Genomic DNA, 72,089 nt, shown 5'->3' on the forward strand with positions numbered 1-72,089 from the left:
TCTGGGGATGCAGCCCAGTGATAGATGGAACATTTGCCTAGTGTCCCCAAGACACTGGTCTTGATCCCCAAAAGTGGGGGAAAAGATACAAATAAGTGTTCTCATAATAATCATGTATATTTAACATTGTAGGCCTGGAAACATGGCTTGCTAATTAAGAGCAAAAACTGCTTTTCCAGAGGACCCTAGTTGAGTTCTCAGTTCCCCAGCCAAGCTCCAACAACCAGGGATGTATGCCCTCGTCTGGCCCCAGAGGGCATCTGCATGCACAGGCACGAACTCACACACAGATACATTAGAAATAAAAATAAATCTTTAAAAATATTTAACATGTTTTAGTTCTAACCATTGCAATAAGGTATAAATTAGAAATCAACATAAAAGTATCGTTACAAGCTGGGAACATTTCATGCATATCAAACGATATAAAATCCATGAAAAAAAAACTTTAAACTGGTTTTTAAGTTCAGTAAAGTAGCTGCATATGAGATAAATATACAGAAAATACTAATTTTCCTCTAAAAGTAACCACACAGGATAGATACTTGAAAAACAGATTACACTGCCAGGAATAACAAAGATATAAAATACCCATGTAATAAACACAGTGAACCTCAATGGTAAACCCTTGCTCTGTCAAAACATACCACGTTCCTGGCGTCAAGTAGAACAGTAAATGGGGACTAGTCTACCACTGAGGAAGGTTAACATTCTGCTTCCTTGCCTGTATGCCATGTGCCCGCATTTAAAGATGTTTTAAAGTGTTGACAAACTGTAGCCTCCTTTTCCCAAGTATGTTGCTGAGTGGAGACTCAAGCTACATAAAGGAGAATATGAAGGAAAAACAAGAAATCCAGGGTATTGATGAAAGGATCTTTCCCCCACCCCCAAAAAAAGAAATAAAAAAAAAACCACCCTTGGAGTACCTGGTCCATCCAAAGATGTTTCAGACATTGTCAAGGGATATTTGATCACATGTTGCCATTTTAAATTTAGCAAAAACCCTGGCTAAGGAACTTTCTCCCTCTTGCTTGTTCCAATTTCACAAGTGTTTTAAAGCAAGTCTCTAGTGGAAGACTACTCAAGTCCAAAATGGCCTCCTAAATGAATTTCTCTGTTGCTGTGCAGCCCATTTATCCCATCATTCCAGACTCCACCTTTCCTGAAAAGAAAGGGTGTCTCTTTATCGCTGAGCTACCCTCTGGGAAAGAGAGAGAACAAAAGGAGAAGGTTTGCTTAAGTGCAGAACAAAGCCTGCATTGTCCTCCTCCACCTCCTCTTTCCCAAATCCACAATACTACCCTCTAAGTAAGCTCAGTTGAGCAGTTGTACTACATGACAAGAAAAGGAGATGTTGCTCAAAACCAAAGTCCTTTCACCAAAAAGCTGTTGGCATCCCAACACAGTAGTAGATCAAACTCATGTGCAAACAATTACATTTCACATGAAGATTTGCCTAAACAGAACCTAGAATCCGCTGTAAAATGAGGACTTGCAAAATCAAACCGGTTCTTCCTTAGGTAGCTAAGTCTCTGAGCTGCTGGTTTTGCATGTCCTTAGAATGGAAAAAGCTCATAAACACAGAGTTCTCTGTAGCTGCTTTCTAAACACCACATAGCACTGTGTTTGCTTTTATAAAAGAATGAAATGAGGCGGTGAAGGCACAGGAATCAACAGTTTAACACTTCAAGGTTATCCTTGCTTATGTAGTGAGTTCAAGGCTAGCCTGAACTATGTGAGACCTTCTTACAAAGATTTTTTTTTTCAAGCTGAAAAATGTAACAAAGTTTCTGTTAACATATATTTCTTTTTTATTATAAAGAACTTTTATCATACTGGGTTACATACAACCATTTTCATACCAGTAAATAAAGTGCTTTGAGTATATTCTCCTATCTACAGATATTTCTAAGAGCTAAATGCTTTTTTAAATCAGATTGCTTTTTGGACTATAAGAAGAGTATAAAATCTGGCAGAGACACTGAAGCAATTTGCCTGGCTCTCAGAGAGAGAGAGATTTGATAAATTTTGACACAGAAAAGTAATAAATAAAATTATGTTTAAAAGTCGGTTTTTATATATACACATGGAAATTATCCTGCTTGAGTTTGAGGTACATTTTTTCAAAGCAATGATATTAAACTGTCATGGTATTAAGGCAGAAAAGAATCCCTATATTCACCTAGGCAAGATGGACTATCAAATAAGATTTTGTTCTAAACAGTAAATTTTTTATAGAAAACATGTAGCATTTCTGTGATAAGCCTAAACATATCTTCTTAGTTTCATAATATTGTTAACTTTAATATTTAGTCATTTCTCTTTCTTGAAAGGAGATCACTCCTCTCTGTCACTTCAATTTGAAATTTCTTAAGTTTTGCTGTAAAGAACCTCTTGCAGGTAAAGGCATAACTAACCATAGCAATAATAAAGGAATTCCCAAGCTTTGGCCAAAAAAAGGGCATTTATAACTTGTTTTTCAATATATCTTTCAATATTAATTTCAATGACAGCTCATCTCTGGCACATTTCTTAAGTTCCAGCTCATGTCCATGCCTCTAAAACTCTCCTTCCTGTACCCCATGACAGTTACTACAAGAATAGAAAAGTAACTTTCTGAACCAATCAGGAACCCAGGTCTTGGTGAGAGTATATATTTACAAATATAATAAACTTGATGTTCCTGTTTTGAGTTTTCATAATGACTGTAGCACACTGTTCCTGTGTGAAACTATTCAAATATGGCACTGTTCCAGTGTGACACTGCTCCTGGGGAGATCCAACACACATGCGAGCATGCGCGCGCACACACACACACCCCTACTCACCCCAGATAGGAAAAGGAAGACAGACAAAAACATCAATACCAATAATACCAACAAAGTCCAGTGTGGTGAAGCTATGAGGGTTTTGGAGTTAACTGTAGGAGATTTGGGTAAGGAGCTACTGGTAAGATCAGGCAGGGTTAATAACTCCCAGGCAATGGCAGCAGTGCAGGCTCACCGGAGCACTGGTGATGACTCCAGGAAGCTGGAGCCCTGGAGCCCTGGAGCCCACTGGAGCCCACTGGAGCCCACTGGAGCCCCTTGGAGCCCCTTGGAGCCCTGGAGCCCTCCTCAGGACATTTGTTTTGTCTTTGTTTTGGTTTTGGTTTGTTGTTGTTGTTGTTATTTTTGCTATTTTTGTTTTGTTTTGAAATAGGGTTTCTCTGTGAAACAGCCCTGGCTGTTCTGGAACTCACTCAGTAGATCAAGCTGGCCTTGAACTCACAGAGATCCACTTGCCTCTGCCTCCCTGGTGCTGGGAATAAAGTTGTGAGCCACCATGCCCTAGCTTCCTCCTTAGGAATTTAAAGCTCCACAAGTTGGAAAGTCACTTCCTGGCAGCTATGTTGCTCTGCATCTCTTCAGGCATCCTTGTTATTTATACGACCTTAAAGTGGGAGAACTGTGTGCATCTGCTAAATTTCAGAAACTTCTTGGTAATTTTGAGGTGTTTATTTCCTGATTTCCTGAGTCTGGTGGCGACTCCCTGTAGAACTTCCTGGGACTAAACCTGCGACATGCTTCACTATTGCCTGGTGCATCATATTTATTAGGACTGTATTTCGGGCTACAGTATTTTCTATTCCCTTGTTATTATAAGAAAACTTTACTCTAACTTCTTTGGGAATATTATGATTGTGTGTGTGTGTGTGTGTGTGTGTGTGTGTGTGTGTGTGCATGCGTGAGTGAGACTTAGCAAGGAGGCTCTGTTCTGAGAAATGCACCATTAATCCATGTCATCCCAAATGTACTTCCATGAGCCTCGACAGCATGTCTCCATTGCTCTCATGGTCTTTTCATGCAATCAAGTGATATAATACACATGAGATAGTGCTGAGATAGCACAGCATTACTGTTTCACAGGAAAGTTTGCTATATGTGTGCTACCTGTGTGGTTGTACATGTATGTAGAAGTCGGAGATCAATGTCAGATATCTTAATCATCCTCCACTTTTTCTTTCAAGACAGGGGCTGTCACTGAACCCAGAGAGTTTACCAATTTGGCTAGACTGGCTATCCAGCAAGCCTCGGGGATCATCCGGTCTCCATTCCCCAGTATGAGAATTACAAGTATGCACACCAGGCCTAGCTTTGTACCTGAGTTCTGGGGATCAAACTCAAGTCTTCATGCTTATGCAACAAACACATCACCAACTGGGCCATTTTCCTACATCTGCTTTATTTTTTTTTTTAAACAGGCTTCTGCTACTTTAGAGTAAATTCTAAAATAATGATTCTAAGTACAATACAGTACATACATAAAGTAGTTATCATTGTAAATACATAACATTGTTATTATCATAGTAAATACATATACCAGTGAAATAATTATTATCATTGTTAAGTATTATGTACTGTGCATAAGAAATGTATTACTATGTTTTAATTCAACTAACTGTACAATAGGTTTGTTTCCAACAGCATCTCAACAGACACATGAGTGATCCAATGCATCACAGCATTACCATGACTACAGCATCATTTAGGGGATAGGAATTCATTCTTCAGCTTTGTTATAAACTTATGATACCACCACTTCCCATGCAGTCCATGTTGGACCATAACATCACTGTGTGTGGCACAGATATATATAGATAGAGATACAGATATAGATATAGATATAGATACAGATATAGATATAGATATATCATCTCCTGAAGCAGTCTTCTCTATATACTTAACACATTAAATATTTCTGCCTAATAACAAATTTATATATTTCATAATTTTCATTTATTTATTATTTATTCACTTTACATATGAATATCAGTCCCTCTCTCCTTTCAGTGACCCCCTCATGCAGATCCTCTGAGAAAGAGGAGACCTCCCTGGGTATCACCCCACTTCGTGCATCCTCTCCCACTGTGGCCCAGTTAGGGGGACAGGATCCACAGGCACACAACATACTCAGGGTCAGCCCCTGTTCCAGTTGTTGGGAAACCTGCATGAAGACCAAGCTGCACATCTGCTACATATGTGTGGGGAGGCCTAGGTCCAGCCCATGTTTGCTCTTTAGTTGGTGGTTCAGTCTCTGGGAGCCACCCAGACTATAGGTTAGTTGGCTTTGTTGGTCTTCCTGTGGAGACCTTATTTCCTTCAGGTCCCTCAATCCTTTCACCAACTCTTCCACAAGACTCTGTGAGCTCCATCTAATGTTTGGCTGTGGGTCTCTCCCTGCATCTATTTCCATTAGCTGCTGGGTAGAGCCTCTCAGATGACAGATATGCTAAACTCCTGTCTGCAAGCATAACAGAGTATCCTTAATAGTGTCAGGGATTGGTTCTTGCCCTGGGATAGGTCTCAGTTTGGGCCAGTCATTGGATGGTCATTGACTCCATATCTGTTTCATCTTTGTCCCTGAACTTCCTGTAGGTAGGACACATATTGAGTTAAAGGTTTTGTGAGTGGGTTGCGGTCCTTATCCCTCCCCTGGGAGTCCTGCCTGACTATTGGAGGTAGCCACTTCAGGCCCCATATACCCCACTGCAAAGAGTCTCAGCTAGAGACTCCCTGGGGCCTCCCTCCTGTCTCAGGTCTCTGGCACATCCTAGAGATGCAACCCCTGACCACTGCCGATTTTCATTCTCTACCAACTTCTCTCTCCCTACATCTGATACCACCCCCTGCCCATTTCCCCCTTCACATCCTCTCTCCCACCTAGTTTTCTCCCTCCATCAACCTCCAATGTCTATTTTATTTCCCCTTCTGAGAAAGATTCAAGCACCTTGCCTTGAGCCCCCTTTGTTATATGGGTTTTGGGGGTTTGTGGAGTGGAGTGTGGCTATCCTGTACTTTATGGCTGATATCCATTTATCAGTGAGTACATACTATGCATGTCCTTTTGGGTCTGGGTTACCCCACTCAGGGTATTTAACATGAATCCCATCTGGCATCAGCAGCAGCAATCTTAGAATGAAGTTTGTTCTTGCATCTTAGGAAACTAGTGCAGGCAATGCCTTGCAATGCCTTAAAGATTCTTTATGCCTAAGGTTTGGGACTCATTTCTCTTTTGCAGAACTGTAAAGTGGTGGAGAAGCCTCAGAGGATCAGTGCTTGGGTTTCAAGGGCCCAAATACAGCACATAGGAAGAAAAAGTGATTGCACCAAGAAATTCTTTGTCTCCTAACTCCAACTGCAAGATAAATTGAAATAAGTTATCGCTGCATTGTCATCAGGACATGCTACATATTTTGTGAGTTCTAATGCAAATGAAAAGATGGGACTCTTTTTTTTCCAAATCTCATGAAACTTTAAGACAGTGTCAGCGGGCTGTGTACCCATGAAGCCCACTGTGTGTAAGGTGCTTCTTACTGTTAAGTTGTCCTGTCACCTTGGAAATGACCTGGGGGGTTCAAGGTTGAAAGTCATCCCTTTGCATTTTGTGAGTTCAAAAAGAAAGCATAAATATAAATATAATGGTTAGGGTGAAAGCATCAGGATCTGACCATGGTCAGAATTCACATTTTAAAAGTGGGATTCAATCCATACACTTATGATCAGTGTTAGGGAAAACTCCCTTTAGTTAAGGAAAATTCTACCCAGAAGAAACCCTGAGACTCACTGGCCAACCAGCTTAGCCTGGTGAGCTGCAGCCCAGTCAGAAATCCTGTCTCCAAAACCAAAATGAGGCTATGAGGACAGATCACTGGGTAAAATATTTACAGTGAAAGCGTGACAATGAGAAATTGCATGCCCAGAATGCACATAGAGCCAGGCACAGCAGCACACATTTAAAATCTCTGTGCTCTGGTGGGAAAATGGACCACGGAGACTGTAAAACCCTCTGAAACATAAGGACCACCTATCCTGGTAGACAAGAGAAAAAGAGAGAGATTCTGTCACAAACAGGGCAGAAGACAGGGTTAAACACCTGAGGTTTTCTTCTAACATCTGCATAAGTATAAATACCTGCACACACACACACACACACACACACACACACACTGTTTAATCAGAATACAGACATGCTTCACAGGAAATCTATATCCTTGTCAGATGACCTAGAGAAGACCATATCTTGTGTGGGGATGTCTTCTAGGATCCCACCTATCCATCCAGATAGGAACATGTTTACTTCAGGCATCAAGAATTCAATTGTATCTGTTGATATCTTAATAGTATAAAATTGAAGTGGAGAGCAGACTGGAGCAGAAGGAACAGACCACTTCCAAAATAGAAGACTATTTCTCTTTATCTTTCAAACTCAGATGATGAGATCACAGAGTTTCCAAGTTTAGTAGTGATAATGAACAGGCTACATGGTATACCAGTTGGCATTCCTCAGCTCTTAGCAATAGAAACCAACTCTGATTGACTTCAATATAAAGCCTCTTACTGGAAGACACCTCATACAAGTTAAACTGACTCTCTTGGACCAATAATTTCCCACTTCTGAAGTTGAGTAACAATAAGCAACTATCCAGTCCTATCTGTGCCTCAATATCTCATGGATATGCATTGATTCATTGACTATTAATTCATAGGTTGCTTTTGAGGCCATATACAGTAAAATAAGACAGGCATTTTGCATAATGGTGGCAAGGGAACAGCCCTCAAAAAATGGTGGTATGGTGGCTCAATGAATCAGTGTACATCATTCCTTGTACTAGGGCTATTTGTGGGTAGATGCACAGAGGTGAAATGAATAGACTTTGAAACCATCTAGATTCCACTCACAACTCTCCCAGTTCACTAGCTGTGTGACTTCCTGTCTGCCATTGTTTCCTCTCCAGTGTTATGAGCATCACTCAGAGCCAAAGCCCAATGGCCTTTGGATGAGTGAGAAAATTCATCTCTCCAGAACCTCCGTTTTCCCAACCATAAATTGGAACTTGCCTGACTATATCAATATAGTTCAAAATAAAAACATACACGTTGCCTGGCATGCTCCTTTACCATATTTACTGTGCTTGTCTCTCCACAAATGTCCCTTTCTCAAAAGCTAAACATTAGCGTAACCTCCTCCCCACCCCATGAAAGTGCTAATGGAACTCATTGTGTAATCAAAACTAAGGAAATAAATAAAAAGATGTGAAAATAGAGTTAGAAAGAAGCGATTGGTGAGAAGGGGACAAGAAAGGGTAATGAAGATGACTCTGGTCAAAATATGTTTATATATGTGTATGAAAATATCACTGTGAAACCCATAATGCATACATAATTAATACATACTAATTTCAAAAGGCAAAAAGGTGGTATTATCAACCTTTAAAAAATGGCCCTGGAGTGTGGCTCATTTTAAATACTCAGGTAAAATCAGTGCATTCAATGAGACCCAAGCAGTTCTTTTTAAAATACAAAAGTATGAGTCACAGGGGAATTCATTTCAGTATTACCTGGTGATCCTTGAAATAACTGATTCCATAGCAAATCCTTCCTCTGTTCCCATTTCCTGCTTTCATTACTCCAAAAGGTTTCAAATCTCTGATGGCCACCCAAAAGAGAACCTTGAGAGGCATAAGAACAAAGCCATACTATTTAATAAAGCAAATGTCTATGTCTACTTCACTTCTTCATCTGCAATAAACCAAACTGAAAAGTCCTTACTTCTACAAGTTTTTGAGAATTGGTTATCCTGAAAACAAATGTAGTCTTCCTTTAAGACAGTGGTTCTCAACCTGTGGGTCATGACCCCTTTAGGGATTGAATGACCCTTTTACAGGAGTCGCATATCAGATACCCTGCATATCAGCTATTTATGTTATGACTTGAAACAGAAGCAAAATACAGTTATGAAGTAGCAATGAAAATAATTTTCTGGTTGTGAGTCACCATAACATGAGGAACTGTAGTAAAAAGGGTCATAGCTGTAGGAAGGTTGAGAACCACGGCTTTAAGATATGGCTGGAAAAGAATATCAATGTAAAAAGTTGAAATTCAGTGTGGGCCCCTGTTTCCCCAGGACCCAACAGGAACAAGCAATTTTCTCCCAATCTATGCTGCTGTACAAACACAGGCACATGAAATAACAGCATGGGGTCTCTGGTTCCAACACACACACACACACACACACACACACACACACACACACACACACACAAGCTCCCTCCTTTCATTTAAAACTCCTTCAATTACCTTTTGCTTCATTTGCCCGTATTTTTGCAGATGTTTTCTTCCTTTCTGATTGCTTTCCATCACGCTGATAGATGGAGAAAGCAACTATATAGTTCATATGTCAGTTCTCTTCCCTGTTGATGGCATGGCTCTCTTAATTTTTCAGTAAAGGGGTTTGGTTACATGAGGTTTGCCTATGTCAATGACCAAAAATGTGTGTGTGCATGCATGTATTTGCACATACTTATGTGAAACTATAGGAAAAGCTACATGGTAGTTTAAAGGATAACCATTCTTTAAAAACACACTCCTCTGTGGGTTGCATATTCTAGCAGATAAGACAAAGTAAAAATGAAAATAGAAATTGGGGAGATTGGCAATCAGGAAACCTGGGCTTTGGAGTCTCATTTTATGGCTAGTTGCTTTGGTGACTAGAGCTTCAAAGATGGTATCCCATGATCTCTTCCTTCAAGCATCCATCATCCTCTTACATAGTTTCCTCCCACATTATATCAGTGGAGGACTGTGTGACCAATAACACAGAAAGTATGATGCCATAAGACTTTTGAAGTTAGATCAGAAAAGACATTGTAGCTTCTCTCCCTCTTCTTTCCCTTCCTCTTCCTCTCCTTCTCCCTTTTTCTGTCTTTTGGATCATTTATTTCCAGAGAAGCCCCTTGCAATCCTGGGAGGATACTCAAGGAGACTCCTGAGGAGGACAAGGTGGTGAAGACAAGAGGCCTAGGGCAAATGGTCACTTCAGTAAGCTTAGAGAATGTAAAATCTACCAAGCCTCTGATGGCTACAGCCTTGAATGATATTAAGATTGCAACCTCTTGGGAGACCTGAAGCCAGAACTATCACCTGAGCAGTGAGCTCCCACTAAAAATAGCCCACAGAAACTCTAACATACTATTTACTCTTTTAAGTCAATAGATTGTGACGGAACTTATTACATAGAAACAGATTGCTAATACAGTAATCCAGCACAAATGGCCACTTTATGTTTCATTTCTCAAGTTATTTTCATTTAATCAATAAATATTGTGTGTCTAGGGCTGGTGAGATGGCTCAGTGGGTAAGGGCACTTGCTTCAAAGCCTAATGACTTAAGTTCAATCTCTGTGACCCAAAAAAATGGAAGAAGTGAGCCCACTCCCTGAGATTGTCCTCTGACCTCTGCCTGTGATGTGCTACATGTGCACCTCACACACACACACACTCACACACACATAAATTCACACAAAATAAATAAAACACAATTTAAAAATCTATTATGAGAATACTATGTGATAAAAATATTTACTGCCTAGAGTGTCAAACATTATTAAAATGGGAGGTTTGGACTAAATGTTACTTCCAGAAACAATAATAGAATCTGAACTTTGCTGAATCAAATACAACTCAAAGTCAATATCATTGATCTGCTAACCCAACAGCAATCCCCTTATCCCTTATTTATTTCAAATGCAGACACTAGAAACAGTACTTCTTGGCTTGCCCAGTCTCCCTTGCCACCAGTGGTAACCACGTAACATCATGTTGCTCAATGAGACAGAATCAGGAACTCGTTTAAAGGGTTTCCAGGAATGATTTTGCCTTCCTGTTAAAATAGACCAATGTGGCTGGCACCACTTTTCTCTCTCTACTCAATATTTGAGGTTGAAGCTTCATGCTGTAGGGATGGGTATAGGCAATTAAGAGACACTAGGCATGATATAACTCAACTACCAAATCAATGCCTGGAGCTTCCTGCCCATGGACACTCGAAGTCAGTCAGAAAGGTTATATTTTCTATTAGTTATACCTAAATTTGATCCTAATTAGCACAATGTTTTCAAGATAAATGAGGGAAAGTTTCTCTTTATTATGTTTCCTAAATTCCATGAATTATTGACATACATTTTTGTTACCATCAACAGCAAAAAGTTTGTTTCTTATGCTTCTGTTATATCCATTATATAAATTGTCATGTGCTGTTTAAATTCACTGACAAGCTGGCTCTAAAAGTGGAACTGGCTCCCCCTCTCTAAGAATGGTTGTTCTGAAGTGTCCTCTAAGACAACCTCATCGGGAGGTGGACTGCTCCTTTCCAAGTCTGTGACAGATGGGGAAAGGAAAAGCAAACGACCCAAGAGGAAAAGCATTGTGTTGAAAACAGCTAGAAGGGAAATCATCCCCACCACTGCTTAGTCCGTGTGAGAATGCCTGCAGTGGGAACAGGAAGCCAGGAGCTTAGCCATGGACAGTTCAGCCACTGAGAGAAAACGCCATAGGAAGCTCCAGCTGACCACTTCAACCTCTCCAATCAGTTCCTCTTGGATGTCTCATGATGTTGCCACTTCTTCTTACTTTCTCAATCAGGCTACTCCAGTCATGTCTGCTATGTGCTATCAACTCCTGATCTGATGATGTTTTGCTCTCTATCAGCTACTTGTCATTTATTTTTTGACTTGTTCTTGCTCTACATGCTTCATAAACCACTCATCCCAAACCATAAGAACAACTATCATAGCTCACTCTCTGGGTCACACAAAGTAGCTCCTAAACAATAGGCAAGATGGCAACAATACTTACCATTTCTGAAGTCTTTCCTATGTGCTGAGCACTGTTCTAAGTGCTTTGTAAAGTTAATTCATCCAATCATCACAATAACTCCCTGAGATAAATGGTATTATTTTCTCCATTGTGCAGGAGTGGAATTTGAGGCACTAAGACATTAAGGACACCTGTAAGGATTCATAACTTATTAAATTCTAGAGCTTAAATGTAAACCAAGATAATTTGATTTCCATATCTGCTATTTGCTTCTTTAGAGGACTTTATTAGGTAAATCTTGACAGGGCAAAAATCTATAGCTAAGAAAAAAATATTTTACATAGACAGAAAGAAAAGTGAAATTGTGGCATATGCAACTTGAAATCATTACATGAAGAAAAAGAATCCCTAGTTTATAATTCTTCTCCATCTGGGAGCATGTAAGACTTTGGATTCTAACTGGAATATCAGAGAGAGGATTTTGGGGTAGAGTTGGATTTCACATGAAAAGAACTCTAAGTATCTGGACCACAACATCAGAGATCTATGGCCAGCAGAAATGTAGATCTCCGAAGAACTTAGGTACAGATGTGTGGACACTCCGGGCTAGATCAACATATGTTGTCTATGGGCTGGCAGGATTCTCTGTCTCTCTAGCCAAGGATTAGTTCTATCATTTCATGTTGGTAAGGCTTGGGAGAACACAGAGGCTTCCTTGACCTTGGCCAGTGTCTGGTAGTCTTGTTGCTTTCTTCTAAGCCTGCATAGAGTAGCACAGGGACCATGTCACCTTTTATTACTTGAAGAAACCATCATTTGAAAGAGAAAGCCAAGTAAGAGAAACAACAACCCAGTCTGGGATCATGATCATTATCCAGAAAAGGATGAGTCAACTGGCCACACATTATCAACAAAAGAGAGCTGTTAGAGAGAATACAACCTAGAATACACAGAAATATCAAGTGCTTACAGAAATTCATGGATAACACATAAGCACAAGACTTACTAGATCTTACCTTACAAAGAAGATGACGCTATTTTCACTCCAGTTACTGTCTAAGGTGGGACACAGAAGCAGCAGTGCAGCTGGGACAGGGTCCTAAGGCCCTACATATTCATCCAGGAAGTGGGGCTGTTCCTCAGCCCTCTGTGCACTGGTCTTGCCAGGAGAGAGCTGGTCTCCCAGGAGCACTGATAGACGATATGGTAATTGAAGTCCTAGCCAGAGCAATTCAACTACAAAAAGGAGATCAAAGGGATACAAATTGGAAAGGAAAAAGTCAAAATATCACTATTTGCAGATGATATGGTAGTATACTTAAGAGAACAAAAAATTCCACAAGAGAACTCCTAAACCTGATAAACAACTTCAGCAAAACAGCTGGATATAAAATTAACTCAAACAAATCAGTGGCCTTCCTCTACAGAAAGGGTAAACAGGATGAGAAAGAAATTAGGGAAACAACACTCTTCACAATAGTCACAAATAATATAAAATACCTTGGTGTGACTCTAACTAAGGAAGTGAAAGATCTGTATGATAATAACTTCAATCTCTGAACAAAGAAATTGAAGAAGATCTCAGAAGATGGAAAGATCTCCCATGCTTATGGACTGGCAGGATTAATATAGTAAAAATGGCTATCTTGCTGAAAGCAATCTACAGATTCAATGAAATCCCCATCAAAATTCCAACTCAATTCTTCACAGAGTTAGAAAGGGAAATTTGCAAATTCATCTGGAATAACAAAAATCCTAGGGTAGCAAAAACTATTCTCAACAAAAGAACCTCTGGTGGAATCACCATCCCTGATCTCAAGCTGTACTACAGAGCAATTGTGATGAAAACTGCATGGTGTTGACATGGTACAATGACATGCAGGTAGATCAGTGGAATAGAAATGAAGACTCAGAAATGAAATCATACACCTATGGTCACTTGATCTTTGACAAAGGAGCTAAAACCATCCAGTGGAAAAAAGACAGCATTTTCAACAAATGGTGCTGGCTCAACTGGTGGTTATCATGTAGAAGAATGTGAATTGATCCATTCCTATCTCCTTGTACAAAGCTCAAGTCCAAGTGGATCAAGGGCCTTCACACAAAACCAGATACACTGAAACTAATAGAAAAGAAAATTGGGAAGAGCCTCGAGCACATGGGCACAGTGGAAAATTTCCTGAACAGAATACTAATAGCTTATGCTCTAAGATCAAGAATTAACAAATGGGACCTCATAAAATTGCAAAGCTCTGTAAGGCAAAGGACACTGTCAACAGGACAAAAGAGCATCCAACAGATTGAAAAAAGATCTTTACCAATCCTACATCCGATAGAGGGCTAATATCCAGTATATACAAAGAACTCATGAAGTTAGACTCCAGAGAACCAAATAACCCTGTTTAAAAAATGGGGTACAGAGCTAAACAAAGAATTTTCTTTTTTTTTAATTTTTAAATTTTATTTAACACATATATATTTTTTTTAATTTTTAATATTTTTATTACATATTTTCCTCAATTACATTTCCAATGCTATCCCAAAAGTCCCCCATAGCGCCCCCCACTTCCCTACCCACCCATTCCCATTCTTTTGGCCCTGGCATTCCCCTATATTGGGGCATATAAAGTTTGCAAGTCCAATGAATTTTCAACTGAGGATTACTGAATGGCTGAGAAGCACCTAACGAAATGTTCAACATTCCTAGTCATCAGAGAAATGCAAATCAAAAGGACCCAAAGATTCCACCTCACACCAGTCAGAATGGCTAAGATCAAACACTCAGGTGACAGCAGATGCTGGCTAGGATGTAGAGAAAGAGGAACACTCCTCGATTGTTGGTGGGATTGCAAGCTGGTACAACCACTCTGGAAATCAGTTTCACGGCTCCTCAGAACATTGGACATAGTACTACCTGAGGACCCAGCTATACTACTCCTGGGTATATACCCAGAAGATGCTCCAGCATGTAATAAGGACACATGCTCCACTATGTCCATAGCAGCCTTATTTATAATAGCCAAAAGCTGGAAAGAACCCAGATGTCTCTCAACAGAGGAATGGATACAGAAAATGTGGTACATTTACACAATAGAGTGCTACTCAGCTATTAAAAACAATGAATTTAAGAAATTCTTAGACAAATGATGTATCTGGAGGATATTGTCCTGAGTGAGGTAACTCAATCACAAAAGACCATACATGGTATGCACTCACTGATAAGTGGTTATTAGCTCAGAATACCCAAGATACAATTCACAGACCACATGAAGCTCAAGAAGAAGGAAGAACAAAGTGTGGATACTTCCATCCTTCTTAGAAGGGGGAACAAAATACCCATGAGAGGAGATACAGAGACAAAGTGTGGAGTAGAGACTGAAGGAATGACCATCCAGAGACTTCCCCACCTGGGGATCTATGCCATATACAATCACCAAACCCAGACACTATTGTGGATGCCAACAAGTGCTTGCTGACAGGAGCCTGATATAGCTGTCTCCTGAGAGGCTCTGCCAGTGCCCGACAAATACAGAAGAGGATACTCATAGCCATCCTTTGGACTGAGTATAGGGTCTCCAGTGAAGGAGCTAGAGAAAGGACCCAAAGAGTTGAAGGGGTTTGTAGCCCCATAGGAGGAACAACAACATGAGCTAACCAGTACTCCCAGTGCTCCCTGGGACTAAATCACCAACCAAAGAGTACACATGGTGGGACTCATGGATCTAGCTGCATATGTAGCAGAGGATGGCCTAGTCGGTCATCAATGAGAGGAGAGGCCCTTGGTCCTATGAAGGCTCTATGCCCCAGTATAGAGGAATGTCAGGGCCAGGAAGCAAGAGTGGGTAGGTTGATGAGTAGGGGGAGGGGGTCTTCAGAGGGGAAACCAGGAAAGGTGATAACATTTGAAATGTAAATAAAGTTTGGAGCTGAGACAAAAGGATGGACTAACCAGAGACTGCCCCACCCAGGGATCCATCCCATAATCAGCCACCGAACACAGACACTATTGCATATGTCAGCAAAATTTTGCTGAAAGGACCCTGATATAGCTGTCTCTTGTGCGGCTATGCCAGTGCCTGGCAAATACAGAAGTGAATACGCACAGTCATCTATAGGATGGAACACAGGGCCCCCCAATGGAGGAGCTAGAGAAAGTACCCAAGGAGCTGAAGGGGTCTGCAACCCTATAGGTAGAACAACAATATGAACTAACCAGTACCCCCAGAGCTCTTGATTCTAGCTGCATATGTATCAGAAGATGGCCTAGTTGACCATCATTGGGAAGAGAGGTCCCTTGGTCTTGCAAACTTTACAACAGTACAGGGAAAGGCCAGGGCCAAGAAGAGGGAGTAGGTGGGTAGGAGAGCAGGGTGGGGAGTGGGTATAGGGGACTTTCGGGATAACATTTGAAATGTAAATAAAGAAAATATCTAATTAAAAATACAATAAAATTAACTCAAACAAAAAACATTGTCTGGGGCTGGAGAGGCAGCTCAGAAGGTAAGAGCGCTTGCTGCTTTCGCAGAGGACCAAAGTTCAGTTCCTAGTACCCACCTAGGACAGCTCACAATTGCCATTAACTCCGGCTCCTGGGAGCCATCGTCCCCTTCAGGTCTCTGCAGTCACCTGCGCTCATGTGCACTGACTTACACAGAGACACATGTGCATGCACATGACTGAAAAAGTAAAAGTAAATTTTTAAATAAACAAACTGTGTAACCATCAAGTAGAAAACAATAGAAAAGGTGAGTTATAATGAGAATGACATTAACCATTAGTACTGTCTCTAGCACATTTATTGGGTGCCTAATTTATACTTTATACCATGAACTATATACTTTATACACATAATAGTGTGGACTATGCAGCCCAGGCTGGCTGAAAATATAACTTCCCACCCCTGTCTCTGAAGTGCCACGGTTATAGGCATGCACCATCACACCAAGCTCGACATCATCTTTAATACAAAAGGATCAAATATGATGGATTCCTCCTGGAACAGTTTGGCCTATTTTGCAAATGGCCACTTGAGCCAAAAGAAACACAAGTAGCCGGGCGGTGGTGGTGCACGCCTTTAATCCCAGCACTTGGGAGGCAGAGGCAGGTGGATTTCTGAGTTCGAGGCCAGCCTAGTCTACAAAGTGAGTTCCAGGACAGCCAAGGCTATACAGAGAAACCCTGCCTCAGAAAAACCAAAGAGAGAGAGAAAGAGAGAGAGAGAGAGAGAGAGAGAGAGAGAGAGAGAGAGAGAGAGAGAGAGAGAGAGAAACACAAATAATCACCAGTTATGAGAAAACTAAAGCCACACTCAGGTGATCTTTGAGGGAATGAATCCAGACTTCCATACACAAAAGAAAATCTAAAGGGCTTCAGTGTATTGAACACTTGCTCTGCCAGATGTGCACTTTAAGGCATTGTGAATGCTGTGTCCTTTTCTTTTCATGAGTCTAAGTAGTAAATCCTATCATTAGTCTTCGATTCCTCCTGCTTCTGTCTCTGCCTGGAAGGTGACAGAGTTTTGTAAAGGTTAGAAGTAACAGGATAAAAATCTCCCAGAGCCCCAACTGCATCCTCTATCTTCTATGCATATACAATGAGTGAGCTCCTAGTCACAAACTAAGAGCAGCAACAGCAGTAGCCAATATTAGCATCACTTGCTCCTGGTCCCTCCTGTCTCCAAGTACAAGAATTATAAAACCCACATACCTACATTGCTGTGAGGTACCTCAATTTCCACAGGGAAATGCAATGAGAGCCAGGCAATGCTTGCACATATCTTACAAGTGCATTAAAGAAGAGGAAATGCAAACTCAAGAGATGCCAGTCTTTGATCAGAGGGCTTGCCCTGCTCACTGGATTTTCATCATACTCCGGATAGAGAAACTTACTCCATCTTCAAATGCTTTGTATTATTCAAGCAGCCAACAAACATTGCTCAACAAACAAATGATCCAGAGAGTTTGTGTGGAATTACTCTAACTTCCCCAAGCAAATACAAACATAGGATCTGAAATTAGAATTTTACATCTCCCTAAGCTTCAACTTACTTCATAATTTTGAAAGTCACTGTAGGCTGTTCAGAACTTAAAATATCAAAAACAGTGTATCTATTTTGAAGAGATGCAGAGCAAAAAAAAAAAATATCTACTAAATAGTGGTTATCCTTCATACCCTACAAGTAGATAACCTTGAACAGAAGCAAATTATACCACTACATACTATATATAGTCATAGACATCCTATGTCTGAGCTCTCAAATATTCAGCCATTGAATTATTCAATGAGTTTCCGGAGAAGAATAAAGTTATCAACAGCGTCGGTGAAAGTTTGTGAATAAAGAAATCACATGTGTCAACGCTTTAGTGGTAACTAATAGGTACTACTTTAAAAAAAAAGCATCAGAGGACAGGTAGAAGCAGTTTATCTCAATCTTCAGTCTTTCAGGTTTGTAGCTAATTTACCTGATGAAGTTTCTCTTTACAGGTGAGAAAACCCAGGCTCCAACAAATGAAATAGATTTCTCAAAGTCATATAAGCTAGTTTATAACAAGAAATGCATCTATCTCTTTCCCCCATGTGATCATGAAGTGTGTGATCAGGACTACTAATGGGTCTGTATTAGCATAGTCCTAGAAAGAAAAAAAAAAAGAGAGACACCCTTATAGGTTCAAAAGCCAGCATGAAACTAGCTTGGAACCTGGAACCATAAAATAATGACACATACTTTTTTTCTAAAATCAGAGGACTTTGAAAGAAAAAACAAAACAAAACAAAGCTGTAACATTGTAGTCAGCTTCTGCATTATCCTAACATTGGATAGGTACCGGTGTGTGTGTGTGTATGAGGAGTGGGGGCAGCTACTAGTCACCTTCAGTCATTTACTTCATGCCAGTTATATCCCAAGGAGGAAAAAGGCAACCATTTAGGCCACCTCACATAGTCATAAGAGAAAAAAAAACTCATTTATCAGTTAATGGGAATTTCAATCCTTTCAGCTTTTACACTTGGAAGAAAAATATAAGAAATAAATCATAATTATGTTTGCATCATAAATATTATACTAGGACAGCTTCATAGTTTGATCCAAATAGCTTCATAACAGTGTACACAAGTTCCAGTGTGGAAGCCAGTAAGATGGCTCAGTGGATAGTTTAGTACCAAGCTTAATGACTTTAATTTAAACCCTGGCCCCACACAGTGGAAGAGGGAACAAACTCATGCAAGCTGTCCTCTGACCTCTACACATTCACACATGTGCGCGTGTGAACACACACAAACACACACACACACAATATTTTTTTAATTCCAGTGTGAGGAAAAATCAAACTATCATTACACAAAAGGATTCAATTCCTAGGGACTCTTGAAAAGATTCGGAAAAAGAAAAATATACCTGGCTGGCGAGATGGATCAGTGGTTAAGAGCACTGACTGCTCTTCCGAAGGTCCTGAGTTCAAATTCCAGCAACCATTGACTGATTTCCATTTCCAACTTTTGGGAAGCCTTTGTTTATATATTTTTCATAATTGCTATGCATGTGCCTGTGAATTGAAAATGATCAACTTTTTACCATGTTTAAAGATCTTAAGGACACTTAAGACCTAGATTTTTCTCATTGGGCATCTTTAGAAGGTAAGAAAAATACACTGTAATAAATATATTCCAACAATGTTGTAAGCCCTACTTCCAAATGGGACTGTGGAGCAAAATGTAGTACCAATACATGATGGCTTGAAACTCTCATTCACCAACTGATGTGTATTACACTTCAATTTGGCTGAGGAAAGGCAATTTCAGGATTTCTCTGTGAATAATATATTCATAAGTAGGATGCATAAAACTGCAGTTACCAAGGTCAGCACAGCCCACTTGTAGACTTGTGTGTTTTTTCAAAGCAATGGCAGCTGATCTGCACTATGTGAGTCTCCATTTTCATTATCCCTGCCCAGCACCCAGAGACGCACAGAAAATGTCATTTCACAGTAGTGCTGGAAGCTGAACAAAGCAATCAATGGCTTGCCACTGTCTGAAAGAAATCTGAGCGGTCATAGGAGAGATGAGATAGCCTCAGAAATTTGCAGGAGAAAGACAAGTGAAAGTGAGCATTGTAACTGACCTTCAATATCCATGCTGTGTAGAGTGGCAGTCCTGAGCCACGCTCACCTTTTATGCAGAAAAACATCTGAGACACTTAAAGTTGGAAGTACCAGGAATAGTAGTTCATTTGGATTGTGGACTTCAGTAGATCTGGGTGTGTCTGTGAGGATATTTCCAGAGAGGATTACTGAGGCAGAGGTAGGGGAGGATGGGTGAGATCCCAGAGTGAGCAGCACCTCTGGCAGAAAGAAAGTCAGATGTGGAGACATCTGGGTTCCATTTTCACCTGCCAGTCTTCTATGCCTGCTGGTAAGTGCATCTACTTTGCTGCTTTTACTGCCACTGCCATCCTTCACTGACATCAGAAGCCTGCTTTCTTGGCTTCCCAACATGGACTGAAGCACAGTGGCTCTCCATGAATCCTCCATGCCTTTGTACCATGACAGAACTGCTGAGGCACCCAAGAGCCTGAGCAGCTATCAAATTCTTGGCCCTTCAGTATGCAGACAGCCCTTGCGAGATTGTCCCTTCTGTACTATGGAAACCAATGGGATACATTCTCCTTGAAACATTTACTCGTTCTACTACTCATGCCTCTAGAGCAGTGGTCGTCAACCTCTGAGTCACGACCCTTTTGGGATCAAACGACCCTTTTATAGCTGTTGCTAAGACCATTGGAAAACACAGCTATTTACATTAAGGTTTGTTACAGCTATGAAATAGCAATGAAAATAATTTTATGGTTGGGGGTCACCACATGAGGAACTGTATTAAAGGGTGAGGGCACTAGGAAAGTTGAAAACCACTGCTCTAGAGAATCTACCAGGACTTGGTTAAAAGTTGTATTCATCAACCCACTGCCCCATGAATTAAATCTGAGCTGGAAATTATAGCCATCTCTAGTTGACACATGAAGATAACCATTGGGAGGCATGTGACTTTCTTTATCTGTTGCAAAACTAAGTAAGCCAGGCTAGATAATTTTCCAGCAAGGATAAACCAACAGGATGGAGGGAGGGGCTTACTAAGAAAGACCAAGGAAAAACTTTTTGTGACTTTAAATATTAATCAAATATCAATAGTTTTTCAAATGCCAGTCTTCCGGACACTCTGTTTAATATGTTACAACCTTCCCTAAGCTAATTTTCAGAGCCCCGTATTGAGATGAAACCAAATGACTGGTTGGTTGATGGCAAAGTTGAGACTCATATGAAAATTGAGGTTCTGCATTCCTAATCACAGCCCCAGACTTCCCCCCCCCCATGAAACCAGGAAGCTGTCATGACACACGGGCAAGTCCTCTCCCATGACAGCATATTAAAATGTAGATAATGGGACCAGCAAGGTGATCCAATTGGTAACATGCAAGCAGGAAGACTTGAGTTCATAGCCCAATCACCCACTTAAAAAGCCAGTCATGATGGCATGTTCCTATAAAATCTCAGTGTAGAAAAAAGGGTCAGGAGCATCCCTGGGGCTTGCTGAGCAACCAGCCTAGCCCAGTGAGCTTTTCGTTAAAATCCCTTCACTAGAAAGAACACAAATCATGCCTACTTCTTCCTTAGCTCACAACAAACCAAAGTTCACTGTGGAGAGCCAGTGACTTCATTAGGGTTACTCAGAGCACAGATGAGGGATTGTGGCAGGACCATGGGCGACCCTAAAAGAGGAACACTGGAAGATCTGCACCCAGCATAGACGATGGCTACATAGATGGGATCCCTTCTTCTAGTCCTTCTCCACTCACATGTTCCAGCCCCTCTCAAGACCACAATGAGTTAGAAGCAGAGTTTTGTTATAACTGCTTCAGAGAGGTGGCTGAATGCTACATTGAGGGTACCTTTACCCTCCCAATCCATGAAGGATCCTTTTAGTCAACAAGCCCAGCTGTGATGATCTTCTGAACTGATGAAGATGCTGAGGATAGGCTTGGAGGATAGTCCTATACAAGAAAGGCCCGGATTCAGTGAGAAATCCTGAAGAACCAGGCTGCCTCCATCTTAGGCTTAAAAGCCATCTTATAGTAAAGACAAACTAAGTTCATTCCTATTTATGATTAAACTTCTGTTTCTCAAGGATTGGACTATGCCCCACCTGTAACCTTAACTACAAATGGTTCTGCACTGCTCATTCCAGGAATGATGATTGTGTCTTTGTTTCAAAAAGGTGTTTATAGCCATCTTGCAGCATTACCTTTGTTTCAAAGAGTTATATGACCATCTCTGACTACCTTGTTATGGCTACCTGTTGCTAATATTTATGTTCTGCTCCTGTCACCCCACCTATTTAGCCTACCAAATCCCCCATTTGGAAAGCCCTTACCCCTGAGCTATAAATAAAAGTCTTGCATTCCTCACATGCAATGCTGACCTCTGGAACCCTGCCTTAGGGGGAGGCAGCCTATGTACATGAACAATAATAAAAAAAAAAAACTTGTTTCAATTAATTTGGTCATGACAATTTGCAACTGTGGTCTCTCTCCATCCATCTTTGGGATTAATAATCCCACCTCACAAAAGATGGTAGAGAGAGACTGAGGAAGGCATGAGATGTCAACCTGGCCTACACAAGAATGCTCACATACCTAGACCTTCCCTCCTACACGAATGATGCAAATAATTCTCCAATGCTGAGGTGGAGCCTGAAAAAAATGTATGTTTCTCCTCAGTGTTGGCCATCCTTAGACAAAAGGTTGAACAGCAATTGTTAAGGAAACATGCAACTCTGGGGGAAAACAGAAGGTACTTGGACTCAAAAAATACATAAGAAACTGTGAACTCTGCATGGTAAGAAGTAAAACAAAAATACAGAAGACTCAAATAAGAATGAAGGAAATTGATAAGAAGGCAGGGATGACAAGAGAACTGGAGACAACAGCAAAGTGCTAAAGCAAACTAAAGAGTGACATCTGCCCAAGAAAATATACACATTAAAAATGGATGACTGTGAACTTGCAAACATCATAAGGGAAAAGAAGAAATGGGTAGAAATCATAAAGAAGGAAGATAATGGCTCTGAGCACCACATTGTTTCCAAAAATAGATACTGGCAAGAAGGAGCCAGGATGACTAGACTTGAAGACACTAAGCTTGGAGATATATTAGAAGAAAATATTTCTGCATGTAAGCTGTTGCTTACACTAGGGTATAATAATAATAATACCTATTATTAATATATAATGGTTTCAAACCTTAAATTTAAATATTATTTATATTTAAGTAATATTTTATTTTATATAATTTAATAAAATATATTTTAAAACCCACAAAATAATAATAGTTTATTATTATTATTATTATTATTATTATTATTATTATTTGAGGGGGTTAAGACCAGCTCTCATGAATCCCAGACTGATCTTGAACTCATTACATAGAGGAGCTTGAACTTCTGAGCCTCGTACCTCCACCTCCTGAGTGCTGAAATTCTCTCTTTCTATCAAATAGATACCAACGATCAAACTCAGTGATTCAAACTTGGTGGCAAACATCCTTACCATCTCACTGACCCCACAAAAGGACAGAAAACATTTATCAGTGTGTCAAACAACTAGTAAGTGCTTTCATGAGTCTGAAGGCAGCATGAAAGTGAGCAACAAATAACTCTTCACCCATCTCACTGTTTTTATTCATTCTTCTCCTCGTGAGTACCACCATTGATGCTTTATAATAAATACTCAGAATATCCTGCAAGAACGTCCAAGCAACAGCCCACAGGTCACATGCAGCTGAGAATATCTATGAACATAGAGCAATACAAAATCATATGTTTACATAAAATGTTATGTAAATGTTTAGGTTTGGAGGGAGGTGGAGACTCAGTTGTGCATTCCCAGCATGAAGTTTGTATATAACAAGTATTGTGTCACAATGGTCCAAAAGATGGACTACTACTTAGGGCATAAGTCCTGCTTCTTCTCAATCTTACCTATCAACTGTTATGTAGTCAGATTTTCCTTATTAAAATAAGTACTCAAAGCAATCAACTTATAAAGATAAAAGGTTAACTTAGGAGCCAAGGTTTGGAATCACCCATAGTTAGCTGGCCTTATTGTTTCAGGCGAGGCAGCACACCATGGTGGGCATGTCTAGCAAAGCAAAACCATTTGCTAAAAGATACAGAGAGGATGGATCTGAGGTCCCATCATCTCCTTCAAGTGCATTACCAGTGACTTAAAAATCTCTCTAGATTCCACCTCTAAAAGTCCCACCATTAGTGTCATTCTGGTGAGGAAGCCTTTGCCATATGAACTTTTGACAGACCATTAAAATCCACAGTATAGCAAGCAATTCCTGATCAAAAGGAATAGCTGTGGATTCAAATCACATAGCACAGCTCCTTACATGTAGAAAGCGCTTAATAACTTTGTTGAATGAAGGTCGAGTGAATCACAGGGTCCTGGTACCAGTTCTGCTATTAATCTTAGACAAATCAAACAGCCAAATTCAGCCTTTAGCTAGTTCCATCTATAATAAAAGAAAACTAAGCTCATTGTTATCTGAGGTCAGGTTATTATATGAAACTAGGCAAATAAAATCTTTCCCATGCTCTAATATTGTATGTGTACATGTCTGTGCATCTGTATGGAGGTGCACATATGTATAGGGGTTCATGTGTGCATAGAGACCAGAGGACAACCTCTGGCATCACTCTTCAGGGGTCATCAGTCTTGTATTTTGAGGGAAATTTGGCCTGTAGTATGCCAAGTAGGCTAGGCAGGCTGACCAAGGATCCCTGCGGATCGGCCTGTCTCCACCTTCCCAACACTGAGATTATGAGCACACTGCTTTTTCACATGTGTTCTTGAAACTAAACTTAAGTCCTTGTACTTACAAGGCACTTTACCAACAAAGCTGTCTCCCCAGTGGCTTTCCAATATCCTAAGCTTAGTTAAAGTAGCACAGAGCTGGTCACAATACGAAGGAAACAGTCAAACCTTTGGAATCATAGTATACACAACTGTGACATTTCCTAAAATCCTAGCTTATAACAGCTCTTTGGAGCTCAAGTAAAGTTATGATGTATCCTCATTTCTTAGGCCATTGTCTGAACCTGTGCTGTCTAATATGGTGTCCACTAGTCTGGCATAGCTAATTAGGCTCTTAAAATAGCCCTCATCCAAGATGAGGTTTTTTTTTCTAATTTTCTTTCTGTTGCTGTGATTTAAAACAAAACAAAGCACTCTGACCAAAAACAACCTGGGAAGGAAACAGTTTACTTCCAGATTATAGTTTGTCATTGAAGGAAGTCAGGGCAGGAACTCAGACAGGTTCTTGAAGCAGAAACCATGGAGGAAGTCTGCTTATTGACTTTCTCTCAGGCTTATCTTTAACTAACTTTCTTTTATATCCCAGGACCACTTGCCTAGGGGATAGTGCCACTCAAAGTGGGCTGGTCCTCCATCAATTAACAATCAAGACAATTTCCCATAGACATGTCCACAGACCAATCTTATCTGGATAATTCCTCAATCGAGAGACCTTTCTCAGTTAACTCTAGGCTGTGTCAAGTTGACAAAGAAAACTAAGACAAGATGTGGATTAAATAAAAAAAAAAGCACAGCAATTCTGAAATTGTATTATAAAAATGTAATATACTTTGGATATGTTGGTCCAAATAAAACAGATCATAAATTAAATTTTGACTATTACTTGCTACTTTTTCAAAGCAAGTCATGAAAATTGAATGAGCTTCCCTGTTTCTACTACTGGACAGTGCCATTCTTGGAGCAATGATGGGATACAAAGATGAATGTCCCCATCTCTGACCTTTAAAAACCATTTGAGTATAATGAAGAGAGTAAGGAGGAGAGTGACTAAAGTATGAGTCAGAAGGATAGATCAAGAGCTATGAGAAGCGAGCAAAAGCAGACAAAAGAATCCTGTTGACTGAGCTTGGTGTGGGGAGGGGACATGTAGGCACAGGAAACTGTCCTGCTGCATTTTCTCTTTGCTATTCCTACCAGGAGAGATGGTCAAAGTACCACAATAGGCTTTGTGCTAACCAAAGCAAAGGAGCTGAGGAAAACCAAACTAAACCTGATCTCAAAGATATTATCATCCCTGAAATGCTTTGAGTACAAGAGAAAATATTTTTTTTTATTTCCCTGCCTGTGGTGTTAAAATCTATCCAGGGACAGGTTGGTATAAATTACCCAAAATAAAGTGTTATGGCTTGCCTCTCCCTATACCCCTCTAAAAAGACAGCTTGTTCACAGAGCAATCTCTTGAATTGGCTAAATGGTTGTTCAAATAAACATTTTGAGAGATGGATCCCCCCCAGGTGCTTATAAATTCCACCAGTCCCTTAATGAGAATATCAGTGAGACTTCATAGCAACTGGAGAGAAAATGAAAACCAAGATATGTGGCCGAATAGACTAGGGAGAGTTTAATAGACACCTACTTTGTGATTCCAGCTTCACCATCATCTTGTAAAGGCAAGAGATGCACAAAGGCAGTGAACTGAATTCTACCTTTAGCAATTTAATATCTAACCCCCTCCTTTTCTCCTCCCTAAAAGATCTCTACTTTTGTTGGAGAAGGCAAGAGGCCCAGGTACAGACGATATGCTGCAGTCTCTGCTAGAGATGGTCTAGAATGACCACGTGACCCAGCTCAGACCAGTGAAACAGAGCTGGAAGTCATTGGCAGGCCTTCCCTTTTTTCTATTTCCCCTCCTCCTCCTCCTCCTCCTCCTCCTCCCCTCCTCCTCCTCCACTGCTGCTGCTTCTGCTTCCTCCTACTCCTCCTCCTCCTTCTTCTTTATTGAAATAAATTCTTCTCTCATACTGACAACAATTTCCCCTCCCTCCACATACCCCAGTCCACCCCCACCAACTTCCATCAGAAAAGAACAGGCCTTCAAAAGGCAACAATCAAACAAGACAAAAAGAAAATACATGACAAGGCAAAAGCCTTCACACCAAGACTGGATAAAGCAACACAACAGGAGAAAGAGAGTCCCAGGAACAGGCAAAAGAATCAGTCACAACTGTTCCCACTGTTAACACCAAGCTAAGAGTTATAACATATATGCAGAGGACCTGGTGCAAATTCATGCAGGCCCTGTCCCTAACACTTCCATCTGGTGACCACATGTGAGCCCTGCTTAGTTGATTCAGTGAACCGTGTTCTCCTGATGTCCTCCATCTCCTCACTTGTACAATCTTTCCAAACCTCTTCCTTCCTTATGGTTCTGATGGGAGAAACCTAGTGAAGACTTTCAGTTTAGACTCTCTCTCTCTCTCTCTCTCTCTCTCTCTCTCTCTCTCTCTCTCTCCCTCTCTGCATAATGATGTCTGGATGTAGGTCTCTGTACCATTTCCCATCTTCTGCTACAGGAAGCCTCTCTGATGATGAATGGACAAGGCACTAATCTATGAGTATAGCAGAATATCATTATTAATCATTTTATTGATTTATTTTTTGGCCAGTCATGTTTGATTCTAACCCAGGTCTCTTTGGGCTGTCCAGTCTCCATTCCTTGATATCTACATATCCTAGATATGTAGAGCATGTGCTCCCTCTCATGTTGTGGGCCTCAAGTCAAACAAAACATTGGTTGGCCACTCCCACAAATTTTGTGCCACCATTGTCCCAGCACATCTTGCATGAAGCACAAATTCTTGGTCAAAGGTTTTGCAGCTAGGTTGGTGTCCAGGTTTCTCTTTTGGTAGCTTGCAGAGTGCCTCCCCACACCAAAAGAGACTAGAACATAAGGGTGAAAGGATCCATGCCGGCACCAGTTCAGTCTCTCTACATTCAATGAGCTGAGTGGATGTTGATCTCAGCAAGCCTCACCCCATCTCAGTTTATGGAAGGCAACCCTCTGTCGTATCATCAACCTGGTTTGTTTGGGAATCTCCACAAATTTTCCTTTCTCAATAACTCAACTGAACGCATCCCATTCTGTCTTAGTCAGGGTTTCTATTCCTACACAAACATCATGACCAAGAAGCAAGTTGGGGAGGAAAGAGTTTATTTGGCTTACACTTCCATACTGCTGTTCATCACCAAAGGAAGTCAGGACTGGAACTCAAGCAGGTCAGGAAGCAGGAGCTGATGCAGAAGCCATGGAGGGATGTTCCTTACTGGCTTGCTTCCCCTGGTTTGCTCAGCCTGCTCTCTTATAGAACCAAGAATACCAGCCCAGAGATGGTCCCACCCACAAGGGGCCTTTCCCCTTTGATCACTAATTGAGAAAATGCCTTACAGTTGGATCTCATGGAGGCATTTCCTTAAATGAAGCTCTTTTCTCTGTGATAACTCCAGTCGTGTCAAGTTGACACAAAACTAGTCAGTACAATTGACCCCTTGTCAACTTGACACACAAACACATCACTAGTAAGCCTCAACCCTTACATTCTTATTCATCCCCAAGGCCTAAATAACTTTAAACATCCCACAGTCTTTACATATTATTAAAATTTCTATCTCTTTAAAATATCCATCTCTTTTAAAATCCAAAGTCTTTTTACAATTAAAAGTCTCTTAACTGTGGGATCCACTAAAATAGTTTCTTCCTTCAAGAGGGAAAATATCAGGGCACAGTCACAATCAAAAGCAAAAATCAATCTCCAACCATCCAATTGTCTGGGATCCAACTCACGATCTTCTGGGCTCCTCCAAGGGCTTGGGTCACTTCTCCAGCCATTCCCTTTGTAGCACACGTGTCGTTCTCTAGGCTCCAGATGCCTGTACTCCACTGCTGCTGCGGCTCTTGGTGGTCATATCATGGTATTGGCATCTCCAAAACACTGCATGACCCCTTCAGTCCTGGGCTGTCAATTGCAACTGAGGCTGCACCTTCACCAATGGCCTTCCATGGCCTCTCACAGTGCCGAGTCTCAGCTGTTCTGCGTGACCCCTACATGCCTTCAAAACCAGTACTGCCTGGGTGACCCTTACACATTACCAAGTCCCGCTGCAGCAGGAATACAACCTTGGCTATCTCTGGGACACGGCCTCTTTGTGCTTTCAGAAAACACTTCCCAGAAGATGTCACCTCAATGATGCTCACCCTGCTCTCTTATTGAACCAAGACTACCAACCCAGAGATGATCCCACCCACAAGGAGCCTTTCCCCCTTGATCACTAATTGAGAAAATGCCTTACAGTTGTATTTGATGGAGGCATTTCCTCAACTGAAGCGCCTTTCTCTGTGATAACTCCAGCTGTGTCAAGTTGACATAAAACTAGCCAGTATGCATTCCTACCACTAGAAGCCTTGCTTGGCTATAAATGGCCAGTTCAGACTTTGTATCCTCCATTACTAGGAGTTCTCACTGGGGTTACTCTCATAGATTCTAGGAACACTAGCTGTCTCTACCTCTCTCCCTCCACCCTCCTCCTACCTGATCCCTTCAGCTCCCATTCCCACCCCCAGTCCACCCTCAAAATCAATTCTATTTCCCTTGCTCAGGGAGTTCCATGCATCCCCACTATAGCCCTCCTTTTTACCTAACCTCTCTGGATCTGTCGATTATGCATTTACTTAACAGCTAGCATCCACTTAGAAGTGAATACTCACTATATTTATCATTCTGTGTCTCGGTTACCTCACTTACAATAACCTTTTTTTTTTCTTAGTTCCATCCAATTTCCTGAAATTTTCATTATGTCAATTTTTTTAACATCTGAGTAATACTCCATTGTGTGAATGCACCATATGATCTTTATCTTCTGTGGAGGGACATCTAAGCTTTTTACAGTTTGTGGCTTTTATGAATAAAGCTGCTATAGATATAGTTGAGCATGTGTCCTTATGGTGGGATGGAGCATCCTTTGGGTGTATGCCCACAAGTGGGCTAGCTGTGTTTTGAGGTAGGTCAATTCCAAATTTTCTGAGGAACTGATTGGCAGGGCTTCTAACTGAGATCCTGAGAGGGAGTCTCATGGCATCCTCAGATAGGTCACCCTTCATCCTGTGGCCTATGCCCTGCCTTTCTTTCTGCCTTGCAATACAGGTATGGCAATGGAAGATAGGCCATCTACTGTGTTCTGAGTAGAAACTGTATACTGAGGGTATCTGAGGAAAGGAATAGAGCCTGCAGCCTTGGTGTAATTATTAAACCATTCACCCTAGATTGTCCACCTCTGGAGTATTCATGGTGTGAAAATACTGTTTTTAAGCCACTGATTTTAGATGTTTCTGGCAACTGATACAAGCTGGCTGATTGTTCTGCATACACAACTAATGATTCCAGCTTGTTTGTTTTCATATTTTGATGGCCAATAGCAATTATCAGTATCCATAAATCTTGTTTGGTGTATTAAATAGAAATAGAAATGTCTTCTCAGGGGCTAGAGAGACTGCTCAGTGGTTAAGAGCACTTGCAGAGGACCCAGCTGTGATTCCCAGCACAGACATAGCAGCTCATAACTGTCTGTAACACCAGTTTTGGGGATTGGTCACCTTCTGGCTGGCTCTTCAGGAACAAAAGACATGTATGGTAAACATACATACATTCAGGGAAACCCTCATACACAATAAATTAATAAAATACATTTACATAGTAAAAATACATTAATATTTTAAAAATCCATACAAACACAAGAAAGAAACCAAACAAAATAAATAATATCAACTAAGATTAATGTAGGTGATATATCAATAGCTCAGTTGGTGAAGTGATTGCCTAGTGTTCTAGTTACTGTTCTATTGCTGTGAAGTGACAACTTGAGTTTAATCCCTGGGACTCATATGGTAGGAGAGCACAACTCCCATAAGCTGTCCTCTGATCTCCATATGTATCCTAGTGATAAAGAGTTCATCAATGAGTTAGCAACCTTAAGTTAGCAATTCCAGAAATGCAACTTCAGAGACAATCATAGCTAATTTTTTCAAAAATTAACTTAATAGAACATCTTTAAAATACAGATAAATAACAGGTGGCACAGTATCACAGATAAATTCGCCTTAAAATAAAACAAAACAAAAAAAAATGTGTGATTCCAGGAAAGTAAGGAATTAGATGTGAAATAAACAAGGAAAACTGTAACTGTATCCTGGTAGCTGTGTCTTTTGGAGGTCAGAATACCACATTCTGCTCAAACATCCTTGAAGCTGCAGGTGGATTCTGCTACTATAGCAGGAACTAAGATGCCAGGGTACTTTCCCAATTGCTACACAGCACTTCTGAATTATCTACATACTCAAAAGACTATCACTTGTATTGTGCTTTACATACAGCATACCCTTGTGAGCTTTTCTAGAAGATCATGGGAAGAAATAAACCCAAAGAGAGATCTGGTCTACCATGATTTGGTAGAGAAAGTTTGACCTATACCTCCAATATGCCATCTACCTCTTAAATATTTATAAAACTTTTTAAGAATCCACAACACAGAATTCACCAGAAAGCTCCCCACTTCAGGGTAGCTCACTGCAATCTCTCTGTAGGTGTTTTACTTTGCTGTACTAAATAAACTTCTGCTTATACCGTGTTCTTCCAGAAGATGAGAATCAAGGGATATCCTGCATGGTTTTGTATCTATTGCTGTGGTTGAAAAAAGCTGACAAAGGCAATTTAAGGAGAAAAGAGTTTATTTTAGCACAGATTACAGTCCATCATAGCATAAAAAGCAGTAGGAACGTGTAACAGTCAGACTAGATCTACAAGTCAAGAGCAGAGCGAAATCAGTGCATGCATGCTTCTAATGTTTAGTTCCCCTTTTCTACACTTTTGTATATAAGCCAGGACTCAAGCCCAGGGAATGGTGCTGTCTACAGTGGGCTGTGTCTTCCCACATCAATTAACATGATTAAAACAATTGCCCACGGTTCACCATCTGCACCCCTGAGCTGAGGCTGGTCCACAGCCTGCTGTGCACGGGTCCCCCCAGGAGAGAACTGTTCTCCCAGGAGTGCTTTTCTCAGAGGTGAGATAGTCACTTTCTCTCCAATAACTGTCTGGAGTGGGGTGGTAAGGAGGAAACGGGGCACAGGAAGATTGGACCAGCTGGAACGGGATCCTTCTGGTTGCCATCTGCACCCCGAGCTTGGTATGTTCCAGAGCCCTTTGTACACAAGTTCCACCAGGAGAAAGCTGGAACTCCTGAAAGTGCTGACACAGGCTTACAGACCCACAGGAGGAACAAGCTCCAGCCAGAGACAGCAAGAACATCTAACACCAGAGATAACCAGATGGTGAAAGGCAAACACAAGAATCTTACTAACAGAAACCAAGACTACTTGGCATCATCAAAACCCAGTTCTTCTACCACAGCAAGTCCTGGATACCCCAACAAAATGGAAAAGCAAGAACTGGATTTAAAATCACATCTCATGATGCTTATAAAGGATTTTAAGAAGGACTAATAACTCCCTTAAAGAAACACAAGAGAACACAGGTAAACAGGTAAAAGCCCTTAAAGAGGAAACACAAAAATACCTTAACAAATTACAGGAAAACAAAACCAAACAGGTGAAGGAATTGAACAAAAACATCCAGGATCTAAAATTGGAAATAGAAACAATAAAGAAATCACAAAAGGAGACAACCCTGGAGTTAGAAACCCTGGGAAAGAGATCAGGAGTCATAGATGCAAGTATCACCAAAAGAATACAAGAGATAGAAGAGAGAATCTCAGGTGCAGAAGATGCTACAGAAAACATTGACACAACAATCAAAGAAAATTCAAAATGCAATAAGATCCTAACTCAAAACATCCAGAAAACCCAGGACACAATGAGAAGATGAAACCTAAGGATAATAGGTATAGAAGAGAGTGAAGATTCCCAACTTAAAGGGCCAGTGAATATTTTCAACAAAATTTTAGAAGAAACTTCCCTAACCTAAAGAAAGAGATGCCCATGAATGAACATACAAGAAGCCTACAGAACACCAAATAGATTTGGATCAGAAAAGAAATTGCTCCTGTCACATAATAATCAAACCACCAAATACACAAAACAAAGAAAGAATATTAAAAGGGGTAAGGGAAAAAGGTCAAGTAACATATAAAGGTAGGCCTATTATAATTACACCAGACTTTTGCCAGAGACGATGAAAGCCAGAAGTTCCCAAGCAGACATCATACAGACCCTAAGAGAACACAAATGCCAGCCCTGGCTACTATACCCAGCAAAACTCACAATAACCATAGATGGAGAAACCAAGATATTCTATTACAAAAACAAATTTACACCATATCTCTCCACAAAGACAACTGCCCACAAACACACCCAAAGGCAAACATAGTCTAGGCAACCCCTCATTGAGACTCTCTTCCCAGGTGATTCTAGATTTCATCAAGTTGACAAAACTAATAGTCATATGTCCCTGTAACATGTGAAGATTTACAAAAGTCATTCCTCTGCTTCTGTTGTTTTAGCTGCCAAAGTTATCGATACAAAAAAGTTTCCATTTAAGGCTAAAGAGATGGCTTAACAGTTAAGAGCACACTCTGCTCTTCCAGAGGACCTGAGTTTAGTTCCCAGCACCCACACTAGACATCAAACAAGTGTCTGCAACCCCAGCTCCAGGGGACACAACGCTCTCTTCTGGACTCTGAGGGCAACTGCACTTATGTGCACACACACACACACCCCACAAACAATACAAAATAAATGTCTCTATTTGCTCCCATATGTGTGTAGTAGGTGTGTGTGTGTATGTGTGTGTGTGTATATATATATATATATATATATATATATATATATATATATATATATATATATATGGGGGGGGTGTATGTATATATATATCCTACTTTAATTTTTGAATCCTTTTATTTCTAGTTGAACTATGTGCAAACTATATTTTGTTTCAGTATAACAAAATTCAACTGCTGGACTACAATAAATACATGTTTCATTATTTTAGAAACTCCCCCTGCCCCTTTCACTTCGAAAGTATCCTGCTTTGAGCCACAAGTTACATGGTTAACCTAATTGTAATCATGCGATTTACATTTCCACAGGGCTAATATAATTGTATTAAAAGAACAGATGCTTTGGTGCCATCATAAGAGAGGCAGAACAGATGCTCAATTTTCACTGGGCACAAAGGTCTTTTCTTTTTTTTTCCCCCTCTCTCTTCTTTTTTTTGCCTGGTGGCTTCAGGGAGCAGGTTTTGATGCTGTTGTCAGGTTAATTACATTTCTCTCTCTCCTTCCTACTATATTCCATTTTAATGATGCCCAAGAAAAGGTGTCTAACTTTCATGCACCCAAGGACTTAACCCATGAGGTTTGCTAAAGATATTTGCTCTTGGGTGACTGTACATCCTACAGTCACACCCAGGGTGTCCTACTCATCCTGGTTCTTTGGATCAGGTCTCACACCAGAAAAGTCAGGTAGAAAAAGTCAATAGCTTTCCCCATACATTTCTCTTTTCTTTTTCTTCTTTCCTTTATCTGTGCTCAATTAGTTACCTACCACAACTAGTAAAACAGCAATAAAGCCGTTTTGACATTGAAACATAGATAAGGCCTTAAGGACTTTTGAGCTGAATATTTTGCCAAATGGGTTGGTTATTATTTATGTTTGTTCTCATGGAAACTCCACTTCAGTTCTTTTCCAGCATGTGAACAGCTACCCTATAATATCTTATAACTGGATTGGCCCAGATCACTACAGTGGGAGAAGCCAGGCATGCCTTCATACTTGGGCCTTTCTATTTTTACAATTGTAATGATCACTAATGTGTTTCCGTTGCTTCTGTTCTGGAGTGTTTCCATCCTCTATCTTGTGCATTAATTAGGATCATCCTAGTTGCTCTGAAATCTCAATGATGCAAGCAATCAAAGTAGATTGCTCTCTAAAACAATGTCCAGTAAGTTGAGGGGTTGGGGAAGTGGTTGTATCTCTGATACACAGAAGAGCCCAGAGACCCAGGCCACCTTAGAGGATCATATGAGTAGTTACAACAGCCTACCCGGCTTCTACCTATACCCTACTAGCTATCGCTCAATTAAAACTAACTATACCTAACTAACCACAAGGAAAGCTAATGTAGTCCAGTTGTGTGGCTAGGAGGAAAGGGAAGCATTGTGGTAAAGAAGCAGCCTTACAGACCCCATCACAAATCACATACCATCTCTGTGGTCAACGGAACTTCACAATAGGCATAGTGAAACCTTTCTGAAAAATATATCTCTATGTACTATGTATAAGAAGCTCACTGTCAAAAGTACATTGTGAGTGTCTGTTAAATGTTTCCAATTGGCTTCATTTACTGGAGAACCAGCTCATTCTCTTTTTAAGAAGTGGTAGCATAGCAAAATATGCAGATTATGTAGAGAGACTGAAGACGTTTGTCTCTGAAAAGAATATGTGATTTAGATCGATCCATCTTTCTCTTAAAACTTTTGAGTATTTAGTCAGCTGATTCATACTGTGACTATGCATAAAAAAAACAATAGACAAACTTCTGGACCTATACTTCAGTTTTGCTGAATTTACGGAACAAATCTCAGACATAGTTATATAGTATTAAAATCTGGTGCTCATTTGAATGGCTTGTCAACAGGTTTGCAGTTGCAGTTTCCAAGTGGAGTTCTCCAACACTATTTTGGAAGTGTTTGCTGCTGCAATGATAGTTTTAAAAATCTACTTGATGCCTTGCAGTCCTAGTTATTCCTTCCCCATCTTTGCCAGTTCCCATCATGCCCATAAAAGTGAGGCACCCTGAAATTTTCTCCTCTGCAGTCCTGAGCAGGCATCTTTCCCCTCTACCTCATTCTCTAACTTCATCACTTTGTCTGTCGACATATTTATGAAAACGTATTACACTACACTGGCAGTGGTAGCAAAGAATCAAAAGCATCCATTTTGTGAATCTCTGTTCACATGAATAATAATCATATTAATAAAGCAAATTTCTAAAAATTCCTTCACAAAACCTTTCAATGATAGCAAAGGAAAACAATGTCATTCAAAAATTAAAGTGAGTTTTACACAAGTTAGCTCTCTGTCTCTGTCTCTGTCTCTGTCTCTGTCTCTGTGTGTGTGTGTGTGTGTGTGTGTGTGTGTGTGTGTGTGTGTGTGTGTGAGTGTGTTGTCCCTAGGGTTTTGTTTGGGTTCGTTTTGTTTTAGTTCTCCATTCTTCTATCAACCATTCTCAAATGTGGTTATTTTTTTCTGCTGACTTCACATTAGCTACACACACTGGGATATTTCGAAAAGAGCACATCTAGAAAACAGTATTAAGGTTCAAGCCCCAGAGTCACATATAAATAAACTCCTACTACCCTTTGAGTTAATTGTATACATCAATTATACTTCCGTATTCTACATAGATCTTTAGCTAATTCATTCATCCTCTTGTCCTGTGTGCACTTCCCAAGTACATACCATATACACAGCGCTTGTCTTAGGCACTGAAGATCCCATGGTGAACAAGACATAGAAGTTATTTTCCCTCATGGAATTTGCATTCCAATAGATGCAACAGACAAATATACACAGTGATGTTGTGGTGGTTTGAAGGAAAATTTTGAAGGAGAATGCCCCCGTTAGTCTCATATATTTGGCTGCTTTGTCCCCAGTTGGTAGAACTGTTTGGGAAGGATTAGAAAGCCTTGTTGAAGGAGGTGTGTCATGGGGACAAGCTGTAGAGTTTCAAAAGTTCATATCTTTCCTGTCTCTGTCTCTGTCTCTGTCTCTGTCTCTGTCTCTGTCTCTCTCTCTCTCTCTCTCTCTCTCACTCACTCTTTGTGTGTGTGTGTGTGTGTATCTCAAGTATGCTTGCTCCCCTCCATCCATGATGGTCATGAAAGCTAACCCTCTGCAAACATGAGACCCAAATTAAATATTTTTTTTTATTTTATATGTTGTCTTGTTCATAGTGTTTTGTCATTGCAATTGAAAGGTAACTAAGAGAGGTATATCCTATAAGCAAATGCTGATTTGTGGTTTCTCCTGTCTTAACCATAGATCACTGTAAACACTCACATTCTACTATTGCTCTTACAATATTTGACACTTCAAAAGAGATGAAGAATAATAAAGGATAAAAGAGACACATGCCCTTGATTGGAATAAAGAATATTGTAATTTGTTATTGGTTTTATCCGATCCTTTTAACATTGCATCCTCCTCTTTCCACCTTAAACAAAATGGTAGGGTTTCAGGTCATTGCTGTTAGGTTATTTACTTTCTTCTCACTATAGGAAAAGAGATTTTTAGAATCCTAAGGATCCTGAGATATCATCTTCTCTGGCCATTTTATTCTACAAATGATAAGAGTTGTGTTAAAAAAAGATAATTTTCCAACATCACAGAAGTAGTTGAATGCGAGATGGGACTGGATTCCAGCTCTTCATGTCCAGAAGAAAGTACAGCTGTGAAATCAATATATTTTGGAATACTAATAAGAAACCTTAGCAAACTATGTAGTCCTCACTAGCCTCAAACTCATGGAGATGTACTTGCCTCTGCCTCTGGATTGCTTGGATTGAATATGTGTCTTACCACACTCGGCTCAAAGCTGTACTTTATGTAGCTAAGACAGTGGGAGGAGGCTCTGGCATTGGTTCACCTTACACTGCATTACTAATCTTTGCTTGTCAGGATTTCATAGACAGTAACTTATCAAAGAACTTCTCATGATATTCCAGCAGCTTCTCTCTGCTTCTGTTGGTGTGGGCCAATTGGTACCCATGATTTCTTCTGGATTGAACTGCCACTGCTGATTTATGAGTGGTGATTGCCAAGTGGACTGGACTGCTGACAATGAAGATTGAAATAGCCCCAAATAATTCTTAGTCCACTATCCCCCGTTTCCTAATAACCTTTCTTTTCCACTACCCCTTGCGGATAGTGGGCTAGAAGAGAACCATTTAAGAACTCTTATCAAAGTAGGTTTTGAAAAATCTAAGCCTGCAGGAACATACAATCATGCATAGCTTTTACACATACCAGCAAGTCCTTTTCTTCTTTTCTGTCTCTCTTCACCATGCTTCTTTGGAGGAGGAGTTTCATTTTTATAACAAAGATTTTCTTCTTTCTAACAAATCCAGGAGACTAAATCTGCTACTAGAAATTGGGAAACAAGTGTTTTAGTTATTTTTCTATTGCTGTGGTAAAATATAATGTCCAAGGCAGCATATGGAAGAAAGTGTTCATTTGGGGCTTACAGTTTCAGAGTATTAGAGTCCATTATCATCATGATGAGAGCATGGCAGCTGGCAGGCAGGCATGGGATGATAGCAGGTACTGTGACCTCTCATCTTGAGACATAACTATGAGTCGGAAAGAAACAGTGGGAATGCCATGGACTTTTGAAACCTCAAAGTCCGCTCCCAGTGACACACATCCCCCCAATCCTTCCCAAACAGTTCCACCCACTGGGGACCAGGCATTCAAATATATGAGCCTATGGGGGTCATTCTCATTCAAACCACTACAACAAGGCAACCGATAAAAAAATTCAAATCAGTAGAGTTCCCCAAGCACAGACCAGTCATTGTCTTTCTAAACATTACTTTCACAAAGATTTTTTTTAAATCCAGCTATCAGGGGCTGGGGAGGTGGCTCAGTGGTTAAAAGCACTGGATGCTCATCCAGGGGACTTGGGTTCAATTCCCAGCACCCACATGGTGGTTCACACCTGTCTGTAATTCCAGTCCCAGGGGATATGACACCTTCACCCAGACATACAGGCAGGCAAAACACCAATGCACATAAAACAAAATCCAGCTATCTATGATTTAGTTAAGAGCAAACAAAAAGAAATTCAAAATTTCCCAGTAGTACATGGAAAAACTTTACTAAGATCAAAAACTGTAAACTGAAATTTCGGAATGTCACTATATATGTATATATTATACACACACACACATATATATATGTGTGTGTGTGTGTGTATATATATGAATATACTGAATGAATATATATATATATATACTGAATGAATATATATATTCATTCAGTAGTCTGTCCCTAAGGTCAATCCATAGCATTTATGAGTATTGATGAGGTAAGTACACACATGTACCACAGGCTAGGAGCCAGGCATATTTATATAAGCATTCTGATTATTTCAGAAAAATATTTCAATAGCTCCCAAAATTATGTCTTTTGACTCAAAAATGTACGTCTAGAAATTAATGCTAAATAGAAGAGATCAAAGATCCCACCAGCAATGACTGGGCAATTGTAGTCATCATAATGCTATTTTGAAATCAAAAGGTAGAAATGGCTGGCAAGATGGCTCATCTGGTAAAGGTAGTTGCCTGGAAAGTCTGACAAACTCAGCTCAGTATTCAGAACCTGACTCCTGAAAGTTGCCCTTTCACCCCCACCTGACACCATGGCATACATAGGACTGCATTCACATATGTCATACATACAAACACATATGCACATAGAACAGCAACAGTAGTTATAATAAATAAAGAATTATAAAGTAGAAAAATTAACCCACCAAAAATGACTATAAGTACATAAAGCATAGGATATCATTACCATGTGGATTGTTTTTAATGACTATTTAATGATATAGGCCAAATACACATATTCAGTGTGAGGTTTCTCAAAAAACTAAGACTAGAACTGCCGTAAGAGCCAGCTATACTACCTTTAGGTATAGACCTGAAAGAATCCAAGTCATAACACTACAGAGATACTTGAACATCTGTTTCTTGCTTGATATTCACACACGAAATGGAAACACTCATTATTCTATACAGGAAGGAGAGAGAGGGGGGCTGATTGCTTGTTTACTTGCTTGCTTGCTGATTGATTGGTTGATTGATTGATTGATTGATTGCATTTATTTATATAGAAGAAAAGTGACATCTGGACTAGTTCTTTTACTGGGTAATACAGCTTAGCCAAATTAACACATAGATAAGGGCAGCCTCTTGATGTGGTCCATCCATGTAGATATTGCCTTCCTTACAAAGTACGTAGCAGAAAGGAAGAGGGTTAAGGGTAGAACAGAAACTAGCTGGTACTGGTTTAGTAGCTGCCTGAGAGCAAGTGTTCCATGTTGTGGAAATTTGAGAAATGTTTGGCTGAACAAATTGAAACCAATTTTTTTCCTGGTAAAATGAGAGTGGGGAGCCTTTCTGAGCAGGAGAAATGGGGTACTCGAAGCTCTCAAGATAGTTGCTAGGTGTTATTGTGTACTCTGAACAGAGAGTATAAGTGAATTTATGCATCTGGACAGAAATGTCTGGGTGGAGTGGGACAGGCAGGGGACCACCAAGTAGAGAAGCTTATAGGTTAAAGACCTTAGAGTATATTATTGACAGTTTTAATTTTATTCAAGAGGGTTCCCAAGCTTTTTTCAGAGCTTTTTGTAGAATGGGAGTGTTCTCAGCCAGATAATTTGAAGAAAGTATTTGTGCTGCTGGATGCAGGATGCTTTGGGCAAGAGGCAGAGAAGCCATCAAGGATGTAAGTGGATCCTGAAGGCATCATCACTTCAGGGGGAACTTAAGTGGGAATGAGGAGGAAGCAGGGCTTTCTGCTAAGATGGCACTGAAAACAAAGAAGGAAGCTCCTAACCTTCCTAAAGCCAAAACCAAAGAGAAGGCCTTGAAAGTCAAGAAGGCAGTACCAAAAGGAATCCACAGTCTAAAAAAAAAAAAAAAGGAAAATCTGCACATCACCTACATTTTAGCAGTCTAAAACCCTGACATTCCAGAAACAGACCAAATACTGTCAAAAGAGCTTGCCTAGGAGAAACAAACTTGACCACTATGCCATCATCAAGTTGCCTCTGACCACTGAGTCAGTCATGAAGAAGATAAAAGACAACAGCACACTTGAGTTCATTGTAGATGTCAAGACTAACAAGCACCAGATCAAATAGGCCGTGAAGAAGCTCTCTGACATTGATGTGGCCCAAGTCTGTAACACAGACTGATAAGGCCTGATGGGCAGAAGACAAATGTTCTATGACTGCCTTCTGGTTATGATGCTGATGATGTTGCTAACAAAATTGGGACCATCTAAACTGAGTCCAGCTGTCTGATTTGAAATACACATTTTTCCACAATAAAAACAATTAAAAAAAAAAAAAAGACGTGGAGGTAGGGAGCAGGAAGCGGCTAGAAAGATGGTTCAAGAGAAGTTCCTAATCTTTTATAGGACCTGAGTTGGATTCCCAGTTTTCATGTGCAGTTCACAACTGCCTATATAACTCCAGCTCTAGAAGATCCTTTGGGTTTTTTTCTGGCCTCCACCAACACAAACACACACACACATGGCACACGTGGCACACAAAGAGAAACACGTAAAATAAAAAATATTTTTTAAAAATTAAAAAGGACACAGAAAAGCCAAGAAATATTTTAGAGAAAAAATATTCTTAGGGGCTGTGAGCATGGCCTAGTAAACGTGCTTGCCTTGCAGGCATGAAGACATGAGTTCAATCTCCAGCACCCATGCAAAAAGTCAGATATAGTGGCATGCACTGGCAAGCCTAGTGCTGAGGAGGCAAAGGCAGGAAGTCCATGAGGAACTGCTGAACAGCCATCCTAGCTAGCCTACTTGGTGAGCTCTATGTCAGGGAAAGACTCTTGTCTCAAACAGCCATTCTGCTCTTAGACAAGTGCCCGCAAGGCTCCATCCCTATCACCAAGGTATCTATCTGCACACCATGCTGTCCCTGCCCTAGTTACAACAGTAAAGAATGGACCAGCCTGAATGTCCATCAGCAAATAACAAGATAATGAAAACGTGGCACAGACTCAAAGTAAAATATTACTCAGCTGGAAAAGAAAAAGGAATCATAAAATTTTCAGGAAAAAGAACAGTGTTGGAAAGTATACTTAAGAGAATGGATCCAAGCTAAGAATGAAAATACATGTGCATCTATCTTATCTCTCATACATGTAGCCCTACTCTATAATGCATACATGCATATATGAAATATGGAAGCAGGCATAAGTGTGAATATAATCTAAAAGTTGGAAAGAAGACCAAGGAAAGATACTGAGGAAAGATGGCCATAGGCAAGAGCATCCTCTTGAAAGAGGATGTACAAATTTTTATTTTTCATTCCATAGGTTCTTTTTTTGTAGATATGCAAACTCCATACTTTCTCAAGTAGCAAAAAAAATTTTTTTTTGTTTAAATTTCAAATGAATCCAGCATGTTATCCCTTTGAGGTGGTAATGATGAATGCTTGGCTGCTTTTTTACCTTCTCTGACTATTAAGAGAAAAGGAATTAAACATAACCTATCATGGAACACATCTGTCACACTGACCCCCTTAGAAAAAAATGACTGAAAAAGACTGTTTTGGTGGACTAGGTACTGTAATCTGAAATCTTTTTCTTCTGTTCAAAACTTATCAAGTCATTCTGTTATCGCATTACTTAATACATAAACTGCATTGCTCTGTATAAAGTATGCTTTTGAAAAATTAAAACAGATGCTGAAGAAAAAAAATAAGATGAATGACTGACATCAGGAATAACATGTGAATTTGCCCTCAGGCCTCTACATGCATGTGCACAGACACACAGAGAGAGAGAGAGAGAGAGAGAGAGAGAGAGAGACAGAGAGAGAGAGACAGAGAGAGAGAGACAGAGAGAGAGAGACAGAGAGACAGAGAGACAGAGACAGAGAGAGACAGAGAGAGAGACAGACAGAGAGAGACAGAGAGAGAGAGAGACAGAGAGAGAGACAGAGAGACAGAGAGAGGAGCGAGAGAAGAAGGGAGGGGGAGGGGGAGGGAGAGGGGGAGCAAGAGGGAGAGGGGGGAGAGAGAGATGGGGAGGGAGAGAGAGAGAGAGAGGGAGAGGGAGAGGGAGAGGGAGAGGAAGGGGGAGGGATGGCATGTTTACTGGCAAAGAAGTTGACTCAGTGAGTAAATGCACTCGCCACACTAGCCACACAAGCCTGATGACCTGAGTTTAATCGCACTTTAAAAGCCCAAAGTGATGGAACCCATCTGTAACCCCAGCACTCCTATGGCAACATGGATAGCAGAGGCAGAAAAATCAACCAGAGTCTCTTGGGCCACCTAGCCTGGTGTATGAAGTGCAGTGCAGTGCAGTCTAGCAGAACACACAAAAGGGACCCTGACTCAACAAGGCAGAAAACAAGAATCAACTCCCCTAAATTGTCCTTTGATAGCCATACATGCCCTGAGGCACATGGATATGTGTGTGCTCTCCTCCTCCTCCTCCTCCTCCTCCTCCTCCTCCTCCTCCTCCTCCTTTTTCTGTCTCTCTTTCTCTCTCTCTCTCTCTCTCTCTCTCTCTCTCTCTCTCTCTCTCTCTCTCAATAATTTTCACTTGGGAAATAATTACAAAACTATCACATCATATTAAACATCCAGATTAGTTTTACAGTCCATCCAACTTCAGACACCAAACAGCTCTTTCTTCCCAAGCAAAAATTGAAGGCTCTTTATGTAAGAGGTCAAATTGACATAAACTCCATTCATCCCATTGTGCCACTAGAAAAATGCTGCTTACAGTAATATAAGAATTGCAACTAAAACTGAAGGAGCTTCTCAAAGGAGGGGAAAAAACTAAAAAAGGAGGAAGCCTGTATCAAGAACTAAAAACAGTATCACTGAAGGAATCTATAGGAAGGCTGTGTTAATAAATAAGATAAAAGGATATCTTTAAATACTACCACCAATGAGAAGCTTTGTGGATGCCAGGAATCACAGAAGAAATACAATACACATTTTTTCCCACAAAGCATTGGTCCTCTATCTTGCCAGCTGGGTATTTCATAGAAACACATAAAGCTGTGTTTTGTTCTTCACTGTGACCCCCAATGAAGACACCACTGCAAATGTCCACTTTCTAGAACTACTCAGCTTCTAAGAGTAAACAGAGAAGACCTTCTTTCTACACACACCATGGCCCAAAGGATTGGATACTGGTCTTAGGGTTGAATGCCACAGGTCCTGGCCTCACAACTGACCACATGAACCAGTCCTCCATTCTGAACCTGATTCCTTGCCTTTAGAATGGAGAAAATTTCAGGCAAAATGACATGATTAAATATACTACGGAAATAAACATTTTATCAACTAGGAATTCATGGAGGCAGACACTTAAACCCGCTCCAGCCCTACTTTGGATAGGGAGAGCTAATAGGAATCGTATAGGAGAACAGGGCTGAAATCCATGGTGAAGAACTTCCAGACAAACCCCTTTGTGAGCTACAAACATGGTGCTATGTGAACTTTACCTGGGGAAACGTGAGCAAACATGTACTCACTCAAGGACCAATGACAGATCAAAGTACAGATTCTGTCCAAGTCTGACTTAGTGAACTAGTGAGTTTATTGGGGTGATTTACTGGAGCATGGGTGACCCCAAGACAGCAACCTCACTGTGGAGTCTCTCTCCAGCATGGGTAACAATCTCCCCCAGAGCTACACAGATGGAGACTCCACTTAAGTTCACCCTTCATACTCAAATACCCTAACATAGTGCTTCTCAGCCTTCCTAGTGCAGTGACCCTTTAATATAGTTCCTTATATTGTGGTGTTGCCCAACCATACAATTATTTTCATTTCTACTTCATGACTGTAATTGTGATACTGTTATGACTTGTAATGTAAGTATTTTTGAAGCTAGAGGTTTGTCAAAGATGTTGTGATCCACAGATTGAGAACCGTTGCGCCTGCATCCCCAGAGACTGTGCATCTGGAGCAGAATTCCATACACCTCAGAGGGGCATGAAGGAAACAGTGACTGAGATCTAGGATGAAGATTTAATGACCCTCCCCATCCTTCTTCTGTGAGGAAACATAATCAGGCTCAACCTTGCAGGTTTCTCTCTATTCGAAGCTATTCTGATAACGAAGGGAATGTTAGGTTGCTATATTCAGAGGTTCATGTTCCATAACACACAGGAATCTCTGGAGTTTCAGAGAAATGGGGCTGAGCACATATGGGCTGAGGATATAGCTCAGCAGTAGAGTGATCCAAAAGTTTAAAGAAAAGCACCTATAACCCAGAACTTGGCCTCCTTACTCATCCCCCAACTGGTTGCCATGGAAACCCCTAATCACACTTTCAAGGCTTCATTAGAGCTGCCATTTTGACTGTAATAAAGACAGAAAATATGGCTTTAATATACTTAGCTTTTCATTAATTGCTTTTGTAGGAGAATTTTTCTGCCATTTAATGAAGACGAAAGCAAACAGCAGTAATTTTCCCAAAAGGTCAGAGGAAGAGAACATATGGGTGATCGTCCTCTTGGAATGGCTTGGTCTTGCCTGATAAAATGCCATCTCTCTGAGTTTGAAGTTGCCGTTTACCCAATAGGTGTGACAGAAAATTGGAAAGCATTAACTCTGATGATAGTCCCACTTCTGAGGACTCGAGATTAGCAAGGAATCATCAGCCATGGCCTCCTGCCACATCAGCTGTTAAGATTAGCAAGGATCCAAGCCCCAGAAATTCCACAATATCAAAAGAGTCTGCTCTTTGAGACATGCTAGCAAGCACACAGACCCAGGGAAATTGAGAGAAGACTTTGTGTGTGTGATAATGGCCAGTTTGATTATTCATAGCTCACAATCATTGAGCACTTACAGTATGATGAGGCACTATGTTTGCTCTTTCTACCCCTCATTGCATCCTCTCATTGAATTCTTAACCCCACATCTCATAAAGTACTATTGTGCACATTCTTTAAAAAAAAAAATTAAAGGTTAGGAAAGTCAGTAATCAGCCCTAGCCCAGAAAAGAAAAGGAAAATGGAGCAAAGCCAGCACAGAAACAAGAATTTCAAAGGGGCTGGGAGGATGGTTCTTGGGAGAAAACTGTTTGTTGTGCAAGTGTGAGCTGCTGAAGCTGGATCCCCCCAGAATCCAGGTAAAAAGTCAGGCATGGAAGAGCATGCCTGTAATCCTAGCACTGGGGGCAAGGGGCAGACATAGGAGGAGCCCCATGCCTTGCTGCTCAGCCATTCTAGCCGAAATGGTGAACTTCATAGTCAGGAAGATCCTATCTCAACAAATAAAGTAGAGAGTGGTGGAAGATAGCTCAGGTCCATTGGCCTCCATACTCACATGCAAACGCACATGTGCAGGCATGTACACACATACACACACACACACACAGACACTTTCTAAAAAGCAAGACTTTTCAGGCCTCAAAAGCCTGTGGGTAAAAATTCAAGTTGAATATCATCAGCATCTCAAATGTCTTACATTTGACTCTTCCTGTTTACACAGATCAAACAAAAACTAGGCCTGCTCCAAAGTCTTCAAAGGATAGCTCTCCCGTGCCCATGGATTAACTTGTCAGCCACAGTCACTATCTGGTATCTTTTCCCTCCAACTCTCCCTGAACATCTTAACCTTGAACCCTCATGTGTTGGAGTTGCCAGTTCTTAAAACTGAGAGTTCAGGATACAGCTCAGTGGTCTCATACTTGTCTATCAATCCCCAGTACTCGGAGGGGGAAAAACTTATGTCTTTTGCTGTGGCTTATATTTGTAATCCCAGCATTCAGGTGGCTGACACTGGAGGATTGTTGCAAGTTTGAAGTTAGCCTAGCCTACATAGCAAGATTCTGTTTCAAAACCTAAAGACAGACAGACAGACAGACTGACAGGTAGGAAGGAAGGAAGGAAGGAAGGAAGGAAGGAAGGAAGGAAGGAAGGAAGGAAGGAAGGAAGGAAGGAAGGAAGAGTGTCCACAGTGGTATTTGGAGCAACAGAGGAGTAAAGACAGTACTTCTCAACCTTTCACATTAATACCCATTGTCTGTCTGCCGCCTGATCTTGAAGCTACTTATCCAGAATCTAGTTCTCCCCTTCTTCAAGAGTGTTCAGAACTTGACCTTGGCAGAGGTGACTCACTGAGTGAAGTGCTTGCTCACTGTGGTAGTTTGAATAAGAATAGCCCCCATAGGCTCATATAGTTGAATGCTTAGTCACCAGAGTAGAACTCTTTCAAAGGACTAGAAGGTGTGGCCTTGTTGGAGGAAATGTGTCTCTAGGGGTGGGCTTGAAGTCTTAAAAGCTCTTGTCAAGCCCATTCTCTCTCCCTCCTCCTCCCCCTCTCCCTCCCCCTCCCGTAATCCCCCCTCTTTCCTTCTTTCTTTCTCCCTCTCTCCCCCTCTCTCCCCCCTCTCTCCCTCTCTCCCCCTCTCTCCCCCTCTCTCCCTCTCTCCCTCTCTCCCTCTCTCCCACTCTCCCTCTCTCCCTCTCTCCCTCTCTCCCTCTCTCCCTCTCTCCCTCTCTCCCTCTCTCCCTCTCTCCCTCTCCCTGAGCACGTGGATCAAGATGTATCTCCCAACTACTTCTCCATCTCCAGCACCATGCTTGCCACCATATTCCCCACCATAATGATCACAAACTAATCCTCTGAAACTGTAAGCAAGCCCTCAATTAAATTTCCTTTATAAGAGTTGTCTTGGTCATAGTGTCTCTTCACAGCAATGGAAACCCTAAGAAATTGTGCAAGGATGAGGCCCTGAGTTCAGATCCCCAGACTCCATGTCAAAGTATGGTATGTCAGAGGGCACTTGCAATCCCAACACTGGCAGGTAGAGGTAGGCAGATCCTGGGGCTTGCTGGACAGTCAGTCTAGCTGTAGCAGCAAGACCCAGGTTCAATGAAATACCCTGTTCCGACAAAAGTAATACAGAGAGCAACAAAGAAACACAAACACAAACTCAATCCTTGACCTTCATGCACACACACATAGGCAAATACATGCACCCACACATGACCTTTGCATCTATCTTTTCTCTGGTCCCCCTCATCAAAAGCAAACAGGACAGAAGAGCTAATTGAATCACAGGCTAGCCTGAAGATACAGCTTGGCTGATTGTGCTTGCCTAGAAGATTGAAAGTTAGTTATGCATGCCAGCAGGTTTCAAGAACATCTTTCATAATTTAAAACTCACATAATTTAAGAATACTTTTTCCAAAATATGGACAAAGAATAAGTTGTAAGGGAAAAGTGTTATCGGGCAGGGAGAGAATTGGAGAGGTGGGAACAGAGAGACTAGTTCATCAAAACACAATACACACATGTATGAAAACCTTCTTTGGAAAAAAAACACATTCTTTCAAGAATAGTAGCAGGTAGTTCCACTTATCAGCTTCATGGTTGTAGTAAATTAAAAAAAAAAAAAAACAGAAATCACTTCATCTACAAGCTTTGAATATATGTTATTGCTGATTTTTTTCCTCAGAAATATTTGCATTTCAAATTTTTCTCCAGAAATAAAACTTGGTCATATATTTATATCATGGCTTTTGAATTCCAGAATCTAAACTCACATAAGCACTGATTTGTATGTGCCTACTTCTATCCTTCCCACTTCATCCCATTCTGAAGAAGAAGGGTTCTTCCTTGAGTGTTAACTACACCTTTTTCTCCTGTGGTCTATGAAATGTGGATAATGATATGAGACTTGGGGAAATAACGCCATTTTTTTGATTGATTACTTGCTGCAGAAATCAAATGAGCCATGCAGTGTTGGAGGCAGGAAGCACTCATGCTTAGGAAAAAGGCCCACTACATGAGATGCCATAGATATGGATCTGGCTGTTTCTTTTGGGTCTTCGTTTTCTTATTAAGGTTTCCATGTCACATAAAACTTATATTAATAGATGTATTGTCCTAGGGATATAGCTCAGTTGGTAGGGCATTTGCCTGGGATACACAAAGCTCTGAATTCCATCCCATACGTGCCACATAAGGCCTGCATGATGCCAACCCTGTAATCCCAACACTGAACATACAACAGACAGGAGGATTAGACATTCAAAGTTATACATGCATACATAGTGAGTTTGAAGCCAGCCTGGGATACGTGCAAAAAATTATAGGGATAGAAAAGAAGATGGGAGGTTTGAGGGTGTAGCTTGGTACTTGCCTAGCAAATGGGGGGGATCCTAGGTTCAATTCCCAGCATGCAGAGAAAGAAGGAGATGAGAAAGAGAGGAAGGGAGGGGAAAGGGGAGAAAAGGAGATGAAAAAGAGAGAGGGAAGATAGAAGGGGAAAAAGAAAAGAAGAAAAGGGGGAAAGCAGAAGTGGTTGAAGGAATACCACAGTACCAAAAAAAGATTAGATGAGAGAAACAAAGAAGGCTCATGTCTAAAAGCTTGAGAAGGAGTCACATTCAAGGAAGAGGGTTTTTGGGGGGGTGTTTGTTTGTTTGTTTGTTTGTTTATATATTTTATTAGGTATTTTCTTCATTTACATTTCCAATGCTATCCCAAAAGTCCCCCATGCCCTCCCCCTGTCCCCTACCCACCCACTCCCACTTCTTGGCCCTGGCATTCCCCTATACTAGGGCATATAAAGTTTGCAAGACCAATGGGCCTCTCTTTCCTCTGATGGCCGACTAGGCCATCTTCTGCTACATATGCAGCTAATGACTGAAGCGGAATCGGGAAGAGAACTTTTTTCATTAGCCATCACCATTCAGTGTTTAGAAGTCCCACTGCAAGGCATACTAGCAAGCCTGACAATGATAAAGATGTCCAAAACGGATGCTCTTTGAAGCTTTGCTGGCAGTGTTAATGTACTCTCCCACTGGCATTTGTTTTTCTAAGAGACTGAGTACAGATGTAAATGACTGCCAATTATTGTTTCTGCCACTGAGCTGTTTCTTTGAAAGTTACTCTGCTCAGACAATGAGTCAACTGGGGTCCCAACTACATTTGGGTTGCACGATGTATCAGAAAGATGCCCGCTCTTTTCAGGAAAAATAAAAGGTCCTTGGACATATTACACATCGATGCCTCTGGCTGTTATTTGGAGGGGAACTGGAACAGAAGTTGACCGTCATCTGGAATCAGGACTCTCACCATCCACACTGGCAGCATGCTGAAATAACCCGATCTCTTCAGGTACTTTGGGATTTTCAAAGCAATAACTGAAAACAGGGTAGAATTTTCTAGAGAGTTTGAAATGTCAGCATCAGCATCATCATATCCTCTATTTTGTTTTTATTCCTTGATTCTTTCCTCAGGTTACAAAAGCAAACTTCCTAGATGTAACTCCATGCTATTGGTGAATCTACTCCATCTTGTTTTGTTTTGTTATAAAACAAAAACAACTGGAAAGATAGGACATGAAAATAAGAAAAAAAAAATATCCAGAGCCTCACTTCAAAGTGCAATGGCAAAGTTCAGTAAGGTGGGGAGGAGAGAACCTATTACTGAAAGTTGGCCTCTGTCTTTGTCTTAATTACTTTTCTGTTGCTGTGAAGAGACATCATGACCAGGGCAACTTATAAAAAAAAAAAAAAAAAGCATTTAGCTGACAGCCTTCTTGGTGAGTCCATGATGGCAACAGACAGGGCAGGAATGGCACTAGAGGGGAGGTGAGCTTATTTTCTGATTGGAAAGGGAGAGAGAGAGAGAGAGAGAGAGAGAGAGAGAGAGAGAGAGAGAGAGAGGTCCTGAATGGGCATTTGAAACCTCAAAGCCCACCCCCAATGACACACCCCCTCCACCAACAAGGCCATACCTCTTAATCCTCCCTAAACAGTCCCACCAACTGAGAGAAAACCAAACATACAGATACATGAATCTATGAACCTATGGAGACAATTCTCTTTCAAACTGCCACAGATCTTCACGTGGACATTGTAGCACTCTAAGCCACACACACATACACTAAATATTTTTTGTTTAAAAAAAATCAAATCAGGAGCTGGACAGATGGCTCAGTGGTTAAAAAAAAATGAAATGCTCTTGCAGAGGATCCAAGTTTTGTTCCAAGCACCTAAATCAGGCAACTCAGAATCACTTATAACTCTAGCTCCAGGGGGAACCAGTATCTCTGACCTCCATTGACACCTTTATTCATATACATATACTCTACTCCCATACCGTCACACACATACACATAACTTAAAATAATGTTATCTTTAGAAAATCAAATAAAATGTTTAAAGATTAAAGATCATATATTTATTTTGAAACAATTAGTTGATATGCAAATATGCTCACCATTTGTTAAAGATGAAAACAAATTTGCATACTAGCAAGATGGGTAAGCAAATTCATATTTTCCAAAAGAATTAAATCTTGGCTGAATATATATATATATATATATATATATATATATATATATATATATATATATATAGCAGGATGGAGAGCATCTTCACCATTGCTCAGAATCTGATATTTTGATATTGTAATCATCAGTGTTAAGAACACCACATCACATAAATATGCAGTACAAGATGCCAGGAATATGTTCAGGGCCATTTCAGAAAATTTTGAAAATTCTTTCTTAATTCCAAGCCAGAATTGACTTAACAGTTTTGTTTGGTTTGAGGTTTTGCTTTGTTTGTTGTTGTTTTGGTTTTTAATGAAATTCAAGTGAGCAACTCCAACAGCACTTTTCAAAATCCAACATTCTTATACAACACATATCTTAATTTCATAGTTACATGCTAAAGATTGATGGTAGAAAAATAGTAAAAGTCTTTGTTTCTCATAATCAAATCATTATGCTTCTATAAGCTTTGAAAAGTTTGTATGTGTAGTATAAATATGGCAGATCATGACATGGAATAGTCTAGAATGTGAATCAAGGTGTTTCAGGCTGTGTTTACTGGCATTGCATGTCTTAGTGGCATATGCAGTGCAAAGCACACATGTTAAGAACCAAAGCTGGTCAGGCAGAGGCAGAGGCAGAGGCAGAGGCAGAAGCAGAGGCAGGCAGATCTCTGTGTGGTTGAGACTAGCCTATCCACACAGTGATGTCCAGGCCAGACAGTGCCAATAGTGAGAACCTGCTTCAAAAAACACAAACCAAACAAACAAGCAAAGAACCAAACCTGCAGTAAAGCTGTGTGACAACGTGGGCATTGCCACAAAGACCTCGGATTCATTACACATTTGATTTTGAATTAATTTTTGGTCCTTGATTTTGAATCACTCTTTGGTCATTGAACATTCAGACAACTTATCACTGTTGCCAATTCTATTTTTGTGACTCTCAGTCATTCTGTTTGGCTTTATGACCCACAGTCTAAGGTAAGTGTCATTCTACATTTGGCAATTGATAGCCAACAGTAAGGCCATATCCAGTGGCACTATCTGGTTTCCTTCATACACTGGTCATTGTATCCCAAGACACTATCCCAAGCAAAAATCTCATGACCTTAATACCCAAGTCTGGCACTGAGTTGTGTCATTTCCATCCCATCCCATCCCAAGGCCAGACCTGATTCACAGTAAGAAACATGGTTCCCAACTCATGGGAAAAGCCACCACAAGACCCTGAGGCTAGTTTTGAAATTTTTCTTATGCTGATGTTTCTGAATCCACTGTCCCTACCCCCAGGGAAGGACCCTTGAGGTCAATTCTCAGGCCCTGTCCCTACCTTTTACCATAGAGCAGTGGTTCTCAACCATCCTAATGCTGTAAACCTTTAATATAAGTCCTCATGTTGTGGTGATCTCCTACCATAAAATTACTTTTGTTCTTTATAGCTGTAATTTTGCTACAGATTTGCAGCATATCTGATAGGCAGGAAATCTGATCATTGACACACCCTCCTCCAAGGGATCACAACCCATAGGTTGAGAAGGCTGCCATAGAGGAACTTGAACAAAAGTAGAATACTAGTTGCTTCTGGATCAGAAGCAGTATTTTGGCAAATCTCATATCAAGATTATTCGTATAAGACAAGTAATATATCATAGTACAGTGAGAGACTGCTGCCTGGTGTACATGAGGTTAGGGTTCAATCCCTAATCCTGGAAACAAAAATAGCAAACCAAAATAAGAGCTTCCCAGATGTAGTGTCACAAACTTGTAATCCCAGCCCTGGAAAGACTGAAGCAGAGAATTTCTGGGAATTCAAGGTCAGGCTGGGCCATAATAATGAATTCAAGACCAGCATGGGATATGTAGTGAAACCCTATCTCAAAACAAATAAATAAATGAGATCACTGGTAAGTAAACATTTGCATGCTGGCATATGGCTGGTAATAAAAGTCTTGCCTACCTACTAAGTTCCATTGGAACCATTAGGGTTGTGGCTTTGCCTCCAGGGCTGTCTCTTTTTATATAATCTTTGTTAGCTGCCTCATCAAATCAGAAGACTAGCATTTAAGAGTCAGACTTTTCCATAACATAACAGAGGGACTGTCATGTTCATAAGAGATGTCAAGAAACTTGAATCCAGATCTTGAAGTCAGTGTAAGCCATGATCTACCAGCAGAGAATTATGGCAGAGAGTAAAGGGGCCCTTTCCCAGTTAAAGAGGATAGAATATTTTAGAAATATAGGAAAACAGTCATTCACAGATTTCTGGTACGTAAAAGGACATTACCTTACAACTTCATCTAGCTCTTTTCTCCCTTCATCTAGCCTCTCTCTCCTCCAGACTTTCATCCGTACTCTAGGTGATTAACCTCCAAATGTAGTCTTCTCTTTAATTCTCTCTCTCTCTCTCTCTCTCTCTCTCTCTCTCTCTCTCTCTCTCTCTGTCTGTGTGTGTGTGTGTGTGTGTGTGTGTGTGTGTGTGTGCAGATGCTCTTGGAAGGCAAAAAGCAGCATTCAAACTCCTGGAGCAGGAGCTACAGGCAGTTGTGAACCACCCAACAACCTGGGTGCAGACTTTTTTTAATACCTTGCCAGTGCTTCTACAATGTCCAATTCACAGAGGTTATCAGCAAAATGACAGATGGTAAGAAACAAATCATTAAAATGATGATTCAATTTGTTCTTTTCCCTTGGAGTTGCCCCATGTTTGAGTTATTAGGTAATGAGTTATTAGGTATGATTTCCAACGCTGCCTCCTTTTCTACAATTAGCTTTCTAGAGGCAGTAGTCTTTCATTGCTGATTTAGAGGCAAGGGACCTGGGAAAATGGAGCTGATAAATGAAGAAGACTAAAATTTTATAAAATAACCATCTTTATTCAGAGCATCAGACAATTTATACTCTGAGGATTAAGAAAGGACACCTGGCAGCTGGGCAGTGGTGGCACATGCCTTTAATCCCAGAACTTGGGAGGCAGAGGCAGGTGAATTTCTGAGTTCGAGGCCAGTATGGTCTACAGAGTGAGTTCTAGGACAGCCAGGACTGCACAGAGAAACCCTGTCTTAAAAAACCACAAAAAAGAAAAAAGAAAGAAAAGAAAAGAAAGAAAGGATGCCTGGGTAAAGTTCTCATGAATTCAGGCTGTATACAAGAACAAGCCACATATGGCAAAAACATGTTTTTCCATAGAGGCACATTAAGGATAGTTTAACCATTTATTTGAATAACATCAGCAAGCAATAATGAGTAATCTAAAGTAAACTCGCTCCTATCCATTAAATCTGGAAGGAACATGAAAAAACATTGCAAGAACAATGTCATGGTTTTTTGGTTTTGTTTTTTATTTGTTTGTTTTAATTTCTATTTTTCTTCACTTTATATCCCTACTGCAGACACCCTCCCTTCTTTCTTCCCGGTCCCATCCTTACAAATCCCTCCTCCCATTAACCCCACCCCTCCTCCTCAAAAAAGGGGAGCTCACCTTGGGTACCAGCCCACCCTGAGGCATCTAATCCCAGCAGGTCTAGGCACATCCTGTCCCACTGAGGCCCAACTAGGCAGTCTAGGTAGGGAGAAGGGGATCCAATGCCAGGCAACAGAGTTAGAAACAGCCCCCACTCCAATTGTTAGAGGAACCATGTGAAGAACAAGCTACATATGTACTACAAATGTGTAGGAGGTCTAGGTCCAGCTCTTGCTGGCCCAGACTCCGTGAGCCCCCATGGTCCCAGATTAGTTGACTCTATGAGTTTTCTTGTGGTGTTCTTGACCCCTTCAACTTGCTCACTTCTATCCGCAACTCTTCCACAAGACTCCCCGAGCTCCACCTGAAGTTTAGCTGTGGGTCTCTGCATCTGCCTCCATCTGCTGCTGGATGAAGTCTCTCAGGAGACAGTTATACTAGGTTCCTGTCTACAAGCATAGCAGAGTATCATTAATAGTGTTTGACTCTCTCCCATGGGATGGGTCTCAAGTTGGGGCAGTCAATGGTTGGCTGTTCCCTCAGTCTCTGCTCCCTTTTTATCCCTGAACATCTTATAGGCAAGACAAATTTGACCATTAGGCTACTATAACCTGATAGCTGAGGCCAGATGATTTGTGAAGAACAGAGATATCTTACAGTTCTGGAAGCTAAGAAACCCAAGGTAAAGGGACCTACTCTTGGCAAGAACTTTCTTGATATATCATCATGACGAAAGATGGAAGGACAAGGGAGACAGATCAAGGGAGGGAGATCAAGAAGAAGAGAGAAGGAGGTAACTCATTCTTCATAAGGGACCCAGTAATGATAATAGCATTAATCTATTCATGAAAGCAAAGCCATTTTGACCTAATCACCTTTTAAAAGCCCCACATTTCATCACTCTTGCATTATTTTATTCAAACCATAGTTATGATGCTTTAAAAAGAGACAAGGAAATTATAGTTCAAATATATGAGTCAATGGGGGCCATTGTTATTCAAACCATGATAGATAAAGTTGTCAAGAAGTTGTTTTTATTCTCAAACATGGTGGTACATACCTGTAGTCTACAGTTAAGAGTGATTGCTGCTTTTGCTGAGGACCTGGTTTTGATTTCCAGCAACCACAATAAGTGGCTTACAAACTCCTCTAACTTCTGATCTAGGGAATCTCACATCCTCTTTTAGTCTCTGTAAGTACTGCACATGGTGCACATGCATACACTCAAGAACACTTATACACATAACCAAATATTTAAATCTACCTTTAAAAGATGCTATGGAAAGGAAAGATGGATGGATAAATAAAAACTTGAAACAAGGAGAAACTCTGAGAAGCAAACACAGCAACAACCACAAGAGGAAAACTAAAGTCAGTCCATTGATGGCTCAGTCTGAGACACACCACACACACACACACACACACACACACACACACACCTCACATGCCATACACAGAGAAAGAGAGAGAGGCTTAGGGAGTATTATGGAAGAGAAGGTAGAATGTATGTAATATTCAGAAGATAGGATAATGAGTTGAAAAATGACATACTCATACAACCCTCACAATCATGAACCAACTCATAACAACTGTGGCTATCCTACTGGACCTACACAAGTCCATCCCAGGGGCTTATATGCCTCTATTCTTTACCTCTTGGCTATTGTGTGTAAACGGATTTTGGGAGAGGTGAAATCACTGTCTTTAGTTGTGTATCTACTGTTGATTCCACCAGGTTCCAGTGACTAGCTCCAAACCCACTGTCACACAGCAGACCTGGTTAATCTCAAGAGGTCATAAAACAAAAGAAATAGATGCAAACATGATAGAGTTATGAAAAGAAAGAGGCAGAGGCTTGAGAGTGTTGGTTAGGGTTGGTAGGCAGAGGAGAGAGAGTGGGTCATGAGAATGGTTGGTGTGCATTGTGTACATGTATTAATCTAAGAACAAATTTAATTAGTTAAAAAAAAACATGGAGTCAGATAGTGTCTTAGTCAGTGTTCTATTGCCATGAAGAGACACCATGACCATAGCAACCCTCATAAAGGAAAGCATTTAATGGAGCTTTGTTTATAGTTTCAGAGGTTTAATCCATGGTTCTCATGGCAGGCAGCATGGTGGCATGCGGGCAGACATTGTGCTGGAGAGGTAGCTGGGACATGGCATGAGCATTTGAAATCCCCAAGCCCACCCTCAGTGACACAGTTCCTCCAAGAAAGCGACATCTACTCCAACAAGGCCACAACTCCTAATCAAGAGATTGCATTTGTTCCCAGACATACAGACATAGTCACACATACCAGTAATCTTAGCACTCAGGAGCTGATGCTACAATGTAGGAACCTGCCTCAAAAAAAAAAAAAAAAAAAAAAAGAGGAAAAAGATTGTGTTGGGGGGAACAAGAAGGGGGATGCAAAAGATGAAAAATCTCAGCCCTGTCGTTTTAAATGCACACAGTAGCAAAATTGATATTTTGAATGTCATGGTGCCTCTAAAATGGTCTAGCCTTCTGTTCCTGGATTGCTTTCATTCTTAACTGTGACTAAGCTGGGCAATGTTGTAAAACAGAATGTTCTTTTAAACAATATTTTGCACGCTTCTTCAATTACTCAGTGAAATCACTCCAAAATGTGTTCCTCATATCCATATCGATGTCATCAACATTTTCTCTCTGACACAGAGTAAAACGATCTCATAGCTTATAGACATCTGTAGCTTGTGGGTTAGATTTAAAAAAAATACAAAACTAGAGTGTCAACAGTTTTAAAGATAAAACTTGGTGCCACTAAATTATTTCTCCATACATTGTGACATAAAAATACCATCAAAGAACATAAATTGCCATCAAAAGTCACTTTTAACACATGAACCCTTATTCTCCATTTATGTGTTTAATTGTACAAGCACCACAAATCTTATTTAGGGTTGGAGACCCACTCAGTTTATTCTGAAACTGTGTATTTCAAGCACACTTCTCCCAAAATAGAGCATTTCATCAGATTGATTTTTTTAATGCAAAACCTGCCTATATCTGATATCTTCCTTCTGCAGACTCTGCCATTTGATAGTGTATTTTATTATTTTTATTTCAATTTCATGTTCAAGAAAAGCTTTTGAAACCATTTTGATTACCCTGACAACTGAAATGAAATTTTTACAAGGATAGCATATTGAAAGCCAAAGATCTGGTTGACACAATGAATGTGATGATGGAAATAATTTTCCAGCAGACCAGCCTAGCATATTGGCTTCATTTAAAATTTATATCAGAGAGTGGGTAGAATTTTTTTTAACACTTTTCCTCTAACAAGAAAACAGTAGCTTCCAACTCTTCCTGTTGGCCAAGAAATGTACTAAAACTTTGGAGATTATGATAGTTATCAGCTTTGTAGCTATACCTCCCTGAATGTGCCAGATACTGTCTGATCTTGCTAAGCAGGGTCAAGTATGGTTAGTACCGGGATGGGAGGGTAGTCACCAGAATTCTAGATTGTCTTAATCTATTGTCCAGTATCTGAGTTTACAGCTATTTTCAGAGGCTATGAGAGAGAAAAGAACCTATGACCTATGCAATAAATTGGCTTTATTTTTATAACATCAATGTACTCCTATAAAGACTTAATAAATTATGCTTGACAATATCAATGTGCCCCCAGTAAACTATCCAACTTGCCTCATAATGGGTATCAATAAAGTAGGTGCAGGTTCAAATTAGCAATATGATTCATGCTGCACTGCGTGCTTTAATATCTAGTTATTTGGTTTATAAAGGATAGAAAATAACATGGACACCTCATTTCTTCAGGAACCTGTGGTTGGTGAAGTCGTGGTCTACCAGTAATATCTGCCTTTTTAAGTCTTGTATTTATCATGATTTTCTACAGCAATGCCAGCCATGTCAGCAATGGTTACAGATTCCCACAATCTGTTATAAGGCTCTAGTTACACAAACCCCAAACCTAAATGCTGGACTTAGCAAACCCACAGAACAGGGCTATACAAATATCATGTTTAATCTTGTCCACTAAGAAATATGCTTCCAGGAGGTTCTGGGGGGAGGCATTTCCAGGAAGAATTAGCTGAAGGAAGAAGTCCCTGGCCCAGAGCAAGTGGCAGCTTCCAGTGGGGACTCACATGTAAAGAGATCCAAAAAGAAAGCCATACCACCTGCCTAATCATCTTTATTTCTTGATGGTTACTGAATTTATAGCTACACTTGCCATTCATTGATGACCCCAGATTCTAGGTTATTTCAGTTCCAAGTTGGACTGTAGATCAGTAATGCTCCAAAAATATTCCAGACCTTCAGCACTGGATTGAGAGTGTTGAAGCAACCAACTTCATGGACTGAGCAGATACGGAGGTGTTAAGCCTTTCCAGCATGCAGACAGCCATTGTCAGACCACCTACTATGGAAGCAAGGCTGATAAATCTCCATTCTCTCCCCCTCTATGTTTCTGGAGAACCCTGACAAGTACAACAGATAACAGAATAGACTCAAGACTCAAGGAATCTCTCACCATCCTTTAGGTCTTTCTCACAGGCTGGCTAGGATTAGCTCCATGCTGAGGTTAACCCTGTGTTCACTATGGTGATCCTAATGTCATCATACAGGTACACATAAAAATTTAGAATATGCTGCTACTTAAATCTTAAGTGTGAGGCAGGCTCCTTCTCTTGTAGAAGAAAGCCAATTTCTTACTTTCCCTGAACGCAGACATCTAGGAAGTTCATATGCATAACTTTAGCTCTACAATCAAAGGAAAAGTATCCGCACAAGATACCCAAGACCAAGTTTTCATCACAAAAAACAAGATTTATTTGCCTCAGAGAGACAAAGGGCAGGGAATAAGAGACAAACACAGGTGTATAGGACTAGAGAGAAGGGGAAGAGAACAGGGAAGAAGGAGGAGGGGTGTTTGTCCTGGAGGAAACATACATGGCCCATAGGGAAAAGGTGGTTTTTAAAGGTAAAGGGGGAAACCCAGTGTTAGGATGAGGTGTTTAATTTTAATTGGGCATGTTAATTAGGTGAGCCAAAGGGGGCTTTTGATTGCTTTGATACTTTGATAGCTGGACCTTGGTAGTCAGCCTCAGAAGGAAGAAGTGGCCAAATAAGGGAATAGACCTCATAGGTTACCTCTAGGAATGTAATCTAATGGTTTTTAATGAGGCAAAGGGAATGGGGGAAAAAGGCAAGGCCTGCCAGGGCCATGTTGGCCATGCTCGAGCTGGCCAGAGTCCCTTCACTACCAGTCAAGACAACAAAAAGAAGTTTGAATCACTTTTCAGCCTTTGGATAAAGATCAAGTGAAGAAAGATGTTTGGAATATTTGCCAGTACTGGCAGCTGGAGTCAGTGAGAGATGCCATAGAAACCAAAGAGCCAGGCTTCTGACATTTTCTGTTGTTCTTCATGTACAAAGGGACACAAGTATTTTCTGTTAGTTCTGGGTCATTCTCTGAGCCTAGTTCTGTTACCTTTCCTGGGAATATATGGCACTGATGTTAGACCATGTTCCATCCAAGTCTAGCTTAGTGAATCAAATAGTTTACTGGGGGTGCCTACAGGACTGTAGATAAAATCAAGGACAGATAAATCACCCAAAAGCCCATCTCAACATGGGCAACAATTGTCAAAAGTGATAACTCTGGAGCTCTCTGCACAACTTGCAAGTAGCTCAACAGGTCAGAGAGTCTTCTCTCACTGGAAATTATTTACTCCTTTATAACCTCAGGAAGTGGTCTTGTGACTCTTGTAACTTTCCGAAGTTTCTTGAGCCTTGTAAATTACACTTACTTCTGAGCCTTGTATGCTTCATTTGCTTCCTAAGTCTTTGAGCATCTCTCCTCCAGAAGGGAATATTTCAATTCAGAGGAGAGATCCATACAAACTTTATATCCAGCCAACCAACTCCTTTTGTGCTTAAAATGAGTCAAGTCATTTATGCCACCAACCTTTAATGAGTCAGAAATTCTTACAGGAGGGGGCATCAGACGACAGAGAGCCTGGAACGGAGGGTAATCCTAGACTCATTCTAAAACTTAGTTGGAGTAAATACAATCACCCTATGGGATTGTCTATCATCCTATGGTGATAGGATGGGAAGTCCATCACCCTATGGCCCAGAGTGGAAAAGTAACTAATCAAATGATAATTTACTTAGTAGCTCCTTGTGAGCAGGGACCCACACAGACAAAGTGCAAAGAATACGTAATAACCCAGGATTCAATATGGAGGGAGCTAATACTGGAAAAATGAAAGAAAGAGAATGGTACATTCTATCCATAGTTCTTCACTGAAAACAAAACCTGAAAGTGAGTGGTTTCTGAGTCAGTTCTAAGAAGAATATTATCTGTCTGTCTGTCTGTCTATTTATTTATTTATTTATTTATTGGTGCCAGGAGTAGAAAATGTCTCAAAATCAAAAGCCCTGTTTTATTGAGGGACCCAGATGGGATAGGAACTCCACAGGAAGACCAACAGAATCAACTCACCTGGACACTTGGGTGCTCTCAGAGACTAAACCATCAACCAAAGAGCAAACATGGGCTGGGCCTATGCCCCCTGCACATATGTAGCAGATGTGCAGCTCAGTCTTTATGCAGGTCCTCCAACAACTGGAGTGAGTGCTGTTCCTAAAACTGTTGCTTGTCTGTGGAATCTGCTCCCCAAACTGGGTCACCTCGTCTGGCCTCAGTGGGAGAGGTTGCACCAAGACATGCAGTGACTTGATGTGCTAGGGTGGAGGGATACCCAGGGGAACTCCCCATTCTCAGAGAAGAAGGGAGAATAGGGGGAAAAGCTATTGAGGGGGCTGACTGAGAGGATAGGGGACTGTGATTGGGATGTAAAGTGAATGAATAAATAAATAAATAAATAAATAAATAATCAAACAGGTAGAAAGGAACTAATTTGTAACATCACTTGACTCACAGCCTCATCAAGACCTTTATATGAAAAATTAAGGCATTCATTAGGAAAGAGGACCCAGAAATGTCCTGTGTTAATTGAGAGGACAAGGACTCAGACCCCTAAAATCTACCAAGGTTCAGTGTTCATTTCAAGTCACCCTTCCTTCAACATCTGTTGAGGCAGCTCCTGCTGATGTAAAGAACAGAACTGCCTTTCTTTGCTAGATGCACTTTGCATAGCTCATAGGCCCTGTGGCCCATAAGGAAGAGGACAGGGCATCAACGGGGCTTAAGGAAACACCCTAAGTATTTAGAAGAATACTGAGAAATTCCCCCTATTCGGTACCAAAGAGCTCTGCAAATATTTACCAAGGAAATAGTGCACTGAGCAAAAGAAAGCCTATAATCTCAGAAGAACCTAACCCTATATTTCCCCTGGGAAAAACTGCTTCAATACTCGCTAACTCCAAGTTCATAGAAAGTTTCAAGAAAAGGCTACCACAAATAATGAGAGAACCAACTACGTTTAACTCACCAACAGCTATTGCAGGAAGGACACTAGGAAGAAACAACAGGAATCTCAATGACATATTACATGTGTGGGTATGCACACTGTGCTGAGAAAATGCCCCCATTAGATTGGCCTGTAGGCAAGTCTATAGGGCATTTCTTGCAGAGCTCTTTGGTACAGAATAGGGGGAATTTCTCAGTATTCTTCTAAATACTTAGGGTGTTTCCTTAAATCCCCTTGATGCCCTGTTCTCTTCTTTATGGGCCACAGGACCTGTGAGCTATGCAAAGTGCATCTACCAAAGAAAGGCAGTTCTGTCCTTCACATCAGCATGAGCTGCCTCATGATTGATGTAAGAGGATCCAATTCACTGTGGGTGACACCATTACTGGACAACTGGTCCCAGGTTGGGCATGCACTAGAGAGCAAGTCGCTAGGCAATGTTCCTCTATGGCGGTGGTTCTCAACCTGAGGGTCTCAACTCCTTTGTAGTTTACACATTAGATATCCTGCATATCAGATATTATATTATAATTCATAACAGTTGCAAAAATACAGTTATGAAACAGCAACAAAATAGTTTTATAGTTGGGGCCTACCACCACATGAGGAACTGTATTAAAGGAATGCAGCCCTAGAAAGGTTGAGAACCGCTGCTCTATGGCCTTTGCTGTGCCTACCATCAGGTTGCTGCTTTGAGTTCCTACCCTGATTTCCCTTCATGATTGGATTATAAAGTGTAACTCTCCCCTGCCCAAGTTGTTTTTGATCATGTTCATTATCACAGCAAGACAAAAGCCAACTAAGACACACAACCACACATGCGTGTGCATATGTGGGTGCATATGAGTGTGTAGATGTTCATGCATGTGTGTGAGTCTACATGCAGAGGTCAGAGGACAGTTTCAGGTAACATTCCTTGGGAGTTATATACCTTGCTTGTTTGTTTGCTTGTTTTTAAAAAAAAAATCTCTGCTTTGTTTTAGGACCTAGAAAGATGGCTAGGTGGTTAAGAGCCCTTGCTGCTCTGGCAGAGGACCCAAGTTTGGTTCCCAGCACCCACATGATGGCTCACAAGTATCTGTAACTCCAGTTCCAGGTGCTCCAATACCTTCTGGCCCCTGCAGGCACTAGGCACATACATGGTGTGCAAACAGACATACAGGTAAAGCATTCATACAAATAATACATAAATAAATGTATTTCTAGAAAGAAAATGTTTCTTTTATTTTAAATTATGTCTATGTATGTGTGTCTGTGGGGGAGGGTGTGGGCAATGAGCCCATGTGACTACAAAGACCTTAAGAGAACATCAGATTCCCCAGGAGTTGGAGGCAGCTGTGAGCCACTCAGTGTTGCTGCTAGGAACCAAGTTCATGCCCTCTGGAAGAATAGTATATGTGCTCTTAACCATCAAGCCATCTCTCTAGACCTTCCACCTTGTTGTCTGAAACAGGATCTCACTGGCCCATGAATCACGAAATAGACTTGACTGCTGAGACAGTAGGGCCCAGAGATCTACCTGTCTCTACCTCCCAGAACTGGAATTGCAAGTGTGCTTATCACACCTGACTGCTTTGGGTTTTGTTCTGGTTTTAGATCAGGTTCTGGGGATCACACTCAGGTCCTCACACTTGTACAGGCAGTGTGTTGCAAATCGAACCATCTCCCCAACCTCAGCAACACCCCCACTCAGGACAAAGAGTAACTCAAGGACTCCAAAGACGTCAAGAGCAAGAAAAACGTAGAAGGTGATAAACTAACAAGTGTGGAGAGTTTTCAGAGGAAGAGGCTGGAATTTCTGGAGGAATCGGTGAGGAGCAATCAAGAACCAGTAAGAGTTAAAAAATAATATAAGTGTGAGAGTCTAGTTTATGAGGAAAAAAGTTTAGTCTTTTATTTCAGCCCATTTTCTAAAATGATTTTAGGGTAACCTTGTGAGGTGGGAGAGAAGTTCACAATAGCATTAAAGGCCCATTGAAAAAATGTTCCTTTGATCAAAAGAATGGGATCCCCGTGGCCTAGGCAAATATTTGACAATAAAGTTAAGCAGATCCATCACCTCACTATGGGACCACCCCTCAGGAAGTTGAGACAATCTGTCAGAAAGGAAGGGTCACCTTAAGCCATGCTAAAGTAGGAGAAATAATTAGCTTTTAGATGAAATGTTCCCTTTCCAGAGTCGCCGCCCTCTGTGGTGGCCCACAGAGCCATGGCCATGTGCTTTCTGTTGGCTCATTTCTCTGAATTCCTCAGAAAGTTCTGTTCCCTTCTCTTCCTCCCAGCTCTGCTCTAAGCATACTTTCTGCCACACATTCGGGCTTCATTAGGTCTCTAAAGCTCCATGCCTGTCATGTGGTTGCTTGTCTCCATGCTAACTTCCATGTGTTACTCAAAACTCAAGTCCTGTACTTTTTAAATTTCTCTTCTCCATTTTCCTCCTCCAGGAAGCTGCCAACATTTATATCTTGTCTAATCTGGAGTATTTCTTTCAAACTAATAAAATTGTCCTCAAGCTTTTTTTTTTTTCTTTAAAAAAAAAAAAAAAGGTTCAGTTCTTCACTGGCCTTGAACCTAACCACTAGTATCCCTTAACCATTCCACCTCCCTATTCCCAAGAGACCAATTCCCCATCCCACATCTCCTGGCTACAACCTGTGGCCACTCCTATAGGAGGGCAGGAATGCAACAGATCAACTAAAGTTTAGGGCAGGTGGGAGGTGCAGAGATAAGAATCTTGATAAGAGCACCCTTTTCCAGGTGGAAGACAATAGCACCCATGAATTGTGTCAAAAGACAAGTTGAAAAGGAACAACTGTGTGTGTCTGTTTGATCCGTAGATTCAAGTGAAGCTGGGTGGGGTCTGGTAGCACAACGCCACTGCCAGAGCTTAGGCTGGGTAGCGAAAAGCTACAACAGCAGGTCAACCCTTTCTAGGACTCCACATGTGGGAAAAGAGAAGAAAAACCACAGGGCACAGACATGTGACTCTGTTATACAGCTCAATGTGTTTCAAACTGTAATCCATTTTCCTTTGTTATCGCTATATAAGCACTTCTATTATGCCCATAGAGGAGAAAGGTTACCTTTGGAGGGAAATTATTCATGAGGGGTAAAAATTTTAAATTTTCAACAAGCCATCTGGGTGACCTACAGAGATGTATAAAAACAGGACTTCAAAATACATTAGAGGACTAATAAAACATCAAAACATAATCAAATTGCAGTCACACTCCTCAATTTAATTTAACCTTTGAGGGGCTTGGTGAATACTCTCCTAAAATGATTTGCAGCCAGTAAGTCTGGAGGCAACAAAAAGTGGAAGTTACAATTAAATATATGCATGTGTATTTACAAACGTACAGTGATTTATTTACATCTACCCTTTATTCTACCAAAGAACTGTAGATGGTTTATTAAGGTGTCCTAGTTTGCTTTCTGCTGATGTGATAAAACACTCAGCCCAAAAGCAACCTTGGGAGAAAAGGGTTGATTTGGCTTACACTTCCAAGTCACAATTCATCATGCAGAATTGCCAAGGCAAGACAGGAGCTTAAAGCAGAAACCAGGGAAGAATGTAGCTTACTGGCTTGCTGTCTGATCCTGATCTGTTTTCTTATATAGCCCAGGCCCACCTGCCCAGGAATGGGTACCACCCACAGTGCACAGTGAGCTGGGCCCTCCTCTATCAACTAGCAATCAAGACAATCTCTCTCTCTCTCTCTCTCTCTCTCTCTCTCTCTCTCTCTCTCTCTCTCTCTCTCTCTCTTTCTCTCTCTCCCTCTCTCTCTCTCTCTCACACACACACACACAGACACACACACACTATGAGTCTTCTCCCATAATTAAGCTGACTTAAAGTGAATTTTCTTTAGTGTCTTAAATGATGAGATTCTTGTTTAGAAATTCATTAAACGCTCCCTCAGTAGCCAATAAATTCAAAAGAAATAGTAAGAGCTTGTTTTTCTGTTTTTATTTTTCTGTGCCTCTTTAAAACATTTTAAAAGAAGTTAAAGAGAAAGCTCAGTGGTTAAGAGCATTTAACAGTCTCCCAGAGGACATGGGATGGTTCCCAGCACCCACATCAGATGGCTCAGAATCACCTGTGTAACTCCAGCTCTGGGAAATCCAACATCTTCCGGCCTCTTCAAGTACTGCATACAACCAGTGCACATACTTACACCCAGGCACACACATACAAATGCACATTTAATAAAAGAATATTTTAAAAATATTTTAAAAAATATTCAGCTCCTGTGATTTGCCAATTTTACTAGATCTTCTACCTCTAGGATCAGGAGAAGCTATTGACTGTTAGAACTAGCCAGAAATGATTAAATACGAAAATTGTCCGAACTTTAACATAGTGAACTAGAGGAAAAGGAGGAGAGGTAGTTCATGGAGAAAAATTCAACCAATTAATATTAAAATTATATCAAAGGCATCCTTGTACTTCCCTCATTAAGTTTTAAAAAGAGTAATATTGTCAAGGGCTGACATAGCTAGGAGGAATCAGGCACTTTGATACATGACTAATAATCATATAGATGGATTTCATTTCCTAGAAGGTTTGTAAGACTAGTGACAACAGATGGCATGTTGGCTGGGACTTAAAACTTTTTGAGACAGCATTTTATGTATCCCAAGCTAGGCTTAAACTCAATAAGTAGCTAGCTGAAGATGACCTGGAACACCTGATCCTGGTCCTCTTAGCTCTCCTGCCCCAGTTGCTAGGTAAAGACTGAATGAAGGGCTCCAATTGGTGAAGCACTTGATGCATTTATTCCCTGAGCACCTTGAACGACCTTTCTCCAACAGCTGATCATGCTAGCTTGATTTCAAACAAAATGTGTGATTGCTAAAATTAGCACCAAATCTAAAGGGTGACACTTGTCTTCTTGATGGCCTTTTTCTGTTGTTTTTCTTCAATTTCCTACAAAGAACATGTATTGCTATGATTTTTAGGGGAAAGTGGTATTCCTAAAGAAAATATTGTCATGCTGATTCTATTTCAGGCCAACTATACATTACTGGTATTTTCAAACCCCAACTTCTAGTCCCTATTACTAGAAATGTATATTTGGCCAGGTGTGGTAGTTCACACTTATAATTCCAGAACTCAGAAAGTAGAAGCTAGAAGATCAGGAGTTCAACACCAGCTTCAGCCACATAGCAACTTTGAGACTAAGTGGATTATATCAGATCCTGCCTCAAGAAGAAAGAGAGAGGAGGGGGGAGAAGGAAAGAAGGAAAAAAGGAAAGAAAAAGAAATGTATATGTTGCTAATCTCCTTAATGATTCTACAAAGTGGGTCCTATTAATATAATATCCCTTTCTGAAAAAAAAAATAAAGAGACAAAAATCAAGCAATCTGCCCATAGTTATCCTTCTACCAAATGATGAAGCTATAAACTTTAACCCTTTGGTTCATAAGTTCCTGCTTTTAACTAACATCTCCAGTAGAGGATGGCAAGCTAGAGCCTGGTATCAAGGTCCAGTATGGCTCTAAGCAACCTATTAGACAGGAAATCTCCCTTGGGAGAAAATTATTGGCATATTAAGATCTAGAAGGCCAGACTCCATCTGTTTCTCTTACTTAGCTTTTGGTACATAACAAACTTCTCTAAAACTTAGTGACATAAAAACTACAGCCAGCTATGTCACCCTTGGAAGTTTAGGGTGAGCTGTTCTACTGGCCTTCCACCTTACTTAGCTGAGCCATGTGTCACCTGATAGTCAGTGAAACATACAGGATTCTGGAAGTCAGCTGACTATCAGCTGGAACAAAACAATGGCCATAGATCTATTGTCATTCCAGTGTTGGGGTCCTCAGATCAGCTAAGTCTCCAAGAAGCAAGAGTGTCTCTGGTCTCTCTTTTTGTACCCTTTTAGCTATTGCCCCATGGTCCAAAATAAATCACCCAGCTCTGTGAAAAGCAAATTCAGAAAGGGACTGTTCAAAGATGTAGTAAATAATTTGTGGCAATGTGAGTCATCTTTCCATTACAGGAACAAAATATTAGAAATAATCAACTTTTAAAAGAGGAGGGGTCAAGGCAGGTATGGTGTAGTATGCTTGTAACCCCAGCATTTAGAGGCAGGAGGATCCGGAGTTCAAAGTCATTCTCAGTTACACAATGAGTTTAAGACCAGCCTGGGTTATATGAGACCAGATCTCAGAACTAAAATATAGGCTGGAGAGCTGGTTCACTGAATAAAAGAGCTTACTGCTCACACTGTAGGCCTGAATTCCATCTTCAGGACCTATGTGATGGAAGGAAAGACCTGACTTCCACAAGTTATCCTCTGACATGGTATACATATATACCATGTACGTAAATAAATAAATAAATAAATGTAATTTAAATTTAAAAATGAAAAATAAGTTGACAACTTTATTTGAGGCTCACAATTCTGAGTTTCATGGCTAGTAGGTATCATTGTATAGGGAAGAGTAGGTTGTAGTCAGAATGCATGGTTGAGGAAGGTACTCATAACATGGCAACCAAAAAGCAGAGAGATACAAAGAAACAAGGGCTCTAGTACCCCTTCCACTAGACTCCACCTCTTAAATGTCCCACCACATTACAATATACCACACTGCAGACCAAGTCGTCAATACACTGATGGGCTTTAGGTAGACATTTCTTGAAATTGTAGAAGTGGCCATTTCTGAAATCTATGGATATCTCCATAGCCAAACTAAGAACTTTGTAAATAGTAGACATGAAATTAATGTTTATTGAATGAAATGCCACCTCCACCTCTATGAAAAAAAATCCAAGCATGTCTTTTCTCTCTGCACTAATGACACCACACCAAGCAGTCTGTCCTCACTGAGGTGTGCTTCATCATAAATGATGGATCTTTGTGGCTCCTGCTTTGTTCTTCCTAGTAATTGTTTCTAGCCTAGAGCTCTTAGAACCCTAGGACTGGTTGTATTGAACTCTCAAAGTGACCTCCCCTTCTCTCCCAATTTCTGATAAGTCCCTCACTGGTGCCATCTGGTGGCTTCTTTGGATTGTACAATGCTTTGAAACCTTTTCTACTCAAGCAGATAATTGTGTGTGCTCTCAATGAGTAGTTTTCAATAGGCACAACGTCTTGGTTACTGTTCTATTGCTGTGAAGATCCATGGCAACTATATAAAAGAAAGCATTCAATTGGGGGGTGGCTTACAGTTTCAGAGGTTTAGTCCATTTATCATCTTGATGGCAATGAGAAAAATCTCTGCTACAGGCCTCAGAGTTAGCTGGTGACAATTTTAGACTTTGGGTTGATGCTAGCTAGGGGTCTCACAGCACATTCCAAAAGGATTTACCTAAATAGTCACAAGAATGTTAAGTCACACACAGAAGTAGGCAATGAATGGCTGTGGGCCTATGGGCTATGTACAGACAGCCCGGTCTCCAGTCAAGCTGAGGTCGTGAACCCCAGTAGGACCCGGTGGTGATAATTTTCACCTACATGGGATGGAAGGCGTTCCCTCATGTCTCCTGGACCCCTGGCTCCTGTCAAAGTTAGTTACCGCCCCCACATCCCCTACAGGAGAATCTTGTGGCTAACAGTCAAGTAGACTCTGTCCCAAGCTTCTGACCTTCAGGCTAGACTCCTCCCAGTTACCTAGCAACAGCAAGATAACAATCCCACTATAAGAGGGGCTGCTTGGCTGCACCTCGCTCTCTCCCTCTTACTTTCTCCCTCTCTCTTACTCTCTAAGCTCTTACCTCTCTTTCTTTAAGCTTTCTTACTCTCTAGCCTTTCTTCTCTCTCTCTCCTTTCCCCCCCTTCGCTCCTCTTGGCCATGGTCTCTCTCTCTCTCTCTCTCTCTCTCTCTCTCTCTCTCTCTCTCTCTCTCTCTCTCTCTCTCTCTGTCTCTCTCTCTCTCTCTCTCTCTCTCTCTCTCCCTTTTCTCTTTCCCCCTGCCTTTCTACAATAAAGCTCTAAAACCATAGACTGTCTCTATTCATCAAGGCCTAGACTAAGGACTCTTAACTCTCTCCCTCTGCCCTCTTCCTGTATCTCCAGGGCTGAGAGTGTCACCCCGGGGCCCCTAGTCTATTCTCAGCTCCTCTGCCATATCCAGCATGGGATGCCAGAGACTGAGAACCTGGTACCAGGGGCTGCCCTTTGTCCACCCCCTGCTGTGTGGGGTCAGTGGCTTCATACAGCCAGAAGCCCACACGGGGCCACGTGGAAAGCGTCCAGCAGTCCTCCCCTGTTTGCCTGCAAAGAGCACAGGAACTCTGGCCGGACTTGAGCTCATTCCCTCCCCCCATTTCCCCTACACTCACAGCCCCTCAAATGGCTATTAAGCAGACTAAAGATAGCCCAAGATAAATTGTCTCTGGGCCTACAAGATTCTAACTATCTACAATCACTGTGGTTTTAATCAGTCCACATTTGGAGGAAGGTGCTGGCTTGTTTTTAAGGTCAAAATAGCACAGCTAAATGTCCTTCAATGCACAGGATATTTCCTCATATGGGAGAATAAACCAGTCTAAAATGGCAAGCATCTGCTGGATATGAAGCTCAGTGGTAGAGCATTTACCTAGCATGGTCGAAGCCCTGAGTTCAATCCCACAAACCACTAAAATGCCTCATGTCTCTGCCTTATTTTCAATAAGCCCTCCTTTGTCTTACAGATTTATGCAAGTGAGTGCAGAAACTGCCAAAATAGCCACTTCATTAGAGGGAAGGTTTCCTTTTCTTTTTTTTTTTTTTTCTTTTTCTCTTTTTTTTTAACTAGGTATTTTCTTCATTTACATTTCCAATGCTATCTCAAAAGACCCCATGCCCTCCGTCCCCCACTCCCCTACTCACCCATTCCCACTTCTTGGCCCTGGCATTCCCCTGTACTAAGGCATATAAAGTTTGCAAGACCAATGGGACTCTCTTTCCACTGATAGCTGACTAAGCCATCTTCTGATACATATGCAGCTAGAGACACGAGCTCCCTAGAGACACGAGCTCCGGGAGGTACTGGTTAGTTCATATTGTTGTTCCAACTATAGGGTTAGCTCCTTGGGTACTTTCTCTAGCTCCACCATTGGGGGCCCTGTGTTCCATCCTATAGCTGACTGTGAGCATCAACTTCTGTGTTTGCTAGGCCCCAGCATAGCCTCACAAGAGACAGCTATATCAGGGTCGTTTCAGCAAAATCTTGCTGGCCTATGCAATGGTGTCAGCGTTTGGAGGCTGATTATGGGATGGATCCCCGGGTATGGCAGTCTCTAGATGGTCAGTCCTTTCATCTCAGCTCCAAACTTTGTCTCTGTAACTCCTTCCATGGGTGTTTTGTTCCCAATTCTAAGAAGGGGCAAAGTGTCCACACTTTGTTCTTCGTTCTTCTTGAGTTTCATGTGTTTTACAAATTGTATCTTAGGAATTCTAAGTTTCTGGGATAATATCCAATTATCAGTGAGTACATATGTACATATCATGTGAATTCTTTTGTGATTGGGTAACCTCACTCAGGATGATGCCCTCCAGGTCCATCCATTTGCCTAGGAATTTAAATAAATTCATTCTTTTTAATAGCTGAGTACTCCATTGTGTAAATGAACCATATTTTCTGTATCAAATCCTCTGTTGAGGGGCATCTGGGTTCATTCCAGCTTCTGGCTATGATAAATAAGGCTGCTATGAACATAGCGGAGCACGTGTCCTTCTTACCGGTTGGGACATCTTCTGGATATATGCCCAGGAGAGGTATTGCAGAATCCTCCAGTAATACTATGTCCAATTTTCTGAGGGACCACCAGACTGATTTCCAGAGAGGTTGTACAAGCTTGCAATCCCACCAACAATGGAGGAGTGTTCCTCTTTCTCCACATCCTCTCCAGCATCTGCTGTCACCTGAATTTTTGATCTCAGACATTCTGAATGGTGTGAGGTGGAATCTCAGGATTGTTTTGATTTGCATTTCCCTGATGATCAAGGATGCTGAACATTTTTTCAGGCGCTTCTTAGCCATTCGGTATCCCTCAGATGAGAATTCTTTGTTTAGCTGTGAGCCCCATTTTTTAATGGGCTTATTTGATTTTCTCTAGTCCACCTTCTTGAGTTCTTTTTATATATTGGATAATAGTCACCTATCTGATTTAGGATATGTAAAGATCCTTTCCCAATCTGTTGGTGGCCTTTTTGTCTTATTGACGGTGTCTTTTACCTTACAGAAGCTTTGCAATTTTATGAGGTCCCATTTGTCGAATTTCAATCTTACAGCACAAGCCATTGCTGTTCTATTCAAGAATCTTTTCCCTGTGCCCATATCTTCAAAGCTTTTCCCCACTTTCTCCTTTATAAGTTTCAGTGTCTCTGGTTTTATGTGGAGTTCCTTAATCCACTTAGATCTGACCTTAATATAAAGAGATAGAATGGATCTATTCACAATCTTCTACATGATAACCGCCAGTTGTGCCAGCACCATTTGTTGAAAATGCTGTCCTTTTTCCACTGGATGGTTTTAGCTCCCTTGTCAAAGATCAAGTGACCATAGGTGTGTAGGTTCATTTCTTGGTCTTCAATTCTATTCCATTGGTGTACTTGTCTGTA

The sequence above is a fragment of the Mus caroli genome, unplaced genomic scaffold (genome assembly GCF_978045245.1).
Source record: "Mus caroli unplaced genomic scaffold, Mus_caroli_1 scaffold_5, whole genome shotgun sequence".
NCBI classification, from domain to species: Eukaryota; Metazoa; Chordata; class Mammalia; order Rodentia; family Muridae; genus Mus; species Mus caroli.